The sequence below is a fragment of the Lactuca sativa genome, chromosome 3 (assembly GCF_002870075.4).
Source record: "Lactuca sativa cultivar Salinas chromosome 3, Lsat_Salinas_v11, whole genome shotgun sequence".
Lineage (NCBI taxonomy): Eukaryota > Viridiplantae > Streptophyta > Magnoliopsida > Asterales > Asteraceae > Lactuca > Lactuca sativa.
The window spans coordinates 56,629,604-56,701,692 of NC_056625.2; the positions used below are offsets into that span (position 1 = coordinate 56,629,604).

General features: G+C 38.0%; 3 protein-coding genes across 4 annotated transcripts in view; 1 reads left to right on the forward strand and 2 right to left on the reverse strand.

The window, feature by feature from the left end:
• Positions 1-42,686: 42,686 nt before the first annotated feature.
• On the reverse strand, positions 42,687-43,061 carry LOC111884628 (auxin-responsive protein SAUR15). Its single transcript, XM_023880928.1, has one exon. The coding sequence runs from the start codon at positions 43,059-43,061 to the stop codon at positions 42,687-42,689; it is 375 nt and encodes a 124-aa protein (XP_023736696.1).
• A 6,281-nt stretch (positions 43,062-49,342) lies between these two features.
• Positions 49,343-51,919, forward strand: LOC111884608 (probable polyol transporter 4). 2 transcript variants are annotated; one of them, XM_023880911.3, is made up of 2 exons: positions 49,343-49,859; positions 50,343-51,919. In XM_023880911.3, the coding sequence occupies exons 1-2, from the start codon at positions 49,631-49,633 to the stop codon at positions 51,722-51,724; spliced, it is 1,611 nt and encodes a 536-aa protein (XP_023736679.1). In that variant the 5' UTR covers positions 49,343-49,630; the 3' UTR covers positions 51,725-51,919. The 2 variants fall into 2 exon arrangements, with proteins under 2 accessions (XP_023736679.1, XP_023736680.1); XM_023880912.3 differs by having other exon boundaries at positions 49,717-49,992.
• A 19,394-nt stretch (positions 51,920-71,313) lies between these two features.
• LOC111884616 (lanC-like protein GCR2) overlaps positions 71,314-72,089 on the reverse strand; it is a 2,007-nt gene continuing 1,231 nt past the window's right edge. The window contains exons 4-5 of the mRNA XM_042900492.2: positions 71,852-72,089; positions 71,314-71,758 (exon numbers count right to left, since the gene is read on the reverse strand). The exon at positions 71,852-72,089 is cut by the window's right edge and continues 77 nt beyond it. Of these exons, the coding sequence (XP_042756426.1) occupies positions 71,420-71,758; positions 71,852-72,089 (577 nt within the window). The 3' untranslated portion in view covers positions 71,314-71,419. The remainder of the gene's footprint in view (positions 71,759-71,851) is intronic.

Here is a 72,089-nt window from a genome sequence, read left to right on the forward strand (position 1 = left end):
TTTAGGAGATAGGGTATGATCTTTATAGGCCAAGAAACATCCAAGAAACATAAGTTCTAGGAGTTTACGGCCAAGGAACTCCCTTGGGCCGTAAACCCCTTTTCAAGGGCTTAAATGCCCTAAAACTTTCCCCAAATGCTTAAGGACTTTAACTACTAGTACTTGTGCTTGTTTAGAACATCAAAAGCCCATAAAAATCACAAGTTAGAAGGAGTTTACGGCCAAGAACTCCTCTTGCGCCGTAAACCCCTTTTTATGGGACAAAAATCATTCCAAGCAACCCTTAAGCCTTTAGACAATTTACCTTGAAACCTTGGGACTAGAATGGAGAGTATAGAACATAAAAACCACTCCTTGAAAGGAGTTTACGGCCAAGGAACATATCTTGGGCCGTAAACTCCAAGTGAAGGCACCAAAGTGTGCCTCTTGTCCCCATAAGCCTTAGATAAATTCATGAAAGCAATCCTTGTTGTTTAAGTGCTTCAAATCAATTAAAATCCAAGAGTTTACGGCCGTAAACTCTAGGATGAAGGGCTTTAGGCCGTAAACTCCCATATGGAGTGTTCTAGAGCCTTAAAACTACTTCATGTATTATTCCAACAAAGCTAGGAGTGTTCTAGATGCAAGATAACACCACAAAACACCCAAAACAACCCTTTGAGGAGTTCACGGCCATAAACCTATGAGTTTACGGCCGTAAACTCCAAGGTGTGGGGTTTTTTGGGTGGTGAACTCCTACACAAGGCTATTTGATGTTTCAAACCCTTTTGCCTTGTCCCGTAGCAACTTAGATGCAACCATTTGAACCCTAAACACTCATAAAAGTGTTTAAATGTTTTCTAAGTGTCTTAACTTATTTGTTTAAGTTATTATATGTCTGATTAGTTATATATATGCTTATTATATGATAACTAGGCTCGTGCGTGTAAACCAGTCTCCGTTTGCCACCTAGCACGGTAGCCGACACTGCAATTCAAACGACTCACCACAAGTGAGTTCATACCCCCTTGAATCAACCTTTGAAATGATTTTAAGTGTTTTAAATACTTTATGGGGGGGAATACAAGTCAAATACTTATAGTTATTGCTTCAATCACATGTGATTGCATTTAATCACATGTGATTAATAACTAGGAAAACAACGATTTTTACCACTGTTCAAACTGTTTTTCAAACTGCTTTACTATTGAAATGTTTTACAAACTGTTTTACTATCCAAACTTACTTATAGACTGTGATTCAAACAAATGCTTCTTATACTTAAACTGTTTTATCAACTTATGCCTTCAAAATGTTTTATAGATCGACATCAAGTCGATCTTCTCTTGAAATTATATTTATGCTTCAAATGTTTTATGAAAACTTATTTATGCTTTTATATATCCAATTGCATGCCCATATATGTATAGATATATAAATAATGTTTAAAGGGCTTAGGAAGGCCATCCGCCCTATTTCCTTTTCCTCGATTTGGATGTGGTCTGGTGGGATTTCGGGTGACCATCCGAAGGTCGTTTCCATATTACTTATATATCATATATACATGTATAGACATAAAAGTACTTCCATATTCATACTCATCAGTACATCATTAGCTGGTTACCATCGGGGTAACGCAGGACAATACATATACAGATATACTAGAAACAATACATATACAGATATACTAGAAACAATACATATACAGATATACTAGAAACAATACATATACAGATATACGAGAAACAATACATATACAGATATACGAGAAACAATACATATACATGAATACTGAACAATTGTGATCCACTGTATCGGGCATGCCTTAAATGTCATGGCCCGAGTTGTAGCCAGAATTCTCTTGGAGGGAGAGCGTGAGTTTGCGTATAGATCTATACTGGATTGACTATCCTACACCTTGCTGCTAGCTACAGCCGGACATGCAGGTCTGCGGGTGCCAAACGTCATTTCTTTATTTCGACCATTTATTATGTCGTTGATTTCTAGTCGATAGTATGGTGCAATTTATCACAATAAACCTTAATATAAATCCGGTTTAAGGTAGTAATAATTAGTACAGCAGTAGTCTTAATATACAAAGCTACAGTACTACATTGATTTACCCATTACATAGTTTAGTGATAACATCACTTAAGCATTAATGTACAAACTATATTTTTGACAAATGATAGTTATATTTGGGTAATCACACACTTTACAACAGACAAGTTCACAAAACAGTCTAGCCTTGGTAGAAGGTTACTTTTATAGAAAATATAGGATTTTCTGAGAGATTTAAACTTTTACAAACACTTTCAGACATTTACTTACATTTTTTCAACTTATACATTGAGACAGGTTCAAACGTTTTTACAAGAAACATTGACACTAAAATACTTATGAACTCACCAGCTTAATGCTGATAAACTCTTTCAAAATAACTTGTATTCTCAGGTCATCAGTAGACAGGTACCGAGGCCAGCTTTTGAGAAGATGGAGTGCATTCAAGACTCATCTCATATTATTTTGTGTTTCATTATTTTTGGTGTCTATAACTGTACAGAACACACTTGTATTAAAATTATATATTTAATGCAATGGATGATGTTGTTTGCTTATTTACATTTACTGTGTTGTGATACTGTACATGACGTCCTCCGCCCCGGAACGTTTCCGCCGTTCTTGGTTTTGGGGTGTGACAAGTTGACTAGTGTTGACTTAAAAAGGGTAGTCAACCTTAATGGTAAAAGTGTTAATAAGAGATGTATGATGATATAGGGAGATTGTAGCCTGGAGGATCGAGCACGAGTGATTTTGGGATTTGCTAGCTATCGATATTCACGAGGTGAGTCTTCTCACTATACTGTACTCAGAAGGGTTTGACTGTGTGACCGGAAGGTCGGATATGATATGAGACATACGTGCTATATGTGATAATTTAGTTGTTATATGTGCTATGTATGATATGCTTAATGTGGGCCGGAAGGCATTATGTTATGGGCCGGAAGGCGAATATGTTATGGGCCGGAAGGCGTTGTAATGTGGACCGAAGGGTCGGCGTGGGTAGGACCGGAAGGTTTACCCAGCAGGGACGGAAGTCCCTTGAGACACAAGGACCGGAAGGTCAAGGCGTGGAAAGGCATATGTGCTTAAGTTGTATTTTGGGGAACTCACTAAGCAATTATGCTTACAGTTGTTGTGTATGTGTTTCAGGTACTAGCGAGGACCGTGGGAAGGCGCCGGCGTGATCTGTACACACTGATAGATGGTTTATGATCTTGGGATTCATATGATTTGTATTATGATATGACACGTTGAATGTTTATGCCTTGTTTTGGATAAAAACACTTTATTTTGAAATGAAAAATTTGTTTAAAAGTTTCCGTTGTTACACATGGTCCTTTTGGGTTGCCTTCACCATAGCAACTTGGTAGGATGTTTTTTTTATGAGAGAATAAATATTATTAATATATTATGAGAATAATATAAGGAATAATAATATTGTTATTTGATTAATATAAGTCATAAATTAATTAGTATTAATTTTGTGACTTAAAAAGATTAATTAAATAAGAGGGTATAAACTGTCAATTGTTTGATAGTTACACTTTAGACTGTAAATCCTTAAGGGATAAGGATTGGACGGATTCTAGAGCTTGGGATAGCTCAAAATCGTCCAAGGCTTATCTATGGTAAGGATTTGGATTGCTTTAAGGAAAGGATTATCCAACTAGGGTTTAAGGTGAAACCCTTAAGGAGTCTACAAGTATAAATAGACCCCATAGCTAAGGGAAATCGGCATCTCTTCTAAAGTAAGAAAACCCTGGCCGATTTCCTCCTACCTCCTCTCTCTCAAATCATCTTCTTTGCTATTTGGTGTTTGTAAGCTATTAGAGGAGTGATAATTGTGAATCTAGAAGCTCCAAGACAACAAGATCAAACAAGAGATTCAAAGGTAAACTTCTAGATCTGATTTTGTATTGTTCTTATACCTAATTAGTTATCAGAAGTCTTGGATTCAAAATCATGTTTAATTAGAAATCCTAGATCCAAGCATTAGGGTTTTGCGTGCGCACATAGGAATGTTCTTATGGCTAAAACCCATCACTTGCAACTTCAGAAAAGGAAATAAAAACAATGGTATGTTATAAAACATTTAAATTACATTGATTTTAATATTTCCACATGCGATTTTTGAATTTTACATACATGAATTACTTACCGTGTTCTATATGAGAAATTCATAACTCCGTGGGATTTAACAAAACGCATGAAACACAACAAAATGCATCTCCACATCTAGAGTAACAATCGCCACCAGTACTATCAAAAGTATGTATTTTGACATGTTGATATTGATGGGTTTTACATGTATTAACACAGATAAATCATTAACACTTAAGGGTATATGCAACCTAGAGATCTAAGTCATAACATTATTGATGTAACATTCTATTAAACAACAAGAACCCTCTAACCCTAGGTAATTTTGAAAATTTTAGAAGAAAAACCATACCTTTTGATTATGTAGTAAACAATTAGGAATCTTTTTCTTCAATAACTTGGAAGCTAGCACCAAAAGTGTCGTGTCTCTGATAGTTCACACCCAAAACTAGCAACAAGAAGCTTTTGAAACAGGAGAGGAGATATGATATTTTCGGCTATCTCTAGAGTAGGAGGAGTTAGCCAAAAATTTAAGCTTAAGGGGTCCTTTTATAGTGCAACTTGGAAAACCTAGATAACCATAAATGAATAAAATAATATTCATTCAAATTGGTAATTATCTAGCTTCCTATTTATCTGCAAAGAATATTCCAGATACCCTATAATACCCTAGAATTCATCCACCTCCTTCTAAGGAAGGTTTTGGACTCTTTCTTGTCCAACTATTGAATAATTCTTGTAACATCTCAAAACTCACAACAAAATTTAACTTTTCAAAAATAACCAAAAACCATAAATATTTAAAAAAAACATTGTTTCAAAAGTGTATTTCTGCAATCAGAGTATCCCAAAATCCAAATAGCATAAAAGAGAATGATGTGCACGATCACGTATTTGCCTTGTCAAGGTCATCTGAGGTTCCTGGAACAATAAACTGAAATTATAAGTCAAAGCTTAGTGAGTTTCCCAAAGTACCACCACACAAGATAACAACAATAACATGCATACAAAGCCTTCAGTATGATTGGATAGCCGCACCGGCCTTTAGCATATCTGGACTGCTCTCCGGACCTTCGGCCTGACTTGACCGCCTCACAAGCCTTCACTCTATCCGGACCACCCTGGGTATCTTGGCCTTTAGTACTGGTCTGCCTCAACCCAGTAAACCATAACATATATATATATATATATATATATATATATATATATATATATATATATATTCAATCAATAACAACCAACACAGGTAGTCCTACACATCTACCAGTCTAATCACATAACCAGTAACCACATATTTCTGCATAACAACATACAACAAATCCGAATATCGAATCCAATGGGACAACCTTGGTGCCTTCGACCAATAAGTGTAGTGAGGAAAACTCACGTCTCAGCCTGAACAAATACCTAAACAGGTCTTTGCTCTAAATCTCAGCTCTACCAGTCACAAATTCATCAAATAGTGACCATTCTCAAATACCACTCAAAATACCCAAAATACCTTTAGGTCAAACTTAGTCAAGGTCAAAGTCAACTACAACTAGTCACCACGTTGTGGCCATCCTTGGATATGTCGTGGCTACTAGATGACAATGTTGTCGAGTCTTAGCCTAGCTTCCACGTTGTAGGAATCTTGGCCATATCGTGGGCACTGGGCTCCCAAACAACTTAATTGATTAAGTCGATTTCCTTGATCTGAAGAGCTCCAAGGCCCAGATAAAGTTCATTCTAAGGTCTAAGTGGACAAGGTTTCTAACTTTACCCCTCTAGACTCTCTAAGGGATAGAGATCCCTATTTCTAGACCTAAAAGGGTAAGAACAAAGCTTGGTTTAGCCCATTAAGCACTTTCTCTTGAAGATAATTAGATCCCCTTTTTTCCAGAATGTTCAAGCATCAAAATATAACATAAAAAATCCTTACCTTATATACATGAATGTCCAATGCATGTCTTGGTCTCTATTAAGACCAAAATGAGGGTTTTTGCAAAATATTCCATGCATGGTAGGATTTCAGTATTGTGATGTTGGTTTTGTTGGGTTGTAAGTACTATAACACTCCTATGGTGCACCGTGCACATACAACCCTAATGGTTTGGATCTAAGTTTTCTCTAGTTATACATGAAATAAAAAATTATCCAAAGCATGAAACCTATCTAGCATACAAATTTGGTACATGAATCATAAAACTAGTTAAAAGAATACCTCTTTTTGTAGCTTGTAGTTGTTGGCCTTTCAAGAGCTTAGCACCTCAAGTGTGATACCTCAAACAAGTCACAAACACTATAAACAAATGGAGGACTTTGAGAGAGAGGCTATAACCACCAAAATCCGCTAGGGTTCTCTTAGAACCCTTGGGGTCTTGAATTTGGAGCTAAGGGGCTACTTTTATAGTGTGGAATTCCTAGCGTTTCAACTTGTAAACCCTAATTCATTCATTGGGCCTTTAATCCAATAATCCATATGATAAGCCTTATGGACTAATACTTCATGGACTCTCACATAAACTTAGTCCATCACTAATCAACCATGGATCATTGGCCCAAACTATATGTATTATTGATTTACTTAATCAGTCCTCTTAATTTAATTAATCTCTTTTGATCACTAAATTAATTCCAAATTAATTCTTGACTAATATTAATTAAATAATATGATTTCTCAATTAATATATTGTACTTATAATATATTAATAAATCACAAAAAACCTCTTTCTCAAATATCCATCCTGTCAAATTGTTCTAGTGAAGGCAACCCGAAATGGACCATGCTACTCTCGGTTCAAGTACATACCAATTATAGTTATGGGCATAGACACCTAATCCAACAGTCTCCCACTTGGAAAAGTCTAATAACGATAACTGCAAGTACGACTTCAAAACCCGATTAGCAATCTTAGCTCTCAAAAGCCATTGTCGAACTCTAACCTAGTCAATGACGCTTCCATTAGATAAGGGATCATATATTCCTCCATTCTAGATATCTTATGGACATGACACATGGATTATAATCATTCTCTCTGTCCATGTGTTGTTTCCCGATTTCCGATTTATGACAAACGCCTAATTGAACCAATCAAATCAGTATAGGCTTGGCCAAGAGCTTAGGGTGTTATCACTAAATCATCGAGGGGCCCACATATATCACTTTTATCCCTCTTAGGGTAAAAGGAATGGATAAACTTTGACTCATATGCTTGCTCTATTTACTCATCAAATCACACACAACAATTCGTTTTATAACACCAAATTACAAGTGTGTTTTCATATCATCAATGTGCAACCAACTTGTAAACTGCAACTCATATCTCTCCGTTTCAAGAATATAAGATATTATCGTCTCACAATCACTCGTGATAAAATCCATGAAGTGATTCAGATGAGCGTGGGTTTAATCCAATACTCAAATCTTATTACGGGAGTACTCATGAATACTGCAACAAACTTGTGTTATGTCTAACACTTTAGACAATCTACAGTCGGATTCATGACAGTTTTACCTCATTACTTACTTCCAAAATATGATTGATGGTGGATGTTTGAACAACCTAGTTATTCGGGAAGTAAAACATGCAAAGTCAAACACAAGAATAATCGAATCTAATATGGTTTCAAAACTTTTGAATATAAATAAAACACCTTTTATTTAATCACCATATCGATTACACATTATTCATTGTATAATGTTTCGACTGATCAACTTAATACTTGAATTAAAACAATAGTCATCCCATGCTCCAAGAATGCACACTATGTTTACTTATGTTCCTTACTTTGTGAAATAGATTAATTGTAAACATTTCTAGTGACACTCATTTAACAATTCCAAATCCCTATCGTAAGTGTAAGAATACCAAGTCCTTGCCACTTACTGTAATCCATTAGTTTCTACCCTTATATGCAGTAATCCTTTTGTAACGACTATGTAGACAAGTCAAATAGACTTTCCTAATTACAAAACTTTCCATTGGAAATTTTTACAAGAAAAATTCATAGATACAAAGTCTCATATTCAAAGCACATTCCTTTGAATATCCTTCTTGCATAAAAGTCTCTAACTTACTCATAGATTCTTGATATCCAACTCCCATTATGGAAAATTTTCCATAATTACCATATTACTATCCATTCTTAATGGAATCCTATCTATTCAGAATTATATCAATATGGTACATTCATTACTATACTTCCAACTGTCCTTAAGCAACTAATCCTTAATGAACCTCAAATCGTCCTTGACAGTTGTTTAATAACTTTAGTCATATCTGGTTCTAGTCCTTTTTCCCTCTTAATGCCCTAGGTATTTGGAAAATTAGAATAGGTGAATATTATAGCATATGCTATCGATCCTATACCCAAAGCATTCGGAATATGATTCATAATGTCTCACATAAAGACATGATATTGGACTAGTCTCTTGCTATAATATTTCCATATATAGAATTCCCATGTTGAAACATTCCAATATGGTAATGATATATATATATATATATATATATATATATATATATATATATATATATATATCCATGACTAAGTCTTGTTAATACTACAATCTAAACTTTTAGATTTGAAATAAAGGATAAGTATCCCCTCCCTTATTATGGTGAAACAACTTTTCAAATTTTGCAACTTTGCAAATTAGTAACCTTTGTTTCCTATAACTAGTATTGCTAACTTGCAACACTTCACATAATAATCATGCTCCCACTATCATGATAATTATATTTTTACTAGCATAACACGTATGTTCCCACTATTTGTGACATATACTCAGAAATCAGCTTGACTTTTAGAAATCAATACTTATTGACTTTCTTTCCAAAGTTCAGATTTCTGATATGAGATGCTTTGATAATCCTTTATCTAATCTCATAAACCTTTTATTAGAATGCTCATATGTGTGTCTAAACTATTCAGAACTTACAACAATAAGTTCTGAATGTTCAAACTATTTGCCTTTTCTCACAATTTGAACTATGAAGAGGGATGTCGTAATCATAATCGAATTTGAGAACGCAATTAACACAACTGCTATCTCCTCAAGATCTTCTTAGTGAAAGTGTTTCCTCACAACCACTTTCGTGAATTAGAGAAAAACCTTATGTCACTTAGATTTTATGGTGTATGTGTTCTTGTCCATGTAAAACTTTCATTTCCAACCATTATCATTAGATAAGATCTATGGCAGATTCAAACTCATATGGACTAAACTTGTTCAATCTAAATTTCTTGCCACTCTGCAGTAGAAGGGCCTACCATGTCTTCCAAGTTGTTAAGCAACGCACCCTTACTGATTAATGAACTTTCACCGATCAAGGTGCTTTGCCTTATGCAAACAATTGAGAACTCAAAGAACTCACATGCATAGTCAACTTTAACTGGAATGGGCACAGAAACAAGAATATGTAAACACACTCAGTTACAAAGCTCAAGTCGTGTGCTAGTGATTAACAATAGGTTTACTCTTGATTAGTTCTTGAAAGTTTTATAGATCTTTAAGACTCGCACTGACCTCTTGACATATAAGATTCTCTTCTCAAGAAATATTTCTTGACAAACAATATTCAAGAGTTAGTGCGGATTCTTATCAAGAATGACACCTCATATAATTGGTCTCAGTTGGTTTTTGTCTTATCCAAGACATCACAACTACCAATTACAAATATGCACGAGTATGAAAACTTTTCTACTACACATTTCATGATGTGTTATAAATCTTATTTAGAATATGTCACTCAATGTAGAATCTTTGATTCTTCTTATTCGTTCTGCTATACCTTGAAACTTTTTTCAATGATTCAGAATTACACTTAATCTTGTAAGTATAACCACATTCACAAAGCTTTTAGTAAATCATGACGAATAGTCTTATCGTTCTTTGTGGTGGACCTGATCAATGCACAACAGTGTGTACTAGATCCCCTAGTCCTTTACTTGACTCACATCTATATGTGAACAAGGAATTAGTCTTAATTTCCCAAAGACGAAGGTTCTCATTCAACATACAATACAAGTTGCATGACTCCAAGTTCGTGTCCAATTGAAACTTGGCGATAAGAATCTTTCCTTATTTGGTAAATTTAGACATTACCACAAATGAAAGAATCAAATCCATATTGCTAAAATATAAACATACAAACATCAATTTTCACGAATGTCATTGCAAGGAAATATAAAATAAGATAAAATCAAAAATTTTCTTTATTTATAAAATGCGGAAAATCTTGTTGTTACAATGCAAATACATATGAAAAATATGTTTCTAAATATTCCTAAGCAATCTATCATAACTCCTAAGCAGCAGATCAAAACTCTGATCATCAAATCATGCGATCCAAATCCATCTCTTTGCGATTAGACTCAGCCTGCTCTTTCTTTAAGCTTCCTTTCTCTTCTTCGATCCTACAAAACATCAAATGTGATCTCATCACATCATGTATTAAGAATCTTCAAATAGGAACTTAATAGAGTTAGATAGTGGAGTTACCTGAAGCAGAGTCATACATTTTGACTTTACCATCCTTATGGTCCTTCAGGTAGATACACAGCTTCGCATCCAATGCCCCTTCTCTTGGTGATAGAAACAAATAGATTCTTTCAGAATGGCACATAGGACAATCTTAGACTTAGCCTTTCTCCTTACCACTTGGTCAAACTGTTTGACCTTGGCAAATCCTTTTCCATTGGGAAGAGAAGACTTTTCTGGACTTCCAATGTTTCATTGTCAATGTCCATGAAGGTTTGGGAAGTAGATATTCCAATCAAATTTGATTTACTAGTGTGCCAAATCATTGCTGATTCAGCAGCAATTAGCAAATAGGTAAGATCAATGAGGGTCACGTCGTGATTTGTCACATAATAGTCTTTAACAAACTGACTATACGACTCGGGAAGTGATTGAAGAACCAAGTCAACAATCAACTTTCTCAACACAACGAATCCTAACATTCCCATCCTTTCAATGTGTGACTTCATATCCAAGACATGTACACACATAGACCTTCCATCTTGGTGTTTGTTGGCCAATAGAGTTTGAGTGACCTTGAACATTTCAAGTCGATGAACATGTGGGACAGGGAGAATTATTGGAGGAGGTGGAAAGCTTTTTCCAACAGGATAAGGCAGACCATAGTTGTCTGACCTAGACATCTATAAGGGGAGAAATTCAAGTTAGTTGATTTATTCCTTAATATAACACCCAAAATGAAATATTAAGTGTAACATCCGGATTTTCAGGTACATTATTTATTCTTTCATTTTTGGAATTTTGGGAGGGACTCGGCGAGTTGATGCTTAGACTCGCCGAGTAGTGTCGTGATTCTTCCATCCGGGTTAATGATCGGACTCGGCGAGTCGACTAATGGACTCGACGAGTCCACGTTGTTTAATGAAACCCTAATTTCCGGGGTTTGAGACCTATTTAAAGGCCCTTATGGCCTTCATTTGCGGCTACCAGTTGATAGAGAGAGACTCCATAGTGTGTGAGCATTTTGAGAGAGAAAGGAAGCCATTTTTTATCCTTGTGTGGGTGATTTTGCAAGAAGAAGGTGACCAAGGCAAGAGGAAACTGAAGAGGGTGTTAATCTGTGGATTTCAGAGCTTAGGGACTTCATCTTGAGGTATATATTCGATTCCCTTTCAGTTTTGGTGTAAGTTTTGAGAGTTAGGGTTTCTAGCCCCTTTTTGAGTAAGATTTGTGAAGCAATTGGTCCCTTCTTGTGTTGAGGCTTCGAATCTGGATCCAAAGAGGTCCAGAGACCTTAAATTCTTGATCTTTATGGGTATCATGGAGAGTTATGAGCTTAGGGTGGCATATTGAGGCCATTTCTTCAAATAGAGCCATTGGGTCGTTGCATGGGCATCAAGATCCAAACTTTACGTGTTTATATTGCTTAAGGAGGCCAGATCTATGAGTTAGAGGAACGGATCTGACCTCAGGAGCTCATTTGAGCTCGAGCATGGCATGAACTCACCGAGTACCAAGAGCAGACTAGGCGAGTAGGGTTAGGGTTTCCCCATAGTTCACTCAGTGAGTGCTTGCCAAGTTGGGAGAATGACTCAGTGAGTCAGAAGGAATTAGAGGACTGGAGTTCAAGGCGAAACTCGCCGAGTTCATAATGGGACTCGACGAGTTGGTTCGGGGTGGCCCCGTGACTCATGCCAGGTGGGACCCGTTGAGTAGGGGAAAGACCCGACGTTTCATGCGGGACTAGAGGGATAGTGGACACGCGTAGACTCGCCGAGTCACCTAAGTGCACTCAGCGAGTTGGGTCAGAGTCTGACCGTTGACTTTGTTGATTTGAGGATTGGTCAACAATGGAGTCTTCGTCTCAAGAGAGGGTTGAGTCTAGTATCTAGAGTTATATCTATGAAAGTATTTTACTTTATGTGATTAGGCGGAGGATAGACCGTATTGCTGCAAAGTCGGAGATTTACCGAGACATCTGAGGTGAGTCTTGTCACTATACTTTACCTTGAGTGGTAAATAGGGTTATGTGACAAAGTATCATGTATGCTATCTTTGTGATGTGTTGCACTGCATTATTTCTATGTGATTTATGTTGTGTGTATTCCAGAGTTCACAGAGTTATGGCCAGAGGGTCCACAGAGTTAGGGCCAATAGGCCCATAGAGTTATAGCCTCGAGTGGCTAACATGTGTTATATGTGGTATTTTGGGGAAATCACTAAGCTTTATGCTTACAGTGTTATGTGTTATGTGTTTCAGGTACTAGTGATGATCGCGAGAAGGCACCGGCATGATTCGTACAAATGCATGGGTTTATGTATTTTGATCTTGGGAAATGTTTTTGTGAAACAATGATATGATACAATGAGATTTGTTAATAAATGTGTCTGGAAAATGTGTTTTGAAAATTTAAAAATTGTTTTAAGTTTTACGGTGTTACAAGTTGGTATCAGAGCCTTGGTTTGAGGAATTCGGATGCATCTTCGGGCGTATCTGAACTCAAACGAGGATTTGAGAAAAGTTTTATTAACAAAACAATTTTCAAAGAGTAAAAAGGAGTTTTGAGACAAACAGAGCGGAGCCGTGTGTACGATCAGCCAGTGCCCAAACGGTGATTTCCCAAAATACCCTTGTAATAAGTGTTACGAGATATATTATGTTATGTTATATGATGAGCTATATTATGCATGCTAGAGTAGACTAGGTATCCTTATTAGGACTAGAGTGGCCTGATATAAGATGCCTTAGTCTAGGAGTTTTGATGTTAGGGATGCTCGAGAGTGTTTAGATAGCAGCGAGGAGCTTATGAGAGATCAGCTAGTGAGTATCATATGATTTAATAGAGTAGAGTGATTGGAAATTGGGAATCTGGGAGGAGGACTTGGGATGAATGCTGAGGCGGTGTGGTCGGTAGTATTGGGCCTATACTACCGAAGGCACCGGGTCAGTGCGCAGCCCAAGTAAGAATCCTTAGGGTGCCAGAGATCAAGTAGGATTGGGATATCGAGTGTGTGTACACCTGAGCGAGTCTCTGATATCTTGTGTTGTATTTCGGAGAGGCATCATGGTGGGGACGTGCCACAGACCAGGGTCTAGTGGAGTGGGTGTGAGCAACGAGGAGCTCCGCCAGATGATTCATGATGAGGTGGCTGTTGCCATCTGCGCTGAGATTCCAGAGATGTTCGGGTCTATCAAGACCACCTTGATAGAGACATTTGACGAGAGATACGCTGCTCTTTCTGATGTTGTTGTTGTTGCGGCCACTGCAGTTGTAGCTACGGCTAGACCGCAGGGTGATGATGTGTTGCTGTTCCGGGAGTTTAGCAACACAAAACCACCGGAGTTTGATGGGACCCAGGACCCGATTGCAACAATGAGGTGGATTTCAGACATCGAGGGGTGTTTCTTCACCTATTCATCTCCAGAGCATTGAGAGTCCGGTTCGCGTTGAACCAGCTTCGCTTGGGAGTGAAGGACTGGTGGAAGTTTGTGACGGCGCATTATTCTCCTGCTGAGCTTGCTGCAGTGACTTGGGAGAGGTTCACTGCTATGTTCCGAGATGAGTACGTTCCCCAGGTGGAGAGGGAGCATTTGGCCCAGGAGTTTCTGACCCTCAAGTAGGGTACTGAGTCTGTCAAAGTGATTACGAGGATGTTCCATGAGCAGGCGATGTTCTGCCGAGAGCACGTGTCCTTCGAGCAGGCACGTATGAGCCGATATCTGAGCATTTTGAGGAGGGATATACGGGAGTTCGTGGCGAACTCGATGTACCGGACATTTGCTGAGCTTCAGGCAAATGTGTGGAAGAGGGAGATAGAGTTGGAGACCTAGGCTAGGGTGGAGGCTGAGTCTCAGGGGAGGGATTGGCGACCGGTGCAGTCTCGGCCGGCAGCCAAGCGGGCCAAGCCCGCTAATTCGAGATCTGGGAGTCAGAAGGGTCACACTTGTGGCAAGTGCGACAAGAGCCACGATGGGGTGTGTAGAGTGGGGTCTTGCTACAAATGTGGCAAGGAGGGGCATATGGCAAAGGATTGCCCCAAGGGGTTCGCTGTATGCTTTCACTACAACCAGACTGAACACTGCAAGGCAGAGTGTCCACAATTGCGAGGGACAGCCCAGGGAGCATCTCATGGATTTGCCCCTGCTGCTATTAGGGCTACTGAGAGCCGGCCAGTGAAGGCCGAGGAACCGAAGACACGAGGGAGAGCCTTTCAGTTTTTGCGGAGGAGGTCTGCGCAGCGCCCGATGTCGTGGCTGGTATGTATCCTTTCTTGTATTTATTTTATGTTTGGGATATTGTGTTTATTTTATGTTATGCGTATGTACTTTTCTTATGAGTTCTGTACCTGCCTTGGTGTTATTTGACGTGGGTGCGAGTCGGTCTTTTGTATCTTTGGCTTTTAGTCAGCACATCAGTATTAGCCGAGAGGCGTTGAGTCGACCTCTGAGAGTTTCCATAGCTGACGAGAGGATGGTGTATGCCACCGAAGTGATCCGAAGGTGTGTACTCGAGATTTTCGGCGTTGAGTTTCCGATTGATTTAGTTCCTATTGCGATGGGAGATGTCTGTGTCATCGTGGGCATGGACTGGTTGAGCAAAGTTGGAGTGGTCATTGACTACGAGAGACAGCGGGTGACTATATGAAACCCCAGTGGGGGAGTTCTTATGGTGTACGGCGAGGGTACACGATCTGGGTCAGCATTTTGTTCGGTCGCTAGAGCGAGACAGAGTCTACAGCAGGGCTGTAGTGTGTTTGTGGTGTATGTGATGGATACGAGGGTTGATCCAGGGAGGCCGAGAATAATTGATGAGGTTCTGATAGTGCGAGAGTTCCCGGATGTTTTCCCGGAAGAGTTGTCGGGCATGCCTCCTGAGAGGCAGGTAAAGTTTCATATCGATTTGGTTCCGGAGGCAGCACCTATCGCCAAGGCGCCCTATCGCCTTGCACCTCCAGAGATGCAGGAGTTATCCTTGCAACTTCAGGAGCTGCTGGGGAACGGTTTTATTCTGCCGAGCAGTTCACCGTAGGCAGCGCCTATCCTCTTTGTCAAGAAAAAGGATGGTTCACACCGGATGTGCATTGATTACCAGGAGTTGAACAAGTTGACGGTCAAGAACCGTTACCCGTTGCCGAGGATCGACGATTTGTTCGATCAATTGCAGGGAGCATCTTGGTTCTCCAAGATTGACTTGAGGTCTGGATATCATCAGAGGAGGGTGCGAGATGAGGATATCCAGATGACAGCATTCAGGACTCGTTACGGGCATTATGAGTTCATAGTGATGCCTTTCGGGCTCACCAATGCACCGGCGGCATTCATGGATCTCATGAACAGAGTGTGCAGGCCGATGTTGGACCGCTCGGTGATCGTGTTCATCGATGATATATTGGTGTATTCGAAATCCAGAGAGCAGCATGAGGAGCACTTGAGGGAGATCCTTGGAGTTCTGAGATCTGAGAGGCTTTACGCCAAATTCTCCAAGTGTGATTTATGGTTACGGGAGGTCCAGTTCCTTGGGCACCTCGTTAACCAGAATGGGATATTGGTCGATCCGGCCATAATCGAGGCAGTGATGAGTTGGGAGGTGCCGAGATCCCCCACCGAGATCAGGAGTTTCCTAGGGTTGGCTAGCTATTATAGGAGATTCATCAGGGATTTCTCCAAGATCGTCGTGCCACTCACCAAGTTGACCCGGAAGGGTGTTGCTTTTTCAAGGGGCCCAGATCAGCAGGCCTCCTTTGAGACACTTCGCCAGAGACTATGCGAAGCCCCGGTGTTAGCCCTTCCGGAGGGGATGGAGGACTTCGTAGTGTATTGTGACGTGTCGATATCAGGGTTGGGAGCGGTGCTTATGTAGAGGGTTTATGTGATAGCATACGCATCAAGGCAGCTGAAGCCTCATGAGATGAGGTATCCCACCCACGATTTGGAGTTTGGGGAAGTGGTGTTCGCCCTCAAGATCTGGCGTCACTATCTGTATGGGGTTCGGTGTACCATATACACGGACCACAAGAGCCTGAAGTATTTGATGGATCAGCCCAACCTGAATATGCGCCAGAGGAGATGGTTGGATGTGGTGAAGGATTACGATTGTGAGATCCTATACCACCCGGGCAAGGCTAACGTTGTAGCCGATGCCCTGAGTCGTATGGCGGAGGGCGCCCCGATTCGGGATGTTTGTATGAGGCTGATAGTGATGACCCCAGTATTTGACGCCATTCGAGGGGCCCATGTTGAGGCCATGAAACCAGAGAACCGTAAGAGGGAGCGGGTTATCGGGCAGGTATCGGAGTTCGTCACCGATATCCGAGGGCTTATGACCTTTCAGGGACGGATTTGGGTGCCGTTTGTGGGCGGAACGCGCACCATCTTGTATGGGAGGAGGTATCGGACTCCCATTTGCTGGGGTGAGGTCGGTCAGCGTGCGATGGGTAGTACAGAGATAGTACTTCAGACGATTGAGTAGATTCAGTAGGTCCGGCAGAGGTTACTGACGGCGCAGAGTCATCAGAAGAGCTACGCAGACAGGCGTCGCTCTGAGCTTGAGTTCCAAGTTGGTGACTTCGTACTCCTGAAGATATCTCCTTGGAAAGGAGTGATCCGATTCAGGAAGAGATGCAAGTTGGGGACTCGGTATATTGGTCCTTTCAGGGTGACCGCCAGGGTGGGCAGGGTAGCATACCGTTTGGAGTTACCTGCGGAGTTGAGTCAGATTCACGATACCTTCCACGTGTCTCAGTTGAGAAAGTGCATCGTTGTTGAGTCGGCAGTGGTTCCATTAGAGGACATTCAGGTGGATGCAAGCCTGAATTATATTGAGAGGCCGATCGCGATTCGGGATAAAAGGATCAAGACTTTGAGAAACAAGGAGGTGCCATTGGTTCAGGTCCAGTGGAAACATCGGAAGGGTTCCGAGATGACCTGGGAGCCGGAGTTGGAGATGCGCGAGCAGCATCCAGAGTTATTTGTGGAAAAAGACTTCGAGGGCGAAGTCTGATTCTAGTGGGGGAGAATTATAACATCCAGATTTTCAGGTACATTATTTATTCTTTCATTTTTGGGATTTTGGGAGGGACTCGGCGAGTTGATGCTTAGACTCGCCGAGTAGTGTCGCGATTCTTCCATCCGGGTTAATGACCGGACTCGGCGAGTCCATGCTGTTTAATGAAACCCTAATTTCCGGGGTTTAAGACCTATTTAAAGGGCCTTATGGCCTTCATTTGCGGCTACCAGTTGATAGAGAGAGACTCCAGAGTGTGTGAGCGTTTTGAGAGAGAAAGGAAGCCATTTTTGATCCTTGTGTGGGTGATTTTGCAAGAAGAAGGTGGCCAAGGCAAGAGGAAACTGAAGAGGGTGCTAATCTGTGGATTTCAGAGCTTAGGGACTTCATCTTGAGGTATATATTCGATTCCCTTTCAGTTTTGGTGTAAGTTTTGAGAGTTAGGGTTTCTAGTCCCTTTTTTAGTAAGATTTGTGAAGCAATTGGTCCCTTCTTGTGTTGAGGCTTCGAATCTGGATCCAAAGAGATCCAGAGACCTTAACATCTTGATCTTTATGGGTGTCATGGAGAGTTATGAGCTTAGGGTGGCATATTGAGGCCATTTCTTCAAATAGAGCTATTGGGTCGTTGCATGGGCATCAAGATACAAACTTTACGTGTTTATATTGCTTAAGGAGGCCAGATCTATGAGTTAGAGGAATGGATCTGACCTCAGGAGCTCATTTGAGCTCGAGCATGGCATGAACTCGCTGAGTACCAAGAGTAGACTCGGCGAGTAGGGTTAGGGTTTCCCCATAGTTCACTCAGTGAGTGATGGCCGAGTTGGGAGAATGACTCAGTGAGTCAGAAGGAATTAGAGGACTGGAGTTCAAGGCAGAACTCGCCGAGTTCATAATGGGACTCGGCGAGTTGAGTCGCAGTGGCCTCGTGAATCATGCTAGGTGGGACCCGTTGAGCAGGGGAAAGACTCGACGTGTCATGCAGGACTAGAGGGATAGTGGACACGCGTAGACTCGTCAAGTCACCTAAGTGCACTCGGCGAGTCGGGTCAGAGTCTGACTGTTCACTTTGTTGACTTTGAGGATTGGTCAACAATGCAGTCTTCGTGTCAAGATAAGGTTGAGTCTAGTCTCTAGATTTATATTTATGAGAGTATTTTACTTGATGTTATTAGGCGGAGGCTAGACCGTATTGCTGCAGAGTCAGAGATTTACCGAGACATCTGAGGTGAGTCTTCTCACTATACTTTACCTTGAGTGGTAAATAGGGTTATGTGACAAAGTATCTTGTATGCTATGTTTGTGATGTGTTAGACTGCATTATTTCTATGTGATTTATGATGTGTGTATTCCAGAGTTCACAAAGTTGGGACCAGAGGGTCCATAGAGTTAGGGCCAGTGGGCCCATAGAGTTATAGCCTCGAGTGGCTAACATGTGTTATATGTGGTATTTTGGGGAACTCACTAAGCTTTATGCTTATAGTGTTATGTGTTATGTGTTTCAGGTACCAGTGATGATCGCGAGAAGGCGCCAGCATGATTCGTACACACGCATGGGATTTATGTATTTTGATCTTGGGAAATGTTTTTGTGAAACAAAGATATGGTACAATAAGATTTGTTAATAAATGTGTCTGGAAATGTGTTTTGAAAAATTAAAAATTGTTTTAATTTTTACGGTGTTACATTAAGGCTAGGACCCAACACAATATTCTACAATTCGGAAGAGGGTTGTCGTAATCCAAATGTAAAATATTTGAAGGTAGGTAAGTGACGATTTACCAATTTCCACCATGAAAAACGAAAAAGAGCGTTAGGTTTTAAATGAATTGAAATTCCTATATTCTTTGAGATTCATTGAACTTTTTCAATGGCATGTTTAATGTTGATTATGCCCTTTAAGTTTGTGACTGGGATGCCGAGGATCACAAACAAGGTGTGAATAACCATGCAAATTAGGTGGTACTCTCGAAGTCATTTATCACCTAATTAATGTGTCGGTTAACCACACACGCTCCATTGGTCTATGACAAACTACGAGCTACCCATTGCCATCCTTTATTAGTCCCATATTAGTGTGCCGGTTAACCACACACGCTCCACTAATGACTGATAAGGTGCAATGTGTAATTTCAAGGGTTGGCATCAAATTCACATTTTTCCTAAGTAACTAAGATTGGGAATTTACAAAAGGTTTAGTTACTTAATATTTCATCATACTTTTAATAAGGATTTAAATATCATATCAAACCCGTTCGGCTAACGACCCTCTACTAGTCAAGAGTGTTGCGGGTAAGAATGGATATCCAATGGCGGTCATTTTACAAGTCGCTTCCTTAAACACCCCTTATAGACCAGTTTCGTGAATGAGGCCTACTAACGGTAAGACTGACTTTTAACTTATACATATATAATATATTAAACTTTTAATTTTATATAGTATAAGGTGTATTTTAAACATTTAAAATACTAGGTGGTGTAATTTATTAATTAAACTATAATTTTAATTTAATTAAACTCAAACCACATAATTATGGATTTATTAATACTCTTTTAATTAATTATCTACAAAACCTTAATTAAAAAAAACTTTTAATTCTAATCTTAAGTTATGAAGTCAAAAGGTTTAGTATTTAATATTTCACAATTAAAAATTTTTTAATCAAATTTTGAGGGCAAGTTTTGTAACTCTTCAAAACCTTTTGGATTCCAAAACTTGATGAACAGTTTTGTAACCTTTAAAGACTCTTGAATTCCATAACTTAAAGTGTTAATTTGTTTCAGGAATGAGACTTTTCAAGTTCCATAACTTGAGGACAAGTTATGAAACTCTTGAAGAAACATTTAGATCAATTTTTAACTAATGCAATTATCATATAATTTATCATTTACGAATTTGACCTAAAACTTGTGTAGTAAGATAATTTCAAATTTTACAAATAGTTAGTTTTTCATATAAACTATCAATTATCTTAAAATTGTGACAATTATCTTTTAATTAGGATGGGGATAATTATTTTTGTAATCAAAAAATTCAAACTTTTTTATCAACAAAACAATTTATAGTCATTATCCAAATCTAAATTAAGCCAAGAAATCAGAAAAGTCTTCCGGACCCATCACCACCTGGTGGTAATTTTGACCACCTCGTGGTGATCAGGCAGAGTCCAAAAAAATGATTTTTTCAGCTTTGGAAATAATACCAATGCATCAATATAACAGAAAACTACTCTAGGCTCTGATACTACTGTTGGGTTTTAAGTACTATAACACTCATATAGTGCACATACAACCCTAATGCTTTCGATCTAAGTTTTCTCTAGTTATACATGCAACAAAAAATTATCCAAAGCATGAAACCTATCTAGCATACAAATTTGGTACATGAATCATAAAATTAGTTAGAAGAATACCTCTTATTTGTAGCTTGTAGTTGTTGGCCTTTCAAGAGCTTAGCACCTCAAGTGTGATTCCTTAAAAAAGTCACAAACACCATAAACAAATGGAGGACTTTGAGAGAGAGGCTAGAACCACCAAAATCGGCTAGGGTTCTCTTAAAACCCTCGGGGTCTTGAATTTGGAGCTAAGGGGTTACTTTTATAGTATGGAATTCCTAGGGTTTCAACTTGTAAACCCTAATTCGTTCATTGGGCCTTTAATCCAATAATCCATATGATAAGCCTTATAGACTAACACTTCATGGACTCTCACATAAACTTAGTCCATCACTAATCAACCATGGATCATTGGCCCAAACTATATGTATTATTGATGTACTTAATCAGTCCCCTTAATTTAATTAATCTCTTTTGATCACTAAACTAATTCCAAATTGATTATTAACCAATATTAATTAAATAATATGATTTCTCAATTAAATATATTTTACTTATAATATATTAAAAAATCACAAATAACCTCTTTCTCAAAAATTCATCCTGTCAAATTGTTCTGGTGAAGGCAACCCAAAATGGACCATGCTACCCTCGGGTCAAGTACATACCAATTATAGTTATGGGCTTAGACACCTAATCCAACAGGTTTGGTGTTGTGTAGGGCGGCGATTAGGTTTTCTCAAGGTAGTGAAAGGAGGAGAGTCTATCTAGGACTCATGAGGGTGGACAAGCAATGTAATATCGACAAGGTCAATATGAGATCAAGAGCATTTCAGCCATGGACTGAGGACCTGGTAGGGGCATCCCAGTCATGGGTTGCGGGCCAAATGGACAGGATTGATGATTTAATCTCTTTGCGATACCTTCAGTGTGTCGCATTGATAGAGATTGGAAGACCCATTAATTAGTTGGTTTGGATAGGGAACGGTCAAGGGTCGTTGGAAGTACTAGTCGGGCGTCATATTGAATCTGTGAAATGTCTGTCTCGTATTCCTGCTTGTTCGCAATTGATTGTTAGGGATCGGATGTAATGTGGAAGTTCTTGGTTGATCATCTTCTGTCGTCGCTCCAGAGATTGGTAATGGCAGGGTAAAAAGTCAAAGGTTATATTAAGTTTTTGATGTATCATATGGATTCAGATTGTGAAGGGTTCGCTATCGACCTGTTTGACGGTCTTCTCTGCATGACTTGTGGTAGTTTCATCCATAAACTTGGGGTGGATTCATGGACGACCATTTCGGGGTGGCCTATAGTTGAAACTTGTGTTGGGGGATCGTAAGTGTATCCGTGGGAGGCATGCACTCTGGAGGCCAGTAGGGTAAAATGGGTAACCTTTTGTTTGTAGGGTGAATCGCGAGTTGCAGGCAAAAAGGACTGACATCATCATAGGGAAATCAAGGGTTGCTAGGTTCGAGTGTCCCTGTCTGTCAGGTTCGAAGAACCGGGATAGATCTTGCTCCTGATTATCTATGGTAACACATTGTGCTAGGAGGATTGAGGCGGTCCTGCTCTATGCAGTAGGCCAAGATACCTAGTGCGGGCCGACTGTAAGTCGTAGGCACAAAGACTCAAGAGGAGGAGTAGGGTTGTGGCAGTAGGCCAAGTTACCCGGTGTGGGCTGACTGTAAGTCGTAGGGACGAAGGCCAGGAGGAGCGGTAGGGTTGAGGTGGTAGGCCGAAAAACCCTGAGGATTTGAATCCGGTGGTTGATCAGATTCGACTTGGTGATATTCTAGCCCGAGTCTGATTGGGCCAGTCATAGGTGTTTGTGGTTATGCATTAGTAGTTGACTATTACCATATGTAGATTCAGGAGTTGAAGGAAGCATTATCATATCAGCACAATAAGGGTTCATCTCCTAGTTTGCCTCCCGTAGTTCGTGTTATCTCTGAAAATTCGGTTATCGAATGAGTTCCCGTGAAAGAATATATAATCACTTCTCCAGCAGAGAATATATAATCATGATGGTGTTCTGGGAAGGACTCTAGGTTTTCATGGTGTGATCCAGTTCAGGAAGGAAGGAATTTGGGTTTTTGATATATCGGTTCATTTCAGGTTTGCCAATGTTGGCAAGACAACGTATCGACTGGGTTTCCCTAAGGAGCTCAATCAGATTCATATCACTTCCTATGTTTTTCAAATGCGGAAGTACGTTTCGGGAAAGGACGTTGTAGCATCATTGAGTGCTCTTCAGGACGATGAATGCCTGAACTATGTCGAGAGGTTGGTGGTCGTCTTGGAACGAGAGCTAAAGGTTCTGCATAGCAAGGAGGTGATTTTGGTAAAGGTACAAGTGGTAGCGTCGGGAGGGATCCGAGTGGGTTTGGGAGCCGGAGGCTGGAATGCAAGAGCATTGTCCGGATTTTTGTCCATTTCAGCAGGCTTCGAGGACGAAGCCTAGTTTAAGTGGGAGAGAGTTGTAACATCCCGATTTCTGAGAATGATATTTAGGTATTTCATGTAATTAAGGAAGTCTACTCGACGAGTTAGAGGCCTAAACTCATCGTGTAGAGATTTAGTCAGCCCGCATGATTTATATGGTCTACTCGACAAATCGGACGACCCGAATCGACGAGTAGGAGTTGGAAGATAAAACCCTAATTTCTAGGGTTTTGCACCTTATTTAAAGGGGCATTAGCCTCCACCATCCTCCCATACCGTCCCCTTTGACATCAGAAAAACCCTAATCGCGATTTTAGTCCATTTTGTGTGTTAAGAAGCTTGGAAGGTGTATTTGTGGATAGGACTTGAAGTCTAAGGAGCTTGGAACAAGGAGAAGCTTTTGGATCCGACTTCTACTTCATCTTGGCATCATCTGGAAGGTAAAAAGTCATTACCTTGACTTCTCTCTAGCTAGATCTCTCCATGCTTAAGTTTAGGGCTATTTCTAGGTTGTTATGGAGTTATTTCGGGTATTGGCCATGATCCGAAGTTGTAACTTCAGATCTGGACTCCTCTAAGTCCCAACTTCATAAAGCTATCAATTTTATCTTGTATTGATCTCTCACCATGCCCTAAACCTCATTCTAGACTTGGTTTTGGTGTTCTAAGCCTTTAAGACATTACATGCACGTAAAGTTTGCAACTTTATGTGGGATTTGTGCCTTACGAAGCTAGATGTACAATTTGGAGCTGTAGGGTAGCTTAAAAACATCTGAATGAGAAATGAACTGAAGGGGCTATAAAAGTTGTAGGGTCACCTCGATGTGTCCGATGAAGATTGGTCATTGTTGGTTTCTGCGTGGACTCGGTGATTCGATGAGACGACTGGACGAGTCAGTTAGGGTTTTTCGACTTTTGGACACGCATGGACTCGACGAGTTGTCTGGAAACTCGGCGAGTCAACTAGGGTTTCACGGAATCTTGAGTTCTGGAAGGACTCAACGAGTCAGTGAGTTGCACTCGACGAGTTGGGTCAACATGGACTGTTGACCTCGACTGTTGACTTTGACTTTGACTTTGACCAAGGGTTGACCAATTTGACTTCTGGGGGTCTTTAGTAAATTGGGAATTTATGGAAGTGGTCCTATGATGAATATAGGTGGTAGAGTTCGTGGTTGTGATTCGATTGTTTGATCTTAGCACCACAATTCGACATTGTGAAGTGAGTTCTTCTCACTATATCAACAGGGTCTAAGGCACCAAGGTCGGCCCTTATGATTTGTATCCTGGTTATAGGATGGTTAATATGGTAACGATCGGTTAGATCGATATCCTGGTTATATGATGGTTTTTATGTTAGTGATTTGTAGATTTGTTTGACAATTTGTACATGCTAGCTAGCGTATGATATTTATGTGCACATGTTTATTGGTTTGGGGGATTGGTTTGAGGCAGGTTCTGCTTTGTGTTGTAGGAGAAGATACCCAGGGCGGACCGGATAGACTGCATACCCGATTAGGGAATACTAATCAGGCTGAAGGCCCGGCGAGCGGTCCGGATAGGCTGAAGGCCCTGTGAGGCGGTCCAGACGTGCCGAAGACTCAGAGAGTTGTTCATATAGACTGATGGCCTATGAGGCGGTCTAGTCTGACTGATGGCTCATTATGCATGTTGTGTTTGTTTATATGATATGGTTATATTTGTATGGCGTTGGTATTTTGGGGGAACTTACTAAGTTTCGGGCTTATAGTTGTTGATTATGTTTCAGTTACTTCCGATGATCGCGAGAAGGCGAAGGCATGATCGTGCACCTCCTTATATTTTCGTAATTTGATTATGGGGATACTCTGATGATTAAACTATTTTAAACCAAATTGTAATAACTTAATGATTTTGAAATGTTTTAAAAAGTTTAAATTTGGCATGATTTTTATGGATGTTACATGATCGATCGGTCATCGGCCTGCACACATGATTCATCAAATCCATAAATGTCGCATGCCTAATGGAGAGCCTAAACGGCATCACCATGAACTCGTAATGACCATAACGATTTCGAAACGCGATCTTCTCCATGTCCTCATCTCTAACCCTTACCTAATGATACCCCTGACCTCAAATCGATCTTGGAGAACCAAAATGCACCCAGCAACTGATCAAAGAGGTCATCAAACCACAGAAGGGGATAATGGTTCTTCACCGTCAACTTGTTACACTCTTGATAATCAATGCACATCCGATGCGAACCATCCTTCTTTTGGACGAACAATATCGATGCTCCCTACGGCGAACTATTCGGTCTGATAAACTGCTTGCTCAAAAGCTCCTGAAGCTGAGAGGACAACTTCGGCATCTCATGTGGTGCCAATCAGCACAGTGCTTTGGCAATCGAAGTTGTACCTGGAACTAAATCAAATCGGAAATCAACCTACCTCTAGGGAGGCACACCAGGTAACTCTTCCGGAAGCACATCAGCATATTCACTAATAACCGGCACATCAGAAACTGAGTCCTGCTTCCCAACCCGAGTATCAACCACATAGGGAGAAAACTCATACAACCATGCTGATTATACTGCCGAGCCTTGGAAGCAGAATAAAAAGCTGACCCAATCCTACTACCCTCTCCATGGATAACCAGTTCTCCCCCATTAGGGGTTCAAACCAGCACTCGTTGAACCTCACAATATATCATAGCACCAAACATGCTCAGTTAATATATCCCCAATATCACACACACATTCCTCATGGGGATAGTGTTGGATTAGTGTCTAAACCCATAACCATATTTGGTAAGTACTTGACCTGGTTGTGCATGGTCCTTTTGGGTTGCCTTCACCAAAGCAACTCGAATGGAGAAATAAATAGAGAAAAATGTTATTATGATTTATTAATATATTATAAGAAGAATATATTAAAGGAGAAATCATATTTGTTTAATTAATATTGGTCAATAATTAATTAAGAATTGATTTTGTGATCAAGTGTAATTAATTAAACTAGAGGGGCTGAATTGTAATTATATGATAATTGCAAAGTAGGGCAATGGTTACCCTATATATAGGTTGGACGAATTCAAGAGATAAGGAACCTTGACATCGTCCAAGGATAGGGCTTTCAAGGCTTATCTTTTGGTTACTTAGTAGGCAAGCAACTAGATAAGGATAAGGACTGAAACCCTAATCTCTACCCTATATAAAGACCCCTAAGGCTATAGAAATCATCCACTTGATCCTTAGGGTTCCTAAAGCCGATTTCTACCTCCTTTCTTCTCTCTCTATTGCCTCTCCATTTGCTTGTGGTGTTTGTGAGCCATTAGAGGTACTACACTTGTGGTACTTGCTTTCAAGACTTAAGGTTTGAAGATTTGAGTTGTTATTGCAATATAACAACAAGAGATATGTGATCTATCCTACTATATGAATTTCAAAAATACTAGGAGCCTGCTAGGGTTCTTCATGTGTTCATAATGTTGTGTATCTAATAAAGAAAACATAGATCCAAATCTAGGGTTGCATGCACACATAGGATTGTTTGTACATAACCCATCAGATAGAAATCAAATCAATTCGATAAGGCACCCCAAAAACCTCCAAGAAACAACCCTAATAAACCTTCGATGCAGAAACCTCATGCTTCTTGGCGATAGAAACCCGCAACGGACACTCTAAATCCCCCATAATGCACATCAAATTCCACACTGAATGTCTGAGATACAAAAGACCGACTTGCACCCGAGTCAAAAAGCACAAGAGCAGTCAAAAATTTCACTAAGAGGGTACCATTAATTACATCTAGCACCACCCTGGCCTCCTCTGTTGTTAGCTGGAAAGCACGACCTCAAGCCCTCGAGGGTTCCACCCTGCCCTAGCATCCATCCGTGATCCACAGAGTAGCCAGTGCTGGAGCCTGAGCCAGATTGGTGACAAGCAATGGACAGTTGACCTTCACATGGCCAACCTAATCATAGTGGTAACAAATGTTGGCACTGGGTACTAGGGCCGGCTGGCGACAATCCTTCGCAAAGTGCCCCTCCTTGCTACATTTGTGGCATCTAGTAGCTGATCGACAAGTACCTTCGTGATTGACGAACTTTCCACATGCGTAACCCCTCTAGACCCCATATCTCGAATCAGCAAGTCTGAATCGCTTCACTACAGGCTGTGAATGGATATGTTCCTTCCTCAACTCCCTAGACTAGAGCTCCATCTTGATATCCCGCCTCCTTGCAGCCTCATGTAGCTCTGCATGCGAACCATACAGTTGGATGGACAAAAACTAGCGGATATTTATCTTGATCATGCTCAAGTACCGGGTCATCTGAGCTTGCTCAAAAGTAACAAACTTAGGGCAGAAAAGAACCCTCTCAGTAAACATCTTGGTGATCTCCATCATTGTCTCAATCCCCTGTCTCGAATCCAAGTACTCTTGGGCCAGTCTCTCCCTCTCCACCGTGGGGACATACCTCGTGCGAAACAAATCGTAGAACTACTACCAAGTCACATTGGCCCTATACTTAGGAGTGTACGAGCTAATCACTAACCTCCGCCAATCATTCGCACCACATCGAATAAGGTTCCCAGTACACTTGACGTTTTGGTCAACAGGACAAGAGCATCTGAAGAAACAACCCTCCACATCAGAGAACCATCTCATCGTAACAATAAGTTCTTGAAACCCATCAAAATTTGGGAGCTTCGTGTTGTCGAAGTGCCGGTACGAGAAGGCTCTCCCCCCCACCAATCCCCGCAGCAGCAACAGCTACGGCAGCTGCAACAACAATAGCCTCAGTAAGAGCACCATATTGATCATCAAAGATCTCAATCATAACAGTCTTAATAGACCCAAACGTCTTCGACATAGATCTTCGGACAGCAGCAGCCACCTCAGTGGCGACGACCTCCCGAATCTGGTCATCAATCATCCCTGGCCTATCTTGGCCGCTCCCTCCCGATCTAGAACTTGATCGCCTCGTGAACACAATACTGAAAATAAACAAAAATATATCATAAATTTGAATATTCTTAACATCACAACTTTATCATACAGATAAACCCTAAGGGTATGTGACTTCCTCGCGATGTGTACGGGTCCTATGCTTTTAGTAGTACGGGCCCATACTACCTTCCACACCTACTCGTATTTTTTCGAAAGGATCATCACAACCGCTCAATGCAATTACAACAACTAGGATACACCCGAATCCTATCATCACTCTCATGAGGGTGGCTAAACATTTATTACCTGACTGGTTGGTCAAACATATACTCATCCATGAAACTTCCACCAACCATGTAGCACTCACGTATGCTAATCATACATAACAATGGATCCTATAGACATTCAAATACTTGATTCTACCCTAAGCCCACAAGCCGACAAGGAATAGGAAATAAGGCCAAACCAAACATTCTCCAGCTGTAAAATCTTAGTTATGTACAATTGTGATGCATACACTAAGCAACTACAGTAATGATGTTAATTCCATACAAGAAGTAACCCTAGGATATCAGGCATCATATATCAGACCATTCTATCATGCAATTCCTAAAGATCCCTAGCCTATCACTAGCATTATGTTCTATCATAAACATCATATTAAATAAAAGTATGGCAACTTGGGCTATACTTTCTCGCTCCGACTGATCATACACATCGCATCCTTCCTTGGATACTTTTGAAAAGAATTTTCGAAAACCATTTTAAAAATTTTGCAGTTCCTTAGTTTTAGTCTGGATTCACACGAATGCTCCTCTAATTCTCTCAAACCAAGACTTTGATATCAACTTGTAACATCCCAAAAATCACAACAAATTTTATCTTTTCAAAAATAACCCAAAATCATAAATGTTTACAAAATCATTGTTTCAAAAGTGTATTTCCACAATTAGAGTATTCCAAAATCCAAATAACATAAAACCAAAGGATGTGCACGATCATGCATTTGCCTTGCCACGGTCATTTGAGGTACCTGGATGATAAAACTGAAACTGTAAGCCAAAGCTTAGTGAATTCCCCCAAAGTACCACCACACAAGATAGCGACAAGAATACCTAGCAGACAAAGCCTTCAGCATAACTGGATCGCCGCACTGACCTTCAGCCTATTTGGACTGCTCTTTGGGCCTTCGGACTGACTAGACCGCCTCATAGGCCTTCAGTCTATCCAGAATGCACTGGGTATCTTGGATTTCAGTACCAGCAAGCACAATAACTCAAAACATATCAATATAAACATTATCAATCAATAACAGCAAACACATGTCGTCCTACAGATCTACCAGTCTAATCACATAACCAGTAGCCACATATCTCCGCATAACAGCATACAAAAAATCAGAATATCTAATCCAATAGGTCGGCATTGGTGCCTTTGACCCAAAAATACAGTGAGGAAAACTCACCTCTCAGTCTGAACAAATAGTTGAATAGGACTTTGCTCACAATTGCAACTCTACCTGTCACCTATACATCAAATACTGACCATTCTCAAATACCACTCAAAATACCCTTAGGTCAAACTTGGACAAAGTCAACGATCAAGGTCCAAGTCGACTAAAGCTGGTCGTCACGTCATGGTTATCCTTGACCATGTCGTGGCTACTAGATGACAATATAGTTAAGTCTTACCCAGTCGTCACACTGTATTGACCTAGGCTACACCGTGGGCACTGGGCTCCCAAATAACTTAATGGATTAAGTCGATTTCCCTGATCTTAAGAGCTCCAAGGCCCAGATCTCATCCATTCTAAAGTTCAAGTGGATAAAGTTTCTAACTTTACCCCTCTAGAATCTGTAAGGGATAGAGATCCCCAATTCTAGACCTAAAAGAGTAAGAACAAAGCTTGGTTTAACCCATTAAGCACTTTCTTTCGAAGACAACTAAATCCCCTGTTTTTTTCCAAAACGTTCAAGCATAAAAATATAACATAAAAATCCTTACTTTCTACACATGCATGTCCAATGCATTTCATGGACTCTATTAGGTTTGAATGAGGTTTTGTAGACAAATCATTCATGCATGATGCTAAAACTCAATGCTGTTCCAAATCCATAGCATCTAAGGTCCAAAATGCCCTGGAGATTCATAAAGTTGCAAATTTTATAAGATCTCATCACCCAATAATCAAGGACATGAAGATTAAGGCATAGAAACCTAGATCTATGCACTTTAAATGAAAAAGCTTAGAACTTGGGGACTTACAAGAGTACAAAAGATGCACAAGAAGATGGTCAGAAGAGTTGCTTGTTGAACTATGGCCTAGAGGTAACCTCGTTCTTAAATCCCTAAAAATCAACACAAAAGGCTTAGAGAGCAAAAATGGAGGTGAGGGTTTGCTTAGAGGCTGAGAGAGTGTGATGGAGGTTGAGGGTGAGCAACCCTAGCCTTCACATTCCCTTAAATATGACGCAAACCCCAGACAATAGCGTTTCTCATTAAACAGCTACCATGTCATGGTCGTAGGCTGCCACACTGTGTCGACCATTTAAAACACGCGATACAACGACCATTGCCACATCGCAGCATTCCTTCGCCACGATGTAGCACGGCCCACAACTCAAAAATATAATTAAATAATAATACTTTGAAGAATCCAAATGTTACAATTGCACTTTAACCCTTGCACTTTTAATTAATACAATTATCCCAAAATTAATTTGATTGGTTATTAATTAAATATTAATATTTCTAATTAATATATTATTTCCATAACATATTAATAATTTCATTTATTTCTATTTATTAATCATATAATAAATCTCTCTCTCTCTCTCTCTCTCTCTCTCTCTCTCTCTCTCTCTCTCTCTCTCTCAAAGTCGTCATATTTAATTACTAGGTTTGAGGGCAACCCAAAATGACTTGCTAATAATTCAAGATTATAGTAATTCAGATATTGACTTAGACATTTAATCCAACACAAATATATTCTTTACTTTATTTAATTATGATGCATATCGGCCAAATATATCATTATTGTTTTGGGTACAATATGCAAGTCAGATGAAAAATACATGCTTCATAACAAACGAAACCTAAAGGATTGCTACCAGGTGTCAATTGAAAAACTGTTAGTGGATGCAACATGTATATCAGACGTAGGAAATAGTGGTTTCAAAACAGTATAGTATGCAGTAGGTTGTTTCTTGCATGAACAAAGAATCAAATGATTTTTGATGAAAAGGTACATACATATGCTTTTATCAACCAATATATATATATATATATATATATATATATATATATATATATATATATATATATATATATATAATTCTTTATATTTAATTTAATGTTTGATACATGTGGGAATTTTTTCCTACAACACCACCAACTTCAATACAAAGTGTTTGTGAGAACAAAACTGCACCTAAAGTACAACATAAGCGCAAAAGCATTTTTGACTCTCGTGAAACCGTGCAAAAGCAAGTGAGAGTTACCTTGAAGAGTCAAAAGTCCTTAAAATTGGTATTGATAAATGTATAGATTATTTTAATATCTTGGTTTAAGATTTTATTACGTATGACATTCCAATTTAAGTTTTAGTTCAATTATGTACATTTCAATTTCGTTGTGTTTGCGTTTTTTTTTTTTTTTTGTGTTTTTGTTTTGTTTTGTTATATATATATATATATATATATATATATATATATATATATATATATATATATATATATATATATATATATATATATATATATATATATATATATATAACAAAACAAAACAAAAACACAAAAAAAATGCAAACACAACAAAATTGAAATGTATATAATTGAACTAAAACTAATATATATATGTGTGTGTGTGAAAGTTCATTTGAGTCGGACATAATTTTGTGAGAGTGTGAAAATAAAATTTAATTTCTAGTGAAATATTCTAATATTCTATTTTTTGTAAACATATAAATGTAATATATTTTAACATTATATGTTTTAGAATATTTCAATATAAAATGTGATAAAAATATCATTTTAGAATATTAGAGTATTTCACTAAAAAATGGTCTCATGGTCTCACAAAATTTGGTTGTCTCACATGAACCTAACATATATATATATATATATATATATATATATATATATATATATATATATATATATATATATATATATATATATATATATATATAGGGTTAGGATTAAATATAAACTAAAAAAATTGTTTGAAGGTATGACCATTTATTAATGTTGATTATACTGCCGAGCCCTGGCAGCAGAACAAAAAGTTGAACCAACCCTGCTATCCTCTCCATGGATAACCAGTTCTCCCCCATTAAGGGTTCGAACCACCACTCGCTGACCCTCACTATATATCATAGCACCAAACAGGCTCAGTTAAAATATCCCCAATATTACACACACATCCTTCATAGGGATAAGAATCAAACAAATTGGATAAGGTACCCCAAGAATCTCCAAGACACAACCCTAATAAACACAGGATGCAGAAACCTCATGCTCCTTGGCGATAGAAACCTGCAACGGACACTCTAACTCCCTAAAAATCATATCAAGTTCCATACTGAATGTCTAGGATACAAAAGACGGACTTGCACCCGAGTCAAAATGCACAAGAGCAGTAAAAAATTTCACTAAAAGGGTACCATTAATGACGTCTGATGCCACCCTGGCCTCCTCTAGGGTGAGCTGGAAAGCGTGACCTCGAGCCCTCGAGGGTTCCACCCTGCCCTGTTATTCATCCATGATCCTCAAAGTAGCCAGTGTTGGAGCTTGAGCCAGCTTGGTGACAAGCAATGGACAGTTGACCTTCACATGGCCAACCTAATCATAGTGGTAACAAATGTTGATGCTTGGTACTGGGGCCGACTAGAGACAATCCCTCGTAAAGTGCACCTCCTTGCTACATTTGTGGCATCTAGCAGATGATCAACAAGTACCTTCGTGATTGTCGCACTTTCCATATGCGCGACCCATATGGACCCCATATCTCGAATCAACAGGTCTGAATCGCTTCGCTATAGGCTATGACTGGATAGGGTCCTTCCTCTGCTCCCTAGACTAGAGCTCTATCTTGATATCCTGCCTCCTTGCTGCCTCATGTAGCTCTGCATGCGAACCATACCGTTGGGTGGACACAAACTAGCAGATATTTGTCTTGATCATGCTCAAGTACTGGGTCATTTGAGCTTGCTCAAAAGCAGCAAACTTAGGTCAGAAAAGAACCCTATCGGTAAACATCTTGGTGATCTCCATCATCGTCTCAATCCCCTGTCTCGGATCCAAGTACTCCTAGGCCAGTCTCTCCCTCTCCACCGTGGGGACATACCTCATGCGAAACAACTTGAAGAACTACTCCCAAGTCACATTGGCCCTCTACTTAGGCGTGTACGAGCCAATCACTAACCTCCGCCAATCCTTCGCACCTGACCGAATAAGGTTTAGAGTACACTTGACCTTCTGGTCAACAAGACAAGATCATGTGAAGAAACAACCCACCACATTAGAGAACCATCTCATCGTAACAATAGGGTCTTGAAACCCATTAAAATCTAGGGGCTTCGTGTTGTCGAAGTGCCTGTATGAGAAGGCTCTCCCCCACCAATCCCTGCAGCAGCAACAGTTACGGTAGCTGTAGCAGCAGTAGCCTCAGTAAGAACACCATATCGATAATCAAAAAGCTCAATTATAGCAGTTTTAATTGACCCAAACATCTCCAACATAGATTTTCAAATAGCAGTAGCCACCTCAGTGGCGATGACCTCCCGAATCTGGTCATCAATCTAAAGGGTTTTGAGCATTCTAACACTCCTAAGGTGTACATGCAACCCTAGAAACCTTGGATCTATGTTTTACTAAAATACATGCAAATTTGATTTCCAAGGTTCTTAACCTATCTAGCATGGCATGGGGAACTTGAGTCATAAAATCTAGTAAGAAAACATACCTTTCTTATTGCTTGGATTCCTTAAGAACCTTGTGAGCCTAGCACCTCAAGTGTGATGCCTCAAATGTCTCACACAACACCACAACACTTGGAATAACCTTGAGAGAAGATACTTATCACTCAAAATCGGCTAGCCCTCTTGTTCTACACTTAGTAGCCGATTTTGCTTACCTTGGAGCTTCTTATATAGTGTGACACATGTAGGGTTACTCCATGTAAACCCTAATGTGCATGGCTTTTCATATTCCATGATCCATGGGTTTGTAACCTCCATGGACTATCCGTGGAGCACCTTATGGGTTTTAGCCCAATTCATATAAACCATGGATCATTATCCCACTATACAAGAATAGATGATTTACACAATCAATCCCATATATTTAATTAGTCTCTTTTTGATCACTTAATTAATTCCAAATTAATTCTTTGATCAATACTAATTAAATAATATTATTAATATAGTAGAACTTATAATATATTAATAAACCTTAAGTGTCCATTCTCTCATTTAGTCTATCCAAGTGTTGCAATGCCATGTAACCCAAATGGACCATGCCAACCGGGTCAAGTACATTCCAGGAATAGTTATGAACTTAGACACCTAATCCAACAGTCTCCCACTTGGATAAGTCTAATAACTATAACTGCAAGAATGACTTCAGGAACCGATCAGCAATCGTAGCTCTTTCAAGGTCTCGCAGAACTGAGATGATGATGACATGTCATTTAAGATAAGTGATCATATAATCCTCTGTTCTAGATATCAGCCGGACAAATACATGGAACAATGTCTTACTTATTGTCTGGCAGTTTGTTTCCCGATTTTCCGATTTTTTTGACATAGAACTTAATCGAACACATCAATTTAGTTCTGACCGGGCCCAATACATAGGTAACAACAAAATCATCGAGTGGCCCAGATGTTGCTTCTAATCCAAGAAGGAACAAATAAACTTTGAATCATATGCTTGTTCTACTACTTGTTGAATTATACACAAAGACATGTTTTATAACATCGAGTTACCAATGTGTTTTCATACAATCAATGTATAATCAACTCATATTCAACAACTCATATCTCTAGGTTTGAAGACTTATATGATATTACTGTCTCACGATCACTCAAGATAAATTCCATGAAGTGATACAAGTGAGTGTTGGTTGAATCCAATACCCAGAACTTATGAGCACTCATGAGTTTTGTAGCAACTCTTGCTATGTCCAACATCTTAGACATCTACAAGCCAACTCATGACAGTCTTGATTCATATCTACTTCCAACATATGACCAACTATGGAGAATTTGAATAAGATGATATATCGTAACATAATTATTCTGGAAGTCAAAACATGCAAATTGAAGTGATAGTAAACGATTGACAAAAGATAGTAACACTTATAAATAAACAACAACTTTTATTTATCATCAAATGTCAATTACACTTTACACAATAATAAAATGAGCTTGGGATGAACTATCCTAGGGAAAATAAAAAGAATGGATAAACCATAGAACCTGATCATCGTTAGTCAACATGGTCAGGATTGATCTCGCTGTTATCCAAAGAATTTTTCATCCGATGACAATGTAACCATAAACCACAGCCAGGACAACTCCTCTAGGTGAGTAAGGAGGGATGGTCAATCGCAACCCTAATGGAACATGCATACAATGCATCCGCCAACTGAAAATCGATGATTGATAAACCTTAAATGCATCTGCCAACTGAAAATCGATGATTGATAAACCCTAGCATTCTTTAGCTGAAAATCCTCCATGTTCAGCCTCCCTAGACCGATAACAACGATAACCAGTAGCGGCAGAGAGAATGGGAAGGCAGGCGATGTGAATGTCACAAAGTAGGCTACATCTCTGGCTCACTTGAGTCCTTTTGTCGATCTACCTGTAGATGAAAAAGAAGAAGTGTAGGAAATATAAGAAAAGATATAAGAGAGAGATTAAGTAAAATATATTTATTTTATTTCCTTAATTGCAGGAATTCAATTAAATGATCCCTTAATTAAAAGTATAAAAGGTCCAAAATACCCTTAAATGATTTATTTAATTATTTATTATTTCTTGAATTCTCATTGGTGCATTTAGGAACACAATAGTTGCTAGAAACATTTGAACCTAGCTCCCTCCCATCTCTCTCTCTCTCTCTCTCTCTCTCTCTCTCTATATATATATATATATATATATATATATATATATATATATATATATATAGACACACACACACACACTAGTGGGATACCCTCACGATGCAGCGACATGAGGTATATCCTTTCGGTGTATAGTTTTCGTGCTGCAATTAGTTCTTTTTTTTTAATCAAATATTTTCTTTGGTGGATAGTTTCTACTTTTGGAAGGTGCATTGCTATTTTTAAGTACACTGGTATAAAAATAAGTAGAATGCTAAAATGGGCATTCGAAGGTGCATTGCAATTCCTGTATCGACTTTCCTTCAAATTGGAAACTGAAATCGAGTTTAATAAATGTAACTTAATTTGCACAATGCGGCGAACATCTAATAGTTTTCTCTCAACAATTAGTTTTTCTATTAAAAATAACATATCTTTTTGTTTTGGCCAAAAAAAGTATAGCCTTTTGGTTGAAAATAAATATATTTTGTTGGTTTGGCTATATATATATATATATATATATATATATATATATATATATATATATATATATATATATATATATATATATATATATATATATATATATATATATATATTACTGTTTTGGGTTAAAATACAAAAGAAGTTTTTTTCATTAAAATGAAAATACATCGGTACTTTCAAATAAAAACAAAATTATAGCTTTGGTTTCGGTTGAAAATCAAATAATGTAACTATTCAATTGAAAATAAGTTAGTGTTTTGATGCAAAATAATCTTATGTTGTTGTTTATGTCAAACGTCTAATTTATACTATTTAATCATCTATTAAACTTATATTTAAATGAAATTTCAACTCTAAATATATATGTTAAGGGACATCTTTGAACAATTTTTGTTATATTTCAAATAATTTATTTAGTTATAATCATGATTAATATTACATTAATAAATTATAATTTTTTATTTGTTATTATAAATACATGCGTAGCATTTTGCTTTAGTTCACACCAATATCAATTATGAACAACAATAGAACTATAGATAAAGCAAATTTGTATAGACACGTTAGAAACTTGTATATTTTAGCAATTTTATTTTTAATCGTGCAATTATAGGTTAACTTGATTATTTATTTTTTTATAAGATTATTTAGGATTTTTTTTTAAAACGGAAAATCTAAACTACTCATAAACTACTTCTTAAATACATATATGTTTACAACGACACTTGAACTTTCAATTTCAAAGACAAAGGACAACACCGGATACCGTTGGACTAGAAACATTTTAATAAAGATTATTTAGGATAACAACATAATATTACCATTTCATTAAAATCAACCATAATCTTATAGTCCTAAAATACTATGTTTATGTTAAAATATTAATTTATCAAATAATTAATATTAAAAAGTCAAAAGTACAACAAATTCGAAAGGTTTAAATGTAAAAGTTAATAAACTTAAAAATTAAAGACTATTAATGCATTGATGGACACTTATTTTTATTGTAAAAACTAAAAGTTAATAAACTTTAAAAAAATCAAAAGGTTTGTTACCATTATATTTTTATCCAAACATTTTTTTTTAATTTATGCACGTGTTTTGACAAACATCCCTAATGCATCTTTACAACGATTAGAAAATTGGATTTTGGCACTTTTTTTGAACAACAATCGCATTTAGGCATTTAATTATGGTTCTTTAAATCAACTTCACACAAATCGAGAACATTTTTGGCAAATGTTCAAGAATTTACAACTATTGAAGTTGATGGTACAACTTCTCAAAGAACAACTTTTTCATAATTATCTTTTTTACTAATATTCAAACTACGAATAAGATTTAGAACTGGAATCGGACCGGAACCGTTAAAACTAGGGATGAGCATATGGACCGGGGAACCGGCCGGAACCGGTACCGGAACCGGAACCGGCACCGGAACTGGAACCCGATGGAACCGGTCGGGCTGGGACCGGGACGTTATTTTTATGGATTTTTGGAACCGGGAACCGGTAGGAACCGGAACCGATTTAACCGGAACCGGTAGAACCGACAAAAACCGGTAGAACCGGCAAAAACCGGAACCGTATGATGCTATTTTTCAAGGAGCGGTTCCAACATTTGAAGACATGACAAGAACCGGTAGGAACCGGGAACCGGTAGAACCGCCGGGCCGGTTCGGTTCTTGATTTTGGCCGAAGCCGGTTCCCCGGTCCGGTCCGGTTCGGGCCGGTTCCGGCCGGTTCGGTCCTTTTGCTCATCCCTAGTTAAAACTGAAATATATAGAATCGGTTCTGGTTTCGAGTTTGAAAATTGGTTTTATCCGGGTTCCGGGTAACCCGGGTGTAAGTCCATCCGAGTAAACCGGGTCTAAAAACCGGAACCGGTTTTTGGAACCGAAACCACTTTTAGGGTCGGAACCAGTTTTCTGTGAAACGTTTCAACTCCGATTGACATACGGTTTTTTTCCAACATGTAGTTTAGAGTTTGTACATGATTTTAGACTATAAATTTGTCATTTTTAGTTTTATATTCATTGACTTACAGTCCCCCAAAGTCGATATATCAAAGCTGGAAGTTTTTAATTTTTCAGTTTTTTTGTATTCGGTGAAAGTTTTAAAACATGCATATATAATTCGTTTGAAGTCGGATTGACATGTGGTTTTTTCCAATTTGTAGTTTACAGTTTGTACATGATTTTGGGCTATAATTTGTCATTTTTGGTTTAACATTCAATGATTTACAGTCCTCTGAAGTCGGGATATCCAAACTGAAAATTTTCAATTTTTCAGCTATTTGTTTTTATACTTTGTATTATGTGAAAATGTTAACACATGGATATCACATTCGTTTAAACTCGTATTGATATGCGGTTTTTTCCAGAGTTTATTTTAAAGTTTGTTTATGATTTTAGACTATAATTTTGTTAATTTTGGTTTCATATTCAATGAGTTAATCCCCCAAAATCAGGATATCAATATGAAAGTTTTCAAAGTTCAACCCACTAAGTAGTAAGTAATTACCAAAAAATTCTGGTTTTTCTGGATTTTCTGGTTCTAAACCCATTTTATCTGGTTCCAACCTACCCACTTTGATGTTTCAGGGTTTTCCGGTTCTAGACCCACTTTACCTGGAACCGTACCCAGAACTGAACCGGAACCGGTTCCTATATACCGGTCCGGTTTCCGATTCTACAAAATCTCGTTAACCGGTCTCGGATTTTCCGGGTCGGTCCGGGCTTGGACCCACTTTTATCCCTAACTCAGACGGTATGGGAGTGATGTTTCCCTCACTTTTTGTGGGCCACACCAACCTTTCCCTCACCTGAAACCCAAAGAATGGGTAGAAAGTTTTCCTCACTATTTTTTTTTTTTTTTTAAATATATTTCATACATATATTATACTTATTTTGTAGGGAATTAAAAACCATGCATTTTGATTTATTTTTTATATTTTTTTAATAGGTATATAATTTTATAAATATTAAAAAAAAAGAAAAAAAAAAAGAAAACTACCCAATAGCATGAAGAGATACAGTGCGCACCCCCTCCCCCACCTCTTTCCTACGGGTTGCTTCCCTCATCCAAGGGATGGTATTCCAATGTGGGAAGTTTCCCTCTCCCCTTTCCCGCTATGATATCGTCCGACCTAAAAACTAAAAACTACAAAAAGACTATCTTATTGTTTTATCTATGTAATCTATTGTTAAAACTTAAAACCATAAAATCTACCGAAAAACAAAGAAAATTTTATATTGTGATATTAGACTTATTGAAACAGATAAAATACTTTAATTAATATATTGTCTTACATTAAAATCCGTTTTGCCTTTTCTCAACATATATAAAAATAGTATATTGAACCTAAATTTTTTGCTATAACATACCATACAAATACAAATAAATGTAAAAGCTTTTTCTCAAAATATACATAAAATTAACACATCTGAATCCTTTTTCTCAATATCTACAAGTTCAAAATAGTTAAATAGAGATATGATATATATATAGTTTTTTGAATTTACATGCAACTATAAAATCTTATAAAACTAGTTGTGAAACCCGTATATTATACAGGTTGATTAAAACAAAATGTTAAATAGAAACGATTAAATGAGAAGTTTATTTGAATTCGAAATTTGAAATAAATAAAAATTATGAGAAAAAAACATGCAAAAAATAAATAAATTAAAATTATTGTTTAGTTATCAGACTCATATACTAAACAAGTTAATTATAACAAAATGTTAAAAACAAATGTTTAAACTGTAAATTTATTTGAAATTGAAATTTAAAATTTAAAATTTAAAATTTAAAATTAATATCATTATGGTAGGTTTAATTTATGGAAACTAATTTTAATAATATATTAGATATGGAAAATGAAATAAATGACAAGTGGAAAATAAATATATCTTTAAATTATGACAAAATGACATGTGGCAAATTGAATGAGAGAAGGACATGTGGCAAAATTATTTTCATTTATTAGGATACTAGGTGTGAGACCCGTATATTATACGGGTTGATTTAAAAAAAAAAATAAACATTAAATTAAAGTGTAAACATAAAATATTTTTTAATGTACAACTTTAAAATAAGAAAGGAAAAATGTATTTATTGCAATTTAATATCATATATATGATATTTAATACTTTACATATATAAGTATATATAATTTTAATTTTAGAAATTGAAAAAAATCAAAAATTGACAAGTGGATAATATTTATTTCAAAAATATCATAAAATGACAAGTGTCAAAACTCATGAGAGATTAACACGTGGCAAAAAAACCTTCATTTATTAAGGAGGAAGATGCAATACGAAATCTAAAACTTATCGCTCAAGTAAGTCTACATTTTTCTCAAAGCCCATATAAAATGTAAAAAAAATTTGAATTAGTTTTCTCAAAACTCTTAGAAAAATTGAATCAATAAGAACATAGATCTTTCAGTCAAAACTCTTACAAAATACATTCAAGAACAAAATCAATCAGGTAATATCAAACCGTGTGCTTTCCATATTCTAGCATTGGTCATGGCACAAATCACTAAAATCACATATTAATTAAAATCCATATATAAAAAATAAACAAAACCCTTATATATGGCTTTGGTTGTAACACATTTAAGAGTTTATATTTAGGGCGTGTTTGGTACGTAGCGTTTGGGAGCTTCTGGCTTCTAATTTTTAAGAAAACGCTAGTAAAAAATAAAAAAGTCTTGTTCGGCGACAGAAGCGTTTAACTTTTAAACTAAACAAAACGCTCCAAAATTAAACGTTGTCCGCTACCAGCTAATTTTGCCGAACACGCCCTTAGAGTTTCGATGAAACAGAGAGAGAGGTCGGCGAAGAGAGATGTGTGGCTAATGTAGTTAGCGGCTGCTTGTAGTTGCTGGTGGAGAGAGTTGTAGATGGTTGTCAACGACTGTAGCTGTGGAGCGAGTCGTAGAAGGTGTTCAAAAGGCAGTAGAAGACATAGTAGAAGAGATCGTGGTTGTTCGTTGAGCAACTATGCATAAATGGTGGCGAGTAGTGGTGAGGCTATCGCCTCGTTGTTTAACTGGAATGATGTCAATGTCGTTTTTGCGCTGATCAAAGTATTTTGTTGGTAGCAGAGGTTGTTGAACCGATGCTTAAAACTGTGACGGTCATGAACATGGAGGCTATAGTGGTTTTAATGGTTTTTAGGGTTGATAGAGAGAGGAACCAAGAACGTGGTGAAGGTGTGGCTGGTAAGTTTCTAGGGTTTTTGGGTTATTAGCTGTCCGATTACATATAAGATGGAAAGAGTAAATGTCTAGTATTTATATTAAGGGTTTAGTGATAATGTTTATTTTCTATTGCTCTAATTAAACATATTTACAGGGATCACAATCTAAGCCATTTATATTAAATCTAAGCCTTTTATATTAAATCTAATGGTTATAAATCCACCTATTGTTTTAAGACTTTAGTCTTAAAATTTATACGACCCACAATTATGCATGTATTATAAAGTAGTATAGATAAATATAAGAAGTAACACGTGCATAACAACTAAAACGAAAAAAATGTGTATAACAATCTATTGGTAAATTCAGTGTTTTTCTATCCTAATCTTCATAAGTAAATAATTCATTCAATAGTAACCTGATAGTATTAAAATATATCCAGAAAATTCCATTCAATAGTCAAATGACTTACTAAAATTCAAACGGTTTAAAAAGTAAAACAAATTAAAATCAAAATATAACAGGCCAAATTATTTACGTTGTTGAGGTCAAATAAGTTGTTCAACCAAGTTCCCAAGATCAAACATGCCATTAGAACAATTCACCTTGTTAACCACCTCTCGGAAATTAGCTACACTGCATGGCACCATCAACCCGTTCTTCTGGTATTCATCATTATGAGCTTTCTCTAACAACATTTTGAATAGTGGGTGGGAAAGATAACGCGTAGGGATAACAAATCGTTTCCTCTCCTCTCCAACATAAAGCACAAAAAAACCTCTTGGGGTTGATGGTTTGCAATCATTTTCACCATATGTCCCTAGCAAATGTTCCTGGTTCTGTGATTCGTGGTTTGACGAGACACCTTTGACCTTAATCTTCATTGCTAGTTTTCTAAAGGACCTAATCTTCTTCCCCATCATTTATCAAAAATAAACAGAAGTGTATGTGAAGTGGATATGGAAGGGAAATGCTCATGTTTGGCTTTTTAAATTAAAACATTTGAATTTTGTGTTTGTTTTCTTTCTAAATTTGTCTTATTGGCTTGTTCTAAACTTACATATATATTATAGTTTTTACAAGAGTAATCAATTATTTTATATCAGAAATGATTGAGACTTGTAACTAAAATTGAGGAATTTGCTCTTGTAATTAACCCCGAATCGAAATATTCTTTTGTTCTTGTTATATACTAGAAGATGGTTATTAAGAGTTGCATATCTCTTTTATTAGTTATGTGTAAGAGAAATGAGTCCCTATGTTGTGCTATAATTGATATAGACGTGTAGCAACTGGATTATACAAAAAAAACCTCATCCATCTACAATAAAAGCAAAGGGTTAATATAACAAAATAAACTTCAGTAGAGAAATTTGAAATTTAATATATAATTATTCATATTTTTTAGTTTAACCAAACTTTTTTTTAGTAAATTTCTGGTTATAAACAATTTATTTTTGTTTATATCCTTATTACCGGTTGTATGATGTTTACTCAATTAAACTCTTTTTTGTGTTTCAAAATGTTCAATAAACTTCTTTTATATTTTTTTAACCGTCAAACTAACCTACTCCTAAAACCACCTGTGTGTTTTAATGAGACTTGAACACATGACCTTTCATTTGAGATTGTCACTCTTTACCGGTAGGCTAAAAACCATTTGCTAACTTCTTTTATATACATATAGCTTCTTTAAAAAAAATATGTTTTTATATCAAGTTTTTTCTTTTATCTTTATTAAATGAAAATATATTATTATCTTGTTTTAAGTTTTTCATGTATATATATATATATATATATATATATATATATATATATATATATATAATCAATTTTTAAACAGAGGTTTCCATAACATATTAGCATATTGATTGCATATGCGGATGAAGACCATGTGATGTTTTTCAGTAGGGAGATGATTTGTACACAATAATTTTTCTCCATACACAACAATTGGTGCTTTAAAATGTTGTATTGTACAACTCTATAATGCATAAATTGTTGTGTATGACAAAAAACTGTTGTGTACGAATCACTTCCCTTTTCAGTACGTCAGTCAACATTCGTTACTGTTAATGTATCCCTCTAGGAATACGTTAAAGATATCGAGAACACTATCTTTAGGACGACCTAGTTAACGGTCACTGTCTGTCTTAGCGCCTGATCCATGCCCTTACCCCTGTGGTCTCGTGCTAGAGCCTTGGTACTTGGCACTCTCGCGCCTAGGTCCAACTCCAAACGACAATCTCCGGTCTAAAATAAGCCAAAACATCATTGGTCACTCCCTAAAGCGACAAGTGTAGCGCTCAGGGCGCTGTCTACCGTTTCTTCTGCACAAATAGCAGATGACCACTAGTGGCGCAAGATCCACCAATAGGACTCCTCCACGTCCTGTCGGCCTAGAATGGACAAAGGATATTGTTGGGATCATGTGCAGATGACAACAAGTATAAAGGAACCCTTATTCTTTAGAAGGAGGGATGACCTCACTATTCTCCTAAACCATAATCTCCATATCCTCATACATATACTAACTAGACTGTCAGAGCTTCGTCCCGGGACTGCCTTCCGGACGATGGCTAACATTCTTTCTTCATTGTTGTGATTACATGGCTCAACCCAACTGCTACCATCAAGGGACAGAGTTAAGACCCAAGTACATATCACAACATTTGGCGCCATCCGGGCGTATACTCAGAGTTACATAACCTTGATACGACACTAAACGTCGGCAATGACGGGAAAAGGACCTACGCCGTCCGGCGGAGGAGAGACAAATCCACTTAGATCTATGTCGTCATCGACGTCACGCAAAGCTTTTATATCAGAAGGACAAGCCTCCACCCAAACACCAATTGCATAAGCACTAGGCTCCACGTGGAAAACAACGATGGTGGAAATAACCACCTTATGGCGACTTCCACCCGTCACAGCAGAGCATCTGGTCACGACCACGATCGCAACCCACAGATAACAGTGATATAACAGTCACAACCACTGATTCAACAGTCACAACCACCATTTTATCAGCCATAGTCACTATTGCAGCAAGTGGAGGCAAACACTTGGTCCCCAAGAACCATGTTGTCATTCGTGCAACAACCAATGTCGAACTATCAATTCTCCCCCATAGCAGGCATGTCACATGTTCCACACATCGCACAACAGTCGACAATGTTCAATCCTTACGTCCACTAAATGCAGGGACCCATTCCTCAAGTACCACTAAATTCAAGAGTCTAATCCTTACTCATCATTGGCACAACAGTCGAGTCCCTACACACAACAGTCGCACGGACCGAATCTGTACATCTGCCAGTAGCCAGGATCGAGCTAATAAATGCAGCAAAGCATGCAAATAAGCTCAAAGCAGCAATGCTACATATCACAGGCAACATTTTATAATAAGACGTATGGCAACCTGTATTACGATCAATAATTCATGACGTATAGTGGATTTTCATGTCCATATATGGAAAGCCTGGTGAGGAGGTCCAACTCCGCTTTCAGCCAGGAACTTTTACAATATGAGATTGCACACTCGACAATGATACTGAACATCCCAAAATACGATGGTACCACCGATCCATACGAGCACATCGATACTAACGAGTGGACGATGACGTCACTGAGGATGCATAAGCGATTCATATGCACATATTCGCCCGTTACGCTATCGGGATATGCGAGAAAATTGGTTCAAGGCACTACGAACTGGAAGAATCTCGAGCTTTGAGCAATTATGGTACCTTTTCCTCAATAATTTCATGCAATTAAGGAAGGGTAAGGGAGATGCGAACTCAATCATGGCATTAAAGAAAAAGTAGGGAGAATCAATAAGAGCATATTACGATAGGTTTACTCTGGTAACGCTAAATGTCACGGGTCATGAGGTATTCCTTGTCACTGGCGCTTTCTCCTTGGGTTGAAGAAGATACAAGGGATGATACCTCAATCGAGGGACGAGCTCAAGTAGAGAGTTGAGAAATATCTCCTAAGGGCTAAAGCCCCTGTCTGGGGTCGAAATTTTGTCTTAAACCTGGTTTGTGATCCTGTATTTGAACCCGTTTTTAGTGGAAATTTTATGATAAGGTATGGTGGTTGTGAAACTGTTTATAACAAGTTTTCTTGTCAATTTTCAGGCAAGGGTTATATGCCCTTTATTTATTTATTTATTTATTTTATCATTTTTATGGTACATACAAGATCATATCATATTCTTCATTCTTTGTTTTTGAACATTGAGTTTTATCTGATTAGAGATTTTCGAATGTACCCTCGAAATGCTTTAATATGAAAGTGTTGTTACAACTTTCATTGATCCGAGCATTCTAATATCCCGATTTTTTAACATCTCGTTCTTGAGTCCTACTCCACCTGTCCTTCTCTTAAATTTCCTTCATGTCCTTTAATCTAGTTTAGGGATGGTGGTTTGTGTTTCAAATTTATAGATGAATGATAAGTGTAGAGAATAATATGTTTATTATTTCAGAAGATTGGTGATATTGCAAGTTTTGTGCCTATGTGTGTTTTTGTGTGCATGTGTTTTTGTTTATACACGTGTTTGATTTCCTAAATGCATTTCTAAAGTTTAGTAGTGTTGGTGGTCGAAGCTTTGTGTTGAGGCTAGGTAAAGGTGGGTCACTTGACCCACCTATTTATTTATTTTTAAAATTTTTTTTATGAAAGACTAATGGAAATATAAATTTCGAATTGCCTTAAAGATTTCCAAAGTCTATCATTGATTTTTTTTTTTTTTTTTTTTTTTGTATCGGTTTCATTTCAACCGTGAACGTTTACACTCTAGACTCGTTATTATGACGGAGTTTAATGTGACAGTGGCCAGAGTTGGTTTTCCGGTCACTGAGAAGATGGTAGTCATTTGGGTTTTCAATTAAAAGGTACCCATTTATTTAATTAATATATTTGTAGTATATTTAATTAATAGTTTTCCATTAATTAATAGTATAAAAAATAAAAGAAATCAGTAAAGACAAATCAATCATTTTGCATTAAGTAAAGACCAATTTGAAAACAAAACCAAACAAAGAAAGACCTCAAACCACTGGACCATATTATAATTTATCCAACAGGAAACTAGCCTACAATTCAGGGCCGACCCCAACTTATTTTAGGTCCTATGCAAACACGAAAAAAGACCTTTTAAAAATAAAATTAAAAATAAAACAAAAATATTATATACAATATTATATAAACGGAATGCAAAAAATTAAAATCCAAAAGCTTAGTAGGAATTGAATAGAGGCTGGCCTACCCATTAGACACATATGCACACTTACCATTTCAACTAGACTAATAGATGTATGGCAAAAATGTTCCTACTTATATATATCATGACAAAAAGCAACCAGATAACAAAAAAAAAAGGCTTAAAAAGAATCAAACCCAGGTTTATAGTTTATAAGGGGCACGCCTTCAACCATTTGGACTAAATAAACTTCGGCAAAACATGACTATAACATTATATATAATATAACGTTACTATGTTAGTTACTATGTTAATAGGATGAATTTCAGGCCCTATTTTATTCGGGGCCCTGTACGATCGAACACTTTGAACTCTTTTAGGGCCGGCCGTGCTACAATTAAAGTTCTTGTTTGGAGCAAATAAATATTTGATATATGAATCCATGTAAAAACACCAATTAGTTAGGTGATGTTTGTTTTTCTATAAAAACCTCTTCAAACCATTTATTGCTGCGCGGCGCAGCACACGCGCAACACTTTCCCTCTCGCAGCAGTTTGTTTTTTGGAAGACTTCAGACTACAAAACCTCTGCGCGTGTGCTGCGTGGCGCAGCACTTTACTTGTCTCTTCTAACCTCTTCAACTTTCATTTTTTCTAAGTGTTTTTTTAAGAATTTTTGTATAACTTTTTTTTTAAAATTTTTTTTAAACTTTGATTTTCTTAAATTTTATTTACGGATGTGACACAATTTATTTTTATAATTTCCACGATTTTTTTAACATGATTTTTTTTAATTTTTTTTACCGTTTTATTAATAATATTTTCAATTTCAGTTGCATCTTTTTTAACGTGTGTAATTTTTTACGAACTTTGTAGACAATGTTTGCAATACTTTCTTAATTTTTTTATTATTTTCTTTTGTAATGTTTTTTAAAATTAGTTTTTTTTCTAGAATAAAACTATTAGCTTCTTTTATATTTTTTAAAGTTTAAAAAAAAAAAGTTTTATATTTTTGTTTTTTTACATTTTCTTTTTATTATTATTTCAATGTTTTAAAGCTAGAATTATTAAATTTCGGTGTTGAGAACTATTTTCAGTTTATAAAATTAGTTTATTTAAATTTCAGTTTACTGCAGCAGTCTGCAGATGTTAAAAAACAACATGCTTCTTATTATAGGTTGCAACCGTTTGTTCCACCTCTTCTGCTACAGAGGATTGCAGAGGTAGTCTGCAGACTTCATAAAATTTCGCTTCGAAAAAACAAACAGCACCTTAGTTGTTATGCGGTTAGAATTATTATTATTATTATTATGGTATGTTTAATTTGATCCTGCCGGTCAAAATTTCGATTTAGGTTAGTATTTGATTTGTAATGGTTATCTTTTTCTGAAGTTTTTGATCGTAAACCACACATAATCAATTAGATTAAAAAAATCAAATTGATCAGAATATTGCTTATTAGTGGAGAAGTTTTATGCATAATTTTCCTAATTTTTATTATTCCTTTATACAAGAAACTAGAGTTTTTTTATATATCCAAAAAAAATGCGGACCCGATTAATGATTTTTGGGTAGGGAAGAAAGATGCAACCCTGCTATTTTGTAATTTGGACCACTGTCTACCACGACTTTATATGAACGGGCCAAAGCCCATCTCAGAAAATATAAAGACTCAGATATGACTCGCTGCCTTTTTGAGCTTAGCCCATTAGGTCAGCCATTCAAGGCCCAGATCCTTGATTTTAACTCCGATAGATAGAAAATCACGTAGTCGGTAGTTGTATAAATATGCATTTAATATTTTCTTTTTATGTGTAAACTTTTTTTCTTATGAAAGTAAACGTTTATATTGACATTATATCATATTAGAATATCTAGATCTAGATAAATATCAAAGAATATATATTTTTTTCTAATGGAAATAGTTGCAATCAACTACGGTTACCTCGAAAGCTCATCTTCATCTTTTCTTCTTTAAATTGTTTTAAGGTTTAAAGGGTCACAAACCGCGTTATACATAAAGTCATACAATTCTTTCTTTTTTCTCTCCCAATCCTACACAAATATCACCTTACATCGCATTTAAAGGGTCCCACTTGCTCATAGTTTTCAAATAAAGATACATATTCAACTTCTTGATTTCTTCCCCAATCCAGATCTCATCGGACGAGATGAATTAACCCAATTCCTTACTGGGTTCTTCTCATCGGACTTCGTATCGGAAAACCCATAAGTTAATTGGGATTTCGTTCAATCGATTGGTATCTTTCCGGTCGTTAACAGTATGGGTGTCCAAGAAAATGGGAGTGGTGGTGATAATGGTATGTCTAGTGTTCCTCTTGGAGCGAAGAACAAATACAGAAGAATGGATTCTGAGCTTAACGATTACAGCGATGATGATTTGGAGGTTGCACCGTACAAACAGACACAGCAGGAAAGGACGAAAAGCACAAGGAAATATGTATTCGCCTGTGCTGTATTTGCATCGCTCAACAATGTCCTCCTTGGTTATGGTACTCGATCCTTTTCTTATCTCTTTAATGGTATCTCAAACCTTCAAATCCAGCTTTAGAAGTCTGTAGCCGACAGACAAATGTACAACTGTTTCAGCTGATGTTACAACCATTTTTCTGGGCTGGATTTAAGGTTTGACTTTCTTCATCACCTCATCTAATTGATCTTTCGTTTGAATCCCCAAAAAAACCGAGATTTCGAATCATGTTCTTGATCGAAACAGCAAAGATTCATGCGATCCATGTGTTTAGGCTGTCAGCCGTTTCCAAGCTACACGACATAAATGCTATAATACCTAATTTCGCCTAATTCATTGGAATTTTAAATGCATTCTAAAAAAAACTGTTACGTACAGATACCTGATGCATATCGTACATTATTCGATGCGTATCCCTTTGTGCTAATTGTGCTAATTGTGTATTGTGTCAATGTGATTACTAATGCAATATTGAAATTTGATTCAAGAACTATTGAATTTTCAGATGTGGGTGTTATGAGTGGAGCAATCATATTTATCCAAGAAGATTTAAAAATCACCGAGTTTCAAGAAGAAATTCTCGTCGGAATCTTGAGTGTCATCTCCCTATTGGGCAGTCTAGGCGGCGGCCGTGCCTCCGATGCACTTGGCCGGAAATGGACAATGGGCATAGCTGCAATTATATTTCAGATCGGAGCACTAATAATGACTTTAGCTCCTAGTTTCCAAGTTCTGATGATGGGTCGCCTCCTCGCCGGAATTGGAATCGGTTTTGGTGTCATGATTGCTCCGGTGTACATCGCCGAGATTTCTCCGACCATCTCTCGAGGCTCCTTCACTTCCTTCCCTGAAATATTTATTAATATCGGGATTCTCTTGGGATATGTGTCCAACTATGCGTTTTCCGGATTTTCTTCACATATAAACTGGCGAATCATGTTAGCTGTCGGAATCCTTCCATCGGTGTTCATAGCATTCGCATTGTTCATAATTCCGGAGTCTCCAAGATGGTTAGTGATGCAAAACCGAGTCGATGAAGCTAGATCCGTTTTGATGAAAACAAATGAAATCGAAGCCGAGGTAGAGGAGAGACTATCTGAAATCCTGAAGGCAGCCGGAATCGGAACTGGAGCCGGAACCGGAGAGAATCAAGAAGAGAAAGCCGTGTGGCGGGAATTACTAAATCCATCTCCTGCTTTAAGAAGAATGCTCATCACGGGATTTGGAATCCAATGTTTCCAACAAATCACCGGAATCGACGCGACGGTATACTACAGTCCCGAGATTCTACAAACCGCCGGAATTGAGGAAAAGTCGAGACTCTTGGCCGCAACCGTAGCCGTCGGAATCGCGAAAACCTTATTCATTTTGGTTGCCATTATGCTCATCGATAGAATCGGGAGAAAACCGTTGTTATACGTTAGCACCATCGGAATGACGGTTTGTTTATGCGGTCTAGCGATAAGTCTTTCGTTGTTCAAAGGAACAACTCTCGGAGTGGAATTAGCGATTCTATCAATATGTGGAAACGTAGCTTTCTTTTCGATCGGAATCGGGCCGGTTTGTTGGGTTCTAACATCGGAAATCTTTCCATTACGTCTTCGAGCTCAGGCATCGGCATTGGGAGCGGTCGGAAACAGGGTTTGCAGTGGAGTCGTGGCAATGTCGTTTTTATCAGTTTCTCGTGCGATTTCAATGGCGGGAACGTTTCTTATATTCACAATTCTTTCGTTTTTGTCGGTTGGTTTTGTTTATAAACTTGTTCCGGAAACGAAAGGGAAGTCGTTGGAACAGATTGAGTTGTTGTTCCAAAAGGACAGGAATTGGAATGAAGAGGAAGTAGAGTTATCAGATACTCAACAGTTGGTGAAAAACGAAGGGAATTAAGTGGATTTTAGATGTCGTAATGAGTTATACTATATGCATAGGAAGTTGTAAATTGTTGACGATATTTTTTTACCTTGGAAACGGGAGTAGTAGCGATGTGTTGTTATTGGTGTTTGTATTGATCACGTAAATGTTTGAGAAAGAGGATATGTCGAAACATGCATTTAAACAAAAGAATGTGTTCGTTGTTTTAAAGATTTTGTCATGTTTGTTATACTTTGGTGTAACTATTGCATTAAATAAAGTAATCAAAATAAATCTTTATATTTTCTCTGACGAAATCAAATATTGTTTTGCACAAACTTCAGGTTACAATAAAAATAATTTATCTATAAAAAAAATGAATTTTAATATTTGAACCAAGTGTTACGATAGAAAGAAAACGTACTGTGCAGTTTTAAAAACATCTTCGAAATTCGATGAATAAATCAAAAAGTTCAAGATTTTTTTGTTTTTACCGAAATTTGATAAAAAGTTATCATTTTATTAAAACCAGTGATATTAACATTTCAAATTTAAAGCATAGAGAATTTTTTTTTTAAAAAAAAGTTCGATGCAAATTAAAAAGAAAAAAATAAATATTTTTTGTATATTATTAAAATCCACTATAATCCATATCCAAATTCGTGATTATGTTGGTAAATATTTAAAAATTAGGTCATTTCTTTATACTTTCTATAATTTCTTTATACTTTCCATAATCATATGATCTTTTTGTGATTATTCTTATTTTCTTATTCTTATATGTTTGGTTAGCCTTACGTGATTTGAATTATTATAAAAAAAATTAATTTATATATAACAAAATTGATTAGTTTCAACTTTAATTTATATATTATTAAATTATAATTACTTCAATTTTTAGTTACAAACAAAAAAAACATAATAAGCAGAACATTAAAAACCAAATAGATTAAAATAATACAAAAAAAAAAAAAAAAAAAAAAAAAAAAAAAAAAAAAACCTTTAAATACTAAAATTCTAAATTACAAATTGAAAATTAACAAAATAGAAGGAACTAAAATCCTTAAAAAAGTATTCATTGACAAAACTAATAGTTTTTCTCATTCTAATGTAATAGTATCAGTACTCCTTCATCGATTAGTTCATACCAAACAACTAGTAGATGAAACGACAAAGAAATAAAATAGACAAAATAATCATCATTATTAAAACTGAAACAGTCATATATGGAAAACAAACACTCAATATTTCTTTTCTTAACAATTCTCTAACACTTGTGACCACTATGTTCTTACCTCAGCCCACCTAAGCCCACCTAACAAACAGTTGAGTATCCCATTTATAGTGGTGTGGGCCGTCTTAATGGTTAGAATAGCCCTTTTGCAAAAACCTTATCAAAGAGTTTTAATTGCCACATACTAGTGATTTCCATTATTCCATATATATGCAAAATTAGATCATGTACAATTACTTACAAAATAGGAACACATTATTAGTATCATCCTGAGGTATTAGTGCCGTAAGTAAAAAAAGGCTGGAATTTTATTTTTCTATAGTTCTTTGAAAAAATGTTTTTATAGGTGTAAGAACAAAAGAACTATCTATATAAACATGAAGTTTAGTTGTTTCAAGAAGTTGAGACTTGACTTTGTTATGGTTATTGACGGATAGGACATGAGCTGATTATGAGTTGGTAAAATATAGAAGTTAGAACTGATGATGTGTGTATTACCTTCATGTATTTGTTGGATTTTCTAGGTAATAAAATTACATATGAGCGGAAAAACACTTAAACCTGTAAGTTCACGTGCAACTTAGAAAGGATCTACAGTTTCTTTACTGAGAGCACTAAATTATGAATATCAAGAAACCCTAAGGAAAGCCTATGAAAATCAAAATTCCCACAAAGATTAGGGTTACATACATTTTGATTATTATAGTAAATAATCACCACAAATCATCTTGAAGTTCCTTGGAAAGCAAGCACCAAAAGCTTGAATGCCTCTAATAGCTTGTACCTAAAACCCTAGTAATTAGAAGACTTGATGAGAAAGATGAGGGAGAGCAAATTTTTGGTTCTATTTAGTTACTATTTATGAGGGTAACCCAAAAAAGGTCTTTGCTTCTAATTCAAGAATATACCAATTTAGTGTAACGCCCCGTTCCTAAGAGTACCTAATTGTGAGTCACCGGGATTTAAGAGAAATGATATTTTGGTCATCTTGTGGGAAAAATGGAGAATGAGGGGCAAGTATGAAATTGGGAACTCGCCGAGTACGCCCAACGTAAGCTGGGGTTACGCCCAGCGTAAGGCATGCATGGACGCGGGTGCAAGGCTGAGTACGCCCAGCGTACTCTCAGAGTTCTAAAACCCTAAATTTAGGGTCAGCCACTATATAAGGAACATGTTGGTGCATACCCTAGCCTCCTTAAGCTCACCCTTAACCACAGAAACCCTAGAAACCCGTATTCCCTCCATTGTTGGGTGTGTTTGGCCTTGGAAGCTCATTTGGCAAAAGAAAAGCTAGAAGAAGAAAGGAGAAGTTGTCAAGGAAGGAAAGGATCGATTGGAGCTTGTAGATCTGAAGAGATATCATCCTTTGGAGCTTATTTGAGGTATAAAGCTTCTTGCTTGCCATTTATTTTGCATAGATCTAAGTGTTGTGAAGTTTTAGCATCTTTCTTGTCCCAAAGTTCTCATCTTGATTCATGCTTGGTGTTGGCCGAGATTATCTGTCCTTTCAGACCTTTGGAGAGGTCTTGAGTGAGAAAAATGAGGTCCCAAGGGTTGTAGTTGTTCCATGGGTGAGATATATAGGTCTTAATGGATTAAGACCTTAGATTAAGAGCTTTTGGACGTCCCAAGTGATAAAGTTTGAGATTTTATGAATCTTATGCGTATTTAGCCTAGGGATCTGAAGTTTGGGCTTAAGAGCTTAAGCCATTAAGAGGTTATAAGGACTTTATGAGTAGCGAAGTTACGCCCCGCGTAGCGGGTCAGAGCCCCGATCCTCAGCTGCATTTTAGTGTGTACGCCTCGCGTACCAAGGAGGGTACACCCAGCGTACTCCCCCTATTTGGACCTTAATATTGGGCCATTTGTGGATAGTTGGTTTATGGTCCAAGTCTGGAAATTATGGATAGAGTGTTTTGGGCCCAATTATTGATTATGGACCTTGGATCTAGGCCCATTTGGTGAGGTGGTCCCAATTTGGTAAATTGGGCCAATATTGGACTTTGTATAAGATTTGGACTTTGGCTTTGGCCCGATAAGTGGATGTATGCTTGGCCTAATGTTTATTTTGTCGATGGCTAGTTTGGGATTTGCGATGAGTTGGTGATTCGAGGACCTGCTCTTCAGTTCAGAGTTTCAGCAGTGCGAGGTGAGTTATCCTCACTATATCGACATGGTCTAAGGCACCAAGGCCGACCCTTTATTGGATTGAGATCCGGGTATTTGTTGTTATGTTATTGCTTTGATATGTTTGCATCCTGGTAGCTAGGATGGTATATGTTAGAGACCTGGTTAAGGTCGGTTCCCTGATATGTAGGGTGATGCTATGCTAGTGACCGGTTAGGTCGGTATCCTGGTTAGGATGACGATATGCTATGTGATCTGTTTGATCGGCTTGTTGACTGTGAATTGTTATATGATTGTATGTTTATGTGCACATGGTTGTTTGGACTGGAGTTGGGTTGAGGCGGGTCCTGCATTGTGCTGCAGGCCAAGATACCCAGGGCGGACCGGTTGTCCCGAAGGCCCAACGAGCGGTCCGGATAGGCTGTAGGCCCCAAGAGGGCGGACCAAACGTGCCGAGGCTTAGAGAGTGGACCAGGTCGACTGAAGGCCCGGTGCGGGCGGACCAGTCATACTGTAGACTCAGAGAGTGAACCAGGTGATTTGAAGGCCTGGTGCGGGCGGACCAATCACACTGCAGACTCGATATATATAGCTAGACTCGGAGGGTGGACCAGGTGGACTGTTGGCCGGTGCGGCGGACCAGTCTCACAGTAGACCCGAAGTGCATGGCTGTTCTGTGTTCTGTTATGTTATGTATGCTATGTATGATATGGGACGGAAGGCACAATTGTAACGCCCGGGTTTCAGGGCTAAGCATTTTTGTCAATGTAATAGTCTAGGTCAACTCTTGTAACTCTTTTTGAAGTAATAAAGATGAAATATTTGAGTATTATGTGAATTATGTGTGTTTATGTGTTTATTATTTAATTATAAGTGTATAATTAATAAATAATAAAAATAAGCGTCAAAATTAAAGTATGAGATAATCCCGATATCTCTACATAAAGTTGTAGAATATGTCTCAAGGTTTCCGTACATATAAAGAACGCCGAAATCCGAGTTATAACGAAGAAGTTATGACCCGTCGAAGTTTTACGGCAAAACCGGCACGGCACCGGGAAGCGTTAAATAGTGAATTTACGATAGAGTGAGATTTAGCCTTATCAATCTAAACGAAAGTTGTAGAATATGTTAAACTAAGAACGTCGATAAAAAGAACGCCCAAATCTGACTTCGTATGAGGAAGTTATGATTTTTCTAAGATTCGGCTTAGCAGTGCACGGCCCGAAACTCGAATTTTTGTTCGAGCGGTTTTTTTTCTTACGCGACCTAAATGAGAGTTGAAGATCTCATTAATAGGAACTCAACGGTAAAAATATGGACGAAAACGGAGTTTGTATGAAGGAGTTATGAATTCTTCACGGTCATTTAACAGTCTAAACGCCTCTTACTGTTAAATTTGAGATCGGTCGAGAATTAGCCGATGGAGTCTAAATGAAAGTTGTAGATCTTGTTTTTACCTACGCGTGAAAAAAAAAACGTCGAAAACGGAGCTCGTATGCGAAAGTTACGGGGTTTAGAAGTTGGCAGAGTGCTGCTGCAAAAGGGGTGACGTGGCTGAATATGGGCCAAGGCTTTCTCCCCAAGGAAAGCCATCAGATGATGACACGTGGCACTGACTCGGCGAGTCCATCAGGATTTCACCCTATAAATAGAAGTGCCGGGTTCTCTCATTTCTCACACCTTTCCCCACTTCTTTCTCTCTCTACACTCTCTCTCTAGCCTATCCTAACCCCCCTAAAGCCTAGGTAAACCCCCTAGCACCCGAAGGAAGCCCCGAGGCTCCCGGAGTCCCGAGAAAAGAGCCTTTCGGCTCGGGAACGCTGCTCCAGCGAAGCCCGGTTTTCGAGAAAACCCGCTGTAAGTGAGCTATACCTACCCTAACTTTAGTTTAGCTTATGTTTTAATATAGTAACGTTATTAGGAACTTATAATAAGTACTTAGGCTATTATTATGGGTTATATAAGTATCGTTTAAACGCTTATATAATAATAATAATAGCTAGACTATTAATTAATCGCGGTTATCGTTAGACTAAACCCTAGTGGTATTGGTACTAGGTTTTATCGAAGGAATATCGTTTTGAGAGTATCGAAGCGCTGTCCGAGTGCTGAGTCACCACCTTTCAGGTGAGTGCATAGTTACTTTCAGCTTACACATAGATATGAAGTATTTTATAAATTACGTGCTATGTGTGCATATTATCTGATTACTTGCTATCTATGCTGGATGAACGTTGTTATACATGTTTTCAATGATTTAAACTGTATATGTATTTTATATCTACGAAAATGTTGGGGTAAAACATGGGTAGATGTAATAGGTGATGTGTGATAAAATGATGAGAGGCCTCGATGTTGATGTTGTTGTTTCTGTCATCTAGCGGAGTATGGATGACGACCACGGACTCTTCTAGACAGTCCAGTGGAACACTAGCAGGCTCGCAACCTATAGGTGTTTGTGAACGATGTGTTCACCGGTGTACTCCATCCCCCACATGGTTGCCTTTAGGACATTTATTGCTGAGGAATCCCCTTAGTAGTAGTGTCCGTCCCGATGATGATCCTTAGGCTAGGTCCCTTATGATAGGTGTTTAGGGACGTAAAGTGAGGATAACGGGAACGGGTAATCGGGTTATTGTTGATTGATGAAATTAATAAACTTATTTATTGTGGGTTGAAAACCCTATGTGCTCACCAGGCTCCCAAGCCTGACCCACTCAGTTTTATGTATTACAGGTAGTGGCGCATGAGCATAGATGTGATGTTTTGGACGAGGGATTACGGATATAGGCCTGTAGATATGAAATAATGTAGTAAGGATTATATTGTACTGTTTATGCTTTTGATCTGTACGAACATGACATCCCAAGTCTTTTAATGAAATACATTTCCATGGAAATGCTTTTGATAAATCTTTATCATATTTTGTTTTGGGACAAATTCCGCAACACTTTCATTTAAAATGTAACTCTGATTTTTAAACAAAGCATAAACAAACCGGTCTTTTCTGGCCGTGATTTTGGGGATGTCACAGTTGGTATCAGAGCATTAGTTTAAGCGAACTAGGAATTTGTAGGATTTCTAGACTTAAACTTAGAATGCTAAGCGATGATTGTGAGGTGTGAGCACTAGCCTATTTTAGGAATTGTGCCTAAAATGCTTTTACGTGCTAAATGCTTTGTGCATAATATGCTGTTAATTTTTCGGATCTATGGTTTGTTGCCGACCGGATCTGGAAACCTTATGTGTTTAGGATTCTAAACGTACGACTACGATATTAGAACTAACATGTAAACGTTTCGGAGTGATAAGGACGATTTAAACGTCTATCCTAAATAAAGGTCTAAATTCACCTTATTCGGTGTATAGATCAAGATGGCAAGGACCCGTAGCGGAAACGTGAACGCAAATGGAGATAGGAACCAACCCCCAGTGGTTCAGCAAATACCTGTTGTAGAAGAAGTTGCACCTGAACCAGTCACGATGGCCGGAGTGCAAGCGATGATCCAGGCTATGTTGGATCGTCAAATGGAGGAAACCAGACGTTTGCTCCAGCAAAATCGAGAGGAAGAGACTATTCAGATCGAACAACCCGAGTTGAACGAAGGGCAGACTGAGGAGGGAAACTATAGTGGGACTGTTGGTCAAGCCAACCCACCGATAGTTAGGCAAAACCACCAGGATGGAGGAAATGACGGACGTGGATGCAAATACAAGGATTTCATGGCATCCAAGCCACCGAGTCTATCTGGAAGCCCGACACCGGTGGAAGTCATGAACTGGATCTCTGAAATGGAGACGATGTTTGAGAGTTGCGAGTGTAGCAACAAGCAGAAGACCGCTCTCGCGGTTCCTTTGTTGAAGTCTGGAGTACTAAGCTGGTGGAAGCTACTAGCTGACTCAATGCCCAAAGGTGAAGCAAGCAAGATGTCGTGGGAGGATTTTCTGGTACAATTGAAGATGCAATACTGCTCTGAGCAGGATCTTCTGGAAATCAACAACGAATTCCAGAATCTGAAGAAGGGAAGAATGAGCGTTACGGAATACGCTGCAAGCTTTACTGAGAAAATGAAGTTTGTTCCTCACCTCGTCCCAACTGAACTCTCCAAGGTTAACAAATTTGCCCTCGGATTACCAGCGGACTTCGGTCCAATGGTCAAGCAATCTACCACTCTGAAAGCCGCCATCTGGGCTGCTAAGAATGTGGAGACCCAGATACGAGAAAAGGGTCTGGAGAAAGCGGAAGTGGGGGAGAAAAGGAAATTTGACGGATCCTCAAGGTCCGGTAAGAAGGGTAGATTCTCGAAGTTTGGTTCGAGAGGAGGAGGATCAGAAGCGAAGTGGTGTGACAAGTGCAAGAAAAAGCACTCTGGGAAGTGTGACGGAGGGGTCACTTGTTACAAATGCGGAAAGCCTGGGCACTATGCCAATGAATACACGTTCACTAAGAAGGTCTGTTATGAGTGCAACGAGGAGGGGCACATTTCAAGGGATTGCCCGAAGAAGAAGGAGACGGGAAGACCCAACATACCACCGAAGCCGAAGGCAAGAGCCTTCCAGATGACGCTCGAGGCTGCAAAGGAGGCAGCGGACGTCGCTTCAGGTACCTTTCTTGTAAATGGTTTGCCTGCAAATATACTATTTGATTCCGGAGCCAACTACTCCTTTGTGTCGCATAAATTTGGTGGGAAATTAGCATTGCCTGTAGAAAAACTTGATAATGCCCTGATTGTGGAAGTTGCCAGTGGCAAATTCGTACCTGTTAGTAATCGTATTAGGAACATCGTCATTGACCTAAACGGAAACGAATTCCACGAAGAGCTATTACCCATAGAGTTAAACGGTTTCGACATCGTTTTGGGTATGGATTGGCTTAGCGCTAACGATGCTGAGATTCAATGCCGAAAGAAGATAGTAAAGGTAAACCCACCCGGAAAAGAATCATTTATGGTGTACGGGGACAAACGCAGAGTGAATTCTGGAATCATCTCCCTGATGAAAGCCAGGAAATGTTTGTCAAAGGGATGTGCATCATACTTGGCATTCGTAATCGATGCCAAGAAGGAGAAGAAAGAGGTGCAGAATATACCGGTTGTGTGTGATTATCCGGAAGTCTTTCCCGAAGATCTTCCCGGATTACCACCTGATAGACAAGTGGAGTTTCGTATAGACTTGTTACCAGGAACAACACCAATAGCAAAGGCACCTTACCGATTAGCACCGACGGAGATGAAGGAGCTCATGACGCAACTTCAGGAGCTGTTGGACAACGGTTTTATTCGACCTAGTTCATCACCCTGGGGAGCTCCGGTGTTATTCGTAAAGAAGAAGGACGGAAGCATGAGGATGTGCATAGACTACCGAGAGCTGAATAAGGCAACGGTAAAGAACAAGTATCCATTGCCGAGGATTGATGACCTATTCGATCAGCTGCAAGGTTCGAGCTACTTCTCAAAGATCGGTCTTAGGTCAGGATATCATCAGCTGAAGGTGAGGGAGCAGGATATTGAAAAGACTGCATTCAGAACAAGATATGGACACTACGAGTTCTTGGTTATGTCATTCGGACTAACCAATGCTCCCGCAGCATTCATGGATTTAATGAATAGGGTTTGTAAACCATTCCTCGATAAATCTGTGATAGTGTTCATCGACAACATTCTCATCTACTCGAAAAGCCAAGAGGAGCATGGAAAGCATCTACGGGAAGTATTAGAAGTGTTGAAGAAGGAGAAGCTTTTTGCAAAGTTCTCCAAATGCGACTTTTGGATACGGGAAGTCCAATTCTTGGGTCATGTTGTTAACCAGGAGGGAGTAATGGTTGACCCCGCAAAGATCGAGGCTGTAATAAAGTGGGAACGTCCAAAGAGTCCCACGGAGATTCGAAGCTTTCTAGGATTAGCCGGATATTATCGACGATTTATCCAAGGCTTTTCTTCGATAGCTGCTCCATTAACAGCTTTGACTCATAAAGGAGCTACGTATACATGGAGTGAGAAACACGATGAGGCATTCGAGAAGCTAAAGAAGAAGTTATGTGAAGCACCGATACTTTCTCTACCCGATGGAGTCGAAGATTTCGCAGTTTACAGTGACGCATCTGGAGTCGGGTTGGGTTGTGTTCTGACCCAAAGAGAAAAGGTGATAGCATACGCATCTCGACAATTGAAAGAGCACGAAAAGAACTACCCCACTCATGATCTGGAGTTGGAAGCGGTAGTTTTTGCCTTAAAGATATGGAGGCATTACCTCTACGGCACGAAGTGCAAGCTCTTCACTGATCATAAGAGTCTCTAGTATCTCTTTAATCAGAAGGAGTTGAACATGAGGCAACGACGCTGGCTAGAACTTCTCAAGGACTACGACTGTGAGATACTTTACCACCCAGGTAAAGCAAATATTGTTGCTGATGCTCTCAGTCGGAAAGTCAATCTGGAAAGGAAAAGGCCAAGAGCGTTAAGAATTGAAGTCGTTTCGACGATTGTCGAAAGTATCAGGAAAGCTCAAGAAGAAGCTTTAGAGAAAAATGACCGAAAGGAAGAACGTTTGGGAAGAACGTTAGTGTTCGGTACAAACAGTCGAGGACTGAAGGTATTCCAAGATCGAATTTGGGTACCTAAGACGGGAGGAATAAGAGATCTTCTGATGGAAGAAGCACACAAGACCATGTACTCGATTCATCCCGGTAGCACTAAAATGTATAGGGACCTAAAACCCTACTACTGGTGGCCGACAATGAAGCTCGATGTTGCGAAGTATGTGGCCGAGTGCGTAACATGTGCGAGGGTTAAGGCACAACATCAGAAACTGTATGGGAGTTTAGAACCTTTACCTGTACCCATGGGTAAATGGGAAGACATCACCATGGATTTTGTGACTAAACTGCCCAGGACGAAGAACGGTCACGACATGATTTGGGTAGTCATGGATCGTTTCACCAAGAGCGCACACTTCATAGCAGCCAACGAGAAGTGGTCTATGGATAAGCTCGCAAATGCTTACGTGAAGGAAATTGTAAGACTTCATGGTGTTCCTCTTACGATTGTATCAGATCGTGATAGTCGTTTCACGTCAAGGTTTTGGAGGAGTCTACAAGAGGAGTTGGGTACAAAGTTATGTTTGAGTACTGCTTACCATCCGCAAACTGATGGCCAGAGCGAAAGAACGATTCAGACACTGGAAGATATGCTGAGAGCATGTACCCTCGAATTCCAAGGGAATTGGGACGAGCACTTACCTCTGGTAGAATTTTCCTACAACAATAGTTTTCACTCGAGCATCAAGATGGCACCTTACCAAGCCTTGTATGGACAAAAGTGTCGTACGCCGTCTTGTTGGCTTGAAGCCGGAGAGAAGCAGTTTATCCACGAGACTGCCGAGAAGTTGAAGGTGATTAGGGAAAGAATGTTAGCAGCTCAAGATCGTCAGAAGAGCTATGCTGACAAGAAAAGACGACCGATAACCTTCGAGGTTGGGGATTCCGTTCTGCTTAAAGTCTCACCATGGAAGGGACTTATACGATTTGGGAAACGAGGAAAGTTGAGTCCAAGGTTTATTGGACCGTTCAAAGTTCTTCAGAAGATTGGGAACCAAGCTTACAAGCTGGAATTGCCCGAAGAACTCAATGGTATTCATAACACTTTCCATGTGTGTTATTTGAGGAAATTCACGGGAGATGTTCCCGACATAATTCCAATCTCAGAGTTAAGGATGGATGAGAATAAAAGGCTGATCGAAGAGCCAGAGGCAATTGTTGACCGTAAGACTAAGAAGTTACGACGCAAGATGGTCGACTTGGTGCTAGTCCGATGGAAACATTCGAATGGGCCGAATCTCACTTGGGAAACAGAGGATGACATGATGAGTCGCTATCCACATCTGTTTGCTGATGCATGATTCCGGGACGGAATCATCCTAAGGGGGAGAGAATTGTAACGTCCGGGTTTCAGGGCTAAGCATTTTTGTCATTGTAATAGTTTAGGTCAACTCTTGTAACTCTTTTTGAAGTAATAAAGATGAAATATTTGAGTATTATGTGAATTATGTGTGTTTATGTGTTTATTATTTAATTATAAGTGTATAATTAATAAATAATAAAAATAAGCGTCAAAATTAAAGTATGAGATAATCCCGATATCTCTACATAAAGTTGTAGAATATGTCTCAAGGTTTCCGTACATATAAAGAACGCCGAAATCCGAGTTATAACGAAGAAGTTATGACCCGTCGAAGTTTTACGGCAAAACCGGCACGGCACCGGGAAGCGTTAAATAGTGAATTTACGATAGAGTGAGATTTAGCCTTATCAATCTAAACGAAAGTTGTAGAATATGTTAAACTAAGAACGTCAATAAAAAGAACGCCCAAATCTGACTTCGTATGAGGAAGTTATGATTTTTCTAAGATTCGGCTTAGCAGTGCACGCCCCGAAACTCGAATTTTTGTTCGAGCGGTTTTTTTGCTTACGCGACCTAAATGAGAGTTGAAGATCTCATTAATAGGAACTCAACGGTAAAAATATGGACGAAAACGGAGTTTGTATGAAGGAGTTATGAATTCTTCACGGTCATTTAACAGTCTAAACGCCTCTTACTGTTAAATTTGAGATCGGTCGAGAATTAGCCGACGGAGTCTAAATGAAAGTTGTAGATCTTGTTTTTACCTACGCGTGGAAAAAAAACGTCGAAAACGGAGCTCGTATGCGAAAGTTACGGGGTTTAGAAGTTGGCAGAGTGCTGCTGCAAAAGGGGTGACGTGGCTGAATATGGGCCAAGGCTTTCTCCCCAAGGAAAGCCATCAGATGATGACACGTGGCACTGACTCGGCGAGTCAGTGAACCGACTCGGCGAGTCCATCAGGATTTCACCCTATAAATAGAAGTGCCGGGTTCTCTCATTTCTCACACCTTTCCCCACTTCTTTCTCTCTCTACACTCTCTCTCTAGCCTATCCTAACCCCCCTAAAGCCTAGGTAAACCCCCTAGCACCCGAAGGAAGCCCCGAGGCTCCCGGAGTCCCGAGAAAAGAGCCTTTCGGCTCGGGAACGCTGCTCCAGCGAAGCCCGGTTTTCGAGAAAACCCGCTGTAAGTGAGCTATACCTACCCTAACTTTAGTTTAGCTTATGTTTTAATATAGTAACGTTATTAGGAACTTATAATAAGTACTTAGGCTATTATTATGGGTTATATAAGTATCGTTTAAACGCTTATATAATAATAATAATAGCTAGACTATTAATTAATCGCGGTTATCGTTAGACTAAACCCTAGTGGTATTGGTACTAGGTTTTATCGAAGGAATATCGTTTTGAGAGTATCGAAGCGCTGTCCGAGTGCTGAGTCACCACCTTTCAGGTGAGTGCATAGTTACTTTCAGCTTACACATAGATATGAAGTATTTTATAAATTACGTGCTATGTGTGCATATTATCTGATTACTTGCTATCTATGCTGGATGAATGTTGTTATACATGTTTTCAATGATTTAAACTGTATATGATTTTATATCTACGAAAATGTTGGGGTAAAACATGGGTAGATGTAATAGGTGATGTGTGATAAAATGATGAGAGGCCTCGATGTTGATGTTGTTGTTTCTGTCATCTAACGGAGTATGGATGACGACCACGGACTCTTCTAGACAGTCCAGTGGAACACTAGCAGGCTCGCAACCTGTAGGTGTTTGTGAACGATGTGTTCACCGGTGTACTCCATCCCCCACATGGTTGCCTTTAGGACATTTATTGCTGAGGAATCCCCTTAGTAGTAGTGTCCGTCCCGATGATGATCCTTAGGCTATGTCCCTTATGATAGGTGTTTAGGGACGTAAAGTGAGGATAACGGGAACAGGTAATCGGGTTATTGTTGATTGATGAAATTAATAAACTTATTTATTGTGGGTTGAAAACCCTATGTGCTCACCAGGCTCCCAAGCCTGACCCACTCAGTTTTATGTATTACAGGTAGTGGCGCATGAGCATAGATGTGATGTTTTGGACGAGGGATTACGGACATAGGCCTGTAGATATGAAATAATGTAGTAAGGCTTATATTGTACTGTTTATGCTTTTGATCTGTACGAACATGACATCCCAAGTCTTTTAATGAAATACATTTCCATGGAAATGCTTTTGATAAATCTTTATCATATTTTGTTTTGGGACAAATTCCGCAACACTTTCATTTAAAATGTAACTCTGATTTTTAAACAAAGCATAAACAAACCGGTCTTTTCTGGCCGTGATTTTGGGGATGTCACATATGTAGGGCCGGAAGGCATTATGATTTGGACCGGAAGGTCGTAGCCTGGAAGGGCGTATGTGTGGTTGGTATTTTGGGGATATCTCACTAAGCTTTCGGGCTTACAGTTGTGGTTTAATGTTTTTCAGGTTCTTCAGGAGACCGTGGCAAGGCGATGGCGTGATCGTACCGCTCCTCATGTTTATATTGTGATGTGATTCTAGGAATACTCTAAATAAATTGTATTGAAAACCTTTTTGTAATAATTTAATGAAATCATATTGTTTTTGAAAAGTTTAAATTGGTTGGAATTTTTTGGTCGTTACAAGTTGGTATCAGAGCCTTGGTTTGAGTGAATTGGAGGAACACTCGTGTGACTCCAGTCTCAAATCGAGGAGAGTTTTCAAAAGAGAATTTAAAACGGTTTTCAAAATGAGTAAAGGAGGACGCGGAGGTATGATCAGCCGGAGCCAGTAAGTAACCCCAAAATACCATACATGATATTTGTTTTTGAGCTTTGATAGAACAGCATGCTAGTGCTAGGCTAGGGATCTTCAGGATTTCATGATAATGTTGCCTGTTAGCCTAGGGTTTCCTTGTGGGAGATTTCCAGTGTTCCTCTAGTAGTGAGGGTTGAGCGTTTGTTATGCATGTTTTCACTAGGGTGTTGTGGTAGTACTTCATACAAATATGGGTAGGTGTGGAAGGTAGTATGGGCCCGTACTACTGAAAGCACAGGACCCATACGCGTATCAGGGAAACCATGACCTCTAGGGTTGGATCAAAATCAATCTCATTATTCAAGATTCTATTTCCCAATTTCCCGATTTGTAAAGACTTTATTGGACTTCAATTGAACACATCAATTAGTCCTGCTTGGCCCAACCACTATAATGTCAACATCAAATCATCAAGGGGCCCGATTATATCACTTTTTCCTATTAGGGAAAAAGAAACGAATAAACTTTCACTACATAATTGTAACCTTTACTTACCAAATCATATATGATGCTACGTTTTATAACATCAAGTTACTGATACGTTTATGCAACACCAAAACATAACCGATTTATGAATTACAACTATTTCCTGAATCACACCATGAGTACAATTTAGGGTAAAAGACCTTTTTACCCTTCCTCAAACTTGGCCCAAGACTAAGGCCCAAGCTAAAAGACCAAAAGCCCAAGATCCAAAATAAGCCTCTAAGGCCCAATTATGGCCTAATTTTCCAAATTTGGCCTAACCCCTTTCATGGCCTTCACTCAAGAAAATCCAGCAAGCCAAAAGCCCGACCATAAAATCCCAGACGGCCCAACACAACCCAATGCAAACCAAACCCAAATCTTGATCCAAAAGACCGAAATTACTTCAAGGTCCACACTTGGCCAGATTTTCCAAATTGGGCCCAACTCCTTATTAGGCCTTATCCAAAGGTCTGATCCTCTAATTAGCCAAGAACACACTTATCCAATTAGTCCATTAGGGCCCAAGTATCAAAGCCTAACAGATGACCCAATACCCGAAACCCAAGTCCGAAATCCAAACAGAGGACGTACGTAGGGCGTACTCCTTCAGTACGATGGGCGTACTTCGCCTCGCATTGACCACCATCAGGGTGGTTGACTCCGAACACTAGGCGTAGCGGGGTGTACCCTCGTGGAGAACAAATCATGATAAATGCTTAATGGCTTAAGCACTTATGCCCAAACTTCAGATCCATGGTCTAAATGTACTCCGGAATTATAAAGTCTCAAACTTTAAGATTTTAGACGTCCAAAAAGCCCTTAATACATGGTATTAATCCATTAAGACCTTCCACAAAGAACATGGAGCCAAACTAGCTCAAGGGACCTCATTTTTATAACTTAGAACCCCTCCTAGGGTCTGAAAGGACAGCTCAAATCGTCCAAAACAAAGCATGCACAAATTTGGGACTTTTGGGACAAGAAGAACACCAAAAAGCAACCAAAGCAGGATCTAAACAATCCAAACATAAAGGTAGAAGCTTTACACCTTCTGAAGCTTCCTAAGAAGATGATAATCCCAGATCTACAAGCTTGCTTCCTTCCTTGACCCCTTTAATGCATTAACTTCTCCTTTTGGCACACAAAACCACACTACAAGCTCAAGATGCTCACTATGGGGGTTAAGGTTCACTCAAAATGGCTAAGGGACTTGGAGGCTTAAAGAGTGAGTCAAAATGACCCATAAGAATGCTTAAATACCCCACAAGCCCTAAAGGTTAGGGTTTCACCCGGACATACGCACACCCTGCGTACATATGCATACGCCCAGCGTACTCGGCGCGCCCTAGTATGCTTAGCGTACTCACATGTACGCCCAACGTACAGCTCATGCTCCATAAGTTACTTCTTTGCCACTAACGCTTCCCATGGCCACTTCATTCAATTCCAAGGACCAAAAGTGACATAAATAAAACCCAATGGATGGATTTGAAATTACTTGAAAACTGGGGTGTTACAGATGGTTTGATTTATCTGAAGCCCATTCTGCAGTTTACGTAGGAATGAGAATTGGGAATGTAACCGGTTTAACCTATAGACCTCTAGTGATTAGACGACTCGAGCATTTCGTTTTAACAAGATAAGAAAAAGAGTTAACTTAGTAAAATGGTAATCAATAATAAATTTGTTTTTAATTCATTGCAATAGTAATGATAAAACATATAATAAAGTTTATTAGTTTCTTAGACTTGAGTTTTGGAGTTTTTGTTGGACAGTAAAAGGTATTTGAGTTATTAATTATTGTTTCGTTTTGTTATATTACGTTGTCTTCAACCTTATACGATACTAAAGATAACTAAGATGCATGTGATAAATTAAATATTGGGGTATAATCAAGTGCTCATTGCCTAGGTATCACTTTTCTAGTAAATGATAAAAGAGAGCAAATCCGTTAAATAAACACCATTTTTAGATAAGTTTAACAGCCGGTTTGTGCCCGTTTGTTTTTCATCTTGATGTGAAAAGACTTTGATATTATTTTGACTAAAATTTATTGTTTAAAAAAGAAAGAAAAAAGTAATGACAGAAATTTACTATGCTATCTGTTCAACGATAGCCCAATTGTTGATTACGTCTCTTATTTGAAAATTAATCCAATTATATGGATATTATATGTGAATGGTGTGACAAAACCTACCCATTTCACTCCTATTTAACATCCAAATTTACATGAATGATAAATTATCGGTAAACAACCCAATATGATTCTCACCTCCATTGATTCAATCGAAGTTTGTTTGAGCTAGTGGTGGTCAAATATTGACGACAATGCCATCAATTTTATCTCCATATAATTGGCCAAATATAGAGACATAGAGGGATATATATATATATATATATATATATATATATATATATATATATATATATATATATATATATATATATATATATATATATATATATATATATATATATATATATATAACCCGTGGAAACCACGGTTACAAAATTAAAATTAGGAATATAAATAAGAAAATTAAGTTGTTAAAGTAAACATATATTATTAAAAAATAAGGAATTATAAAAGAAAAATGTAAACATAATAAATGTAACCAAATTTGGTAAATATTTTTTAATCGGGGGATAGGTGTGGTGAGTAATATTGACATATTTTGATATATTTTGTTACCATATAGGAATTTATGAGTATTTATGAATATGAGTTGTAAAATGAAATTCAAATTGGAGAACCAAAACGACACGTGGCGTATTATTGATTTAATAGCTTGACACATGGCAGAATGAGATTAACCTTATTCATTTATTAGATTAGATGATATATATATATATATATATATATATATATATATATATATATATATATATATATATATATAGGGCATAGGGAATATAAGGCTCTTAGGTACCTAACGTTACGTGTAGAACCAAAAAAAGCTACGTCGTTTTGTGGTAGAATAAAAGCACGCTTCTTTTTTCTTGCATTTTCATTCATTTACTTTCCGATTTCAATTTCCCTTCTTCGCATTCCAATCAAATTTTTTTTTTGTGGATTTCGAATAGGTTTTATCTTTTAAAATTCCATGTCTCGTTTAATTTATATTATCCGCTTCCCGTTCAATCTGATTGTCCATGGTTGATGATCCAATGCCTTGACTGTTTGATTAATTCCATGACAATCGATTTTGTCATACACTTTAGATGATATATTTTAAATCCACTCACAATTGTTGCTTATATATGGTATAATAGATAAGCAAATGATAAGGTGGGTAGATTATGTTTGGTTATGCCTAGTAGGTGTATGATTAAATGCCTACGAGTGATGGCTATTTAATGGACAAGGAGCCATATACGAGCGTTTGTTTACTACATTTGTGCTTATCACGAGAATTACATATTTACATTTATTACATTTGAAGGCTTGGTCTGATGCCATTTTATTTATATCTAAACCCCTGTGGCCATAATGACATGCTTATCATGTGGTCATATAAACCAACAAAATCAAAATCAACAAATTTTTTATAGTTTAAGACATTAAGTTTACCTATCGTTATACTTTAGTGGTTTATATATGCCTGTCTTAGCAAAAAGGAATGAAAATATATCAACAAAGGTTGTAAACACAAGATGTAAACTATGAATGGATATCATTAACGGTTGGCACATGGCTCCTTGACCTATTGCAAAAGAAATGAAAACAAAGAGTCTGTGGCCAAAAAGAGCATAACTGACAGGGAAAAATTTCTATGAAAATGAAACAAAATTTTGTGAACTCACATATATGAATATTTTTACCAGGGAGGAGTTGCAAGCTAGTATGGTTCAAACCAAGATCCGAGAATCAATAAAATAACAATCGGTGATGAAGAAGTGACTTTGATGACTGCTTACTGCCCTCGTTGCAAGGATTTCTAGTAAAATGTTAATTTTCTTGTAATTTTATATGTACCATTCTTCTATATCTTCTCATGCACTTTGTTATGCTCTTTAATAAAGATTGGTGGTTTAGTTTGTGCTCGTGTACTGAGTTATGCTTCGAATATTTTGGATAATTGTGTGGGTATTGAGACGTGTACTGAGTTATGCTGATTTTTTTCTGCCTCCTTTGGAGTTGCTTCATGCACACATTAATCAAAATTCATGATTAGTCGATCTAGGAAGAAACAAGAAAAGTTTATAATTACACTTCTTCAGCCAATTTCTTCAACGATATCTTTTTTTTATAAAACCAAATAAGGGAATAAAAAACAGCTCAACACTAGATTGGTTATTAAAAAAATCCCAAACCCCAAATGAGTGATGTATCGTAAACATGGCACCAGATTCGTTCAAATCATATGCCCATATCAATGTTGTTGTGATGTTCATTGCACTTATATCCGACAATCTGATGGAATTGATACAGCATATTCAAAATCGGATGTTCAAATGGAATACTCAATATTCATAACTGAATGAAGGAATGAACATCGACAGAAACAAAACTCAATCTCGATTTCACAAGAAAAGCGATATGGAATGCGGAGATCGAAAAGAAACTAAAAGCGAACAAAGAGTGGAGTCACAAGAAAAAGAGGCGGACACTTCTTTTAACACAAAACGACGTAGTAGTTTCAGGTTCTATACCCAACATTAGAAACCTAACAGCCTCATACTCCCTTTTCCCATATATATATATATATATATATATATATATATATATATATATATATATATATATATATATATATATATATATATATATATATATATATATATATATATATATATATATATATATATATATATATATATATATGAGTTTATATTCTTTCTTGATAAGTTTATTAGGACAAATGCAACGATTAATGTCTTAGTCATAAGTCTTTTTTTTTTTTTTTTTTTAAATATTTCAAATATAATGATAAATTAAAAACAAATTTGACCAACAACTATCTTTGTTAGTTAAAAGGAATATTAATTATATGTAACTAACAATAACAATAAAATGGTGAGAATTGAACAAATTGATTATACGTAACTAGCAATAACTAGTAGTTATTCCCATATTCATTCAAAAGATCATGTACAATTACTTACAAACCCTCTCATATATTCATATCTTCTTTACAATTCTCCAACACTTATACACATTTTCAAAGTTCATATCCAGGGAATCTAGCTTCATCAGGATTCATCATATCGAAGAAAAGATACGACATGCCTCCAACTCCTTCAAACAACGAAAACGGATGATCACCTTTATGCATCTTCTTTTTCCTTATAAGCTTCACTCCTCTACCAAGTAAAAAACAAGCAAACAATTTCGCCCTTTTCAACATCTCCTCATTTTTTGTCAGCCTATAAAGTGCCAAAAAAACATAAGTATTCCCACTAATCCCATGACAAAGTCCAACTCTTTTCAATAACCCACGTTTCCACACAACTTCTCCAGCCTCAATCGCTGCATCCACAAACTCCTTATCTCCAAAAACCTAACCAATTTACATCTTTCAAGTTACTAAAAATTACTTGTAGATTAATTTGTTAATAGGTTATGTGAGAAATCACTGAGCATATTCAATTACCTCAGCAGCTTTGACAAGGGTGAGAGCCATTCCAGATGCTCCTTGACACCATTGGACCAAAATATCCTCTCTATCATCTTCTTTAGAGGGATAGTTCCCACTAGGGAATCTAGTATTAATCAAGTAGTTAAGGCTCTTTTTCACATCCTCTTGTACATCAGGAGTCAAATTAAAATGCATCAAAACATGCAAAATCCCAGCTAAACCATCAGAAGCACCAAAATGTTTAGTGCCAAAA

What these genes read in the sequence shown, in the direction of transcription:
- LOC111884628 (XM_023880928.1), bottom strand. Translation starts at nt 43,061, where the DNA reads ATGATGGGGAAGAAGATTAGGTCCTTTAGAAAACTAGCAATGAAGATT.
- LOC111884608 (XM_023880911.3), top strand. Translation starts at nt 49,631, where the DNA reads ATGGGTGTCCAAGAAAATGGGAGTGGTGGTGATAATGGTATGTCTAGT. An exon ending in CAATGTCCTCCTTGGTTATG is followed by an intron (nt 49,860 to 50,342) that starts GTACTCGATCCT and finishes TTGAATTTTCAG; the next exon opens with ATGTGGGTGTTATGAGTGGA.